Below are 72,089 nucleotides of genomic sequence, written 5' to 3' on the forward strand. Positions count from 1 at the left end.
CGAGACAGGCCAGTACATCAGGAGATGTGGAGGAGGCCGTAGGAGGGCAACAATCCAGCAGCAGGATCGCTACCTAGCCTTTGTGCAAGTAGGAGCAGGAGGAGCACTGCCAGAGCCCTGCAAAATGACCTCCAGCAGGCCACAAATGTGCATGTGTCTGCTCAAACGGTCAGAAACAGACTCCATGAGGGTGGTATGAGGGCCCGACGTCCACAGGTGGGGTTGTGCTTACAGCCCAACACCGTGCAGGACGTTTGGCATTTGCCAGAGAACACCAAGATTGGCAAATTCGCCACTGGCGCCCTGTGCTCTTCACAGATGAAAGCAGGTTCACACTGAGCACATTTGACAGAGTCTGGAGACACCGTGGAGAACGTTCTGCTGCCTGCAACATCCTCCAGCATGACCGGTTTGGTGGTGGGTCAGTCATGGTGTGGGGTGGCATTTCTTCAGGGGGCTGCACAGCCCTCCATGTGCTCGCCAGAGGTAGCCTGACTGCCATTAGGTACCGAGATGAGATCCTCAGACCCCTTGTGACACCATATGCTGGTGCGGTTGGCCCTGGATTGCTCCTAATGCAAGACAATGCTAGACCTCATGTGGCTGGAGTGTGTCAGCAGTTGTTGCAAGAGGAAGGCATTGATGCTATGGACAGGCCCGCCCGTTCCCCAGACCTGAATCCAAATGAGCACATCTGGGACATCATGTCTCGCTCCATCCACCAATGCCACGTTGCACCACAGACTGTCCAGAAGTTGGCGGATGCTTTAGTCCAGGTCTGGGAGGAGATCCCTCAGGAGACCATCCGCCACATCATCAGGAGCATGCCCGGGCGTTGTAGGGAGGTCATACAGGCATGTGGAGGCCACACACACTACTGAGCATCATTTTGACTTGTTTTAAGGACATTACATCAAAGTTGGATCAGCCTGTAGTGTGGTTTTCCACTTTAACTAATTCGTCCCAGAGAGCACCATAACCGAGTAAGGCCAAGAGGTTTAACAATTAGAAACAATGTTGACTTTTAATCTTCTGTGCAATACAATATAAAATGTTACATTACATTTCATTTTTTCTATTGAGAAGAAAACTACATTCAATAAGTACATCCTGGGGGTTTCTGCCCCCGACCCTCCCCATACTCTGGTCAATCATTTGAAGCAGATAGAGGAGAGGTGGTTGGTGCATACTCAGCATGGGGTACACTTGGCATGGTGGAGGGTTTCATGTGCGTGCCTGGTGGGTGTAGAAAGTGCAGTGGTGTAAAGTATTTAAGTAAAAATACTTTGAAGTGCTACTTGTCATTTTTTTTGAGTATCTGTACTTTACTATTTTTGACAACTTTTACTTCACTACATTCCTAAAGAAAATGATCTTTACATTTAATGCCTAGCAGCACAGGAAAATTCACACCCTTATCAAGAAAACATCCCTGGTCATCCCTATTGTGGACTCACTAAACAATTTACAAATTGAGCATTTGAGTATATTAAAATATATTTAAAACCTAAGACTTTGACTCAAGTAGTATTTTACTGGGTGACTTTCACTTTTACTTGAGTCATTTTCTATTAAGGTATCTTTACTTTTACTCAAGTATGACAATTGTGTACTTTTCCCACCACTGTGGTGAAAACACTTCCATGTGGTCAGTCAGTCACCACTCCCAAAAACCGCAGTCAAAATTGGACTGGGGTTGTAGCTAGAGCTCAAAATATGTTTCAGGAGAGGGAGAACAGTTTTTACTCCTAAACTGACATCACGTGATCTCTGTGTACACTGTCCAGTCGCCTGCTGGTTTCCATAATCGACGCTACAACTCCCCCATCATCACAAATCATAATTCAACAAGGAAAGGAGAGCGAGTAACCTCCATTTCTACTTTCACCAGCTGGGTTGACCCACAGTGCACAATAGAGACACACAGGTCCCTGTGATGGAACAGTAATGGCATTACCAAAGTCACCTCAACAAACAAGGCTCAGGTCCCATCACTGATGGGATATAAACCATGTCTCCATGGCAGGATACACCTCATAACATCACAAACAGCCAATCAGAACTGGTGTGCTATGTATAAGGTTTAAACCCGATAAAGCTGGTAGGCTTGAATCTATATAAGTGCCTGAGCACATTTTTTGAAATCAGTACATCATTGGTGGGTAATACAAATACACCAGTCGCTCAAATGTTCTTGTCATCGGAAAGTGCAACTTGTATGGCCTGCACGTCATCCTCACTCTGACCCTCTCTGGGATGGGATTCCATCTCTTCGTAAGGGGGCGGAAGGATATCGGGGCTTTGATTGGATGGATGGATACGGTAACTGGAATCTGATAGGGTGTGCGCTAATGATGGACCTGGAGCCGCCTGGGAAAGTAAGAGTTGGGTGGGCCCTCTGCAGGGTGGCAGGCGTTGCCCCCAGCTCCCATAGACAGCCTCCTCATAGCTGGGCAGAGACACAGGCAGGCCATCCACCATCAGATCCATCTGGTCAGAGGACCGCCTGCTGAACAACAGTTGAGAGATGATCAGATGACTTCAGAGACAAGACACAGCACTCACACAGTGGGTGGAGTTATCTACAATCTAATAGACACTACAGCTTTGAAACACCCACCATTGATGATAACAAGATGACTATCAAAAACAACTGAATTCAATTCTTCTGTCTCTTAAAAGGTCTTTCAGCGTTCACTCATCAGATTATAAAGGGGCTTTCATTACAGGATATGATGCCTTTCCAAGCCTCTACTTTTCAAAGCCACTACAGTGCTGTAACCATCCCTACAGAGCAACACATCTGATTCAACCTAACATCAAGACCTTGATTAGCTGAATCAGGTGTGTTAGTCCTGGGCTGGAACAAAATCTACATACACTATAACGCACCAGGACCAGGGTTAGTAGTGACTACACTGCTATAGAGGCTCCAGTCATATGAATATAGTTGTGTGAGTGACAGGGATAAGAGCCAATCATATCTGCCTACCTGTGTGAGTGACAGTGGAAAAGGCGTGACTTGATCACCAAGCAGGCCGTGGTGGTGAGGAGGAATATGGACACGCCCACTGCCGTCGTGGCAACGCTGGGGAGTGAGTGGGCCACCTGGTCCTCATAGTTAACATGTCTGTCTGAGAGAAAACACAACACAAACAATCAACACACACACACCTACAACACACTTAGCTCTGGTCCAAGGTGTTACCAACACCCTGGACCAGAGCTACAACACACTAGACAAACACAATTTTGATGAAACACACTACTGACACTCATATGGACAGTATGATACAGGGTCTTTCAAAGGGAGTCATGCATCTGTAGGTGTGGTTTCTTATATCCATGATGCAGTACATTTCCGTGAGGTTTAATAGGGCAGAGGAAAGAGACTGGTTAGTTTGGTGACTTTGCTCACTTCCCGTTTCTTGATGCTGGTTTCCTGCCTCGATGCAGCACAGGCCTGAAAGAGGAAGCACGAGGCTCGGCTCTATGACTTGAGAGTAAGATGTTTAGAATCTGCTCTGTCGGCTTTTGCATCTAACATACACCAAGTAGATCACTGACCTATGCTGTGTGGAAGTCACAACAGTCTAATGTCAGCACTTAGCAGGACACACACCATACTGTTAAGCACCCTAAAACACTGCTCAGCTCCTCTCTAGTGCCATGCAATGCCTATGTAGGCTATACTCACGGCCATTGAAGAAAAAAAGTTGTGCTTACATAAGGATTATAGCTTTTAAATCTACTGGTACAGAGTGGATAGAGTGCATGCTTCCACCTGCCTCTTCCACATCCAATAAGAGAACAAATAAAGGGGGGTGTTCATAGCATTGCTATTACTCAGCTTATGAGATGACTATGTAACATTTACATCATCCACCCATAACCTCTGTGCATATAGACAACCAGGAACCAGGCAAAGTAATAATTGTTAGGTGTCAGAGTTCATACATTTACCAAGTCAGTGAGTCTGAGTACAGGGCCTACCTTAAATAACACTGCAACCTTTGACCTGACTGTAGTTTACCTAACACTCATCAATCTCATATCAGTCACTCATGGACATACTCCACACACACACACATGCTTTTGTAGGCCCGCGGATCCATTTCCAAAAATAACAATAAACACAAGGTCCAATTTCGAAATTTGTTTGTTTGCATCAGCAGTTTCTCTCTTGTTATTTCAGTCACTGATAGTCACTCAATTACCCCATGTCACCTAAAATGTTTTAGATTGGTAAATTAGTCTAACAGCCAGCTATCTAAACTTATAATCATGGTAGAATTTCTGACTGGGGGGCCACCATTGATTTTGTTAGTCACTCTTACTCAGATATCAAAATATTCTCTACGCCCCATGGCAAAACATGTAGAATTGCAGCAAACTTGCTTTTAATTGGCAACCTTTATCTACACCCCATGGCAAAATGTGTAGAATTGCAGGAAATTAACTCCAAAACTTCAATTTTGCTGTCAAGAGGGTGGCCACTAAAATATTTTGCTCACAAGATGGGGGTTACGTCTGGCTCTGACTGCATTCGTGGGTATGGATGTGGGTAAGGATGTGGGTAAGGATGTGGGTATGCAGATCCGCAAGCCACTGCAGCCCCCAATGATGAGTTCCGATTCTGAGGCCCCCACCCCCATCAAAGTTGCCCATCCCTGCTCTAGTCCATTACACTATGGGCAAAGGTTTCCCCCTCCTCCCCCTTGGCCGTGGTGACTCAGTACACGACACTCACCTCGCATGGCGAGACAGGTGGGCACGCTGGGGATCCATTTGCCTTGGCGGCAGCGCAAGCTGCGCACCATCTCTTTTGGGATGGCATAGCCGGGCTCACAGAAGAAGTAGATCAAGCTCTTCTGGGGGAAGCCTCGGCAGGGGGAGGGCTCGCAGCGGAAGCCTCCGTGTTCTGGCACCAGCGGGTAGGTGCAGTTCCCTTGCCTGCCTGCAGATGAGGCATACAGTTCAGTTGTTTGACCTTACTGTTGAATCTAACCTGCAGTTATTGCATCTCAAAGCTCTGTGATTCAGGTTTGATATTTGCTATTTTATTAGGATCCCCATTAGCTGTTGCGAAAGCAGCAGCTCTTGGGGTCCACACAAAACATGATATAATACAGAACATTAATAGACAAGAACAGCTCGTGGACAGAACTGCATCAATTTAAAAATGGCACAGGTAGCCTACATAGTAATACATACAAACTATCTAGGTCAAATAGGGGAGAGACGCTGTGCTGTGAGGTGTTGCTTTGAAGAGGGGAAAAAGCTTTCGTTAAGAGAGTTTATTATTAGAGACAGTAGTTTGGATGGAGTAAGACAGGGGGTGTCTGGGAGGAGGAGTCTTGCAGGTCAGGGGAGAGGGCTGAGAGTCAATGCACTGTGATGTCGGTTGTATGTCCAGATAGTTCACTAATTCCATGGATTATAGCTTTCGGGTGCAGTGGTGACTATTTCAACTAGTGCATGGTGGTGCAACGTGGATCCCTAGCAGAGGTGATCACTGTGGGTGGCCAGTTGTGGGTGGTTAGCGTGGGTGGTTGGGGAGGGAGATGGATACCTGTGGTGAGGTCTGGAAGGACGACCAGGAGAATGAGCCCATAGCCCAGAATGACATGTCCACGCAGCCATAAAGACCCCCACCGCGCAGACATCAAAACAGTCTACCTGCAGACACAACAAACAGAGGACTCAGTGCCCTGCAGATAGTCATGCACACACTTATGCACACACACAAGCATGCATGTACACACACACACACACACACACACACACACACACACACACACACACACAGTTGTTAAATACCAACAAATATCTAATCATGCACATGGAAATCATACCCTTTTGCTGTGACAAAGGCAGGGGACAGCAGTTCACAACTGCAGCTACCATAAACACAGACAGCCTGACCCTGAATGAGCGAATCAATGCCCTTTCATTTCCCAAAACTGAAACTAAACTTGGGTTATTGTTTAACACCTGACATTTACCAACATTACTTATATGACTGGTAGTGTTTTTTTTCACCGGGTCCATATTTCCTGTGCTAGCAATCGACTTGGCACATAGGTACGGCACGAACACAAATGCCATGGTGTGGTGGGTTTTGGAGTGCCAGTCATCTCTGGAGCAGCGGGGGAGGTCCCTGCCAACACCATGTGTGCTGTTCTCACACAACCTACAGGTGTAGGATCTTCATTTGAGGCAGTTTGCTACAGCAGGAAAATAATCCTACAGCAATAGTAAATGTGAATTATGTGGATTATAATTAATGGACATTTTTGTAGGGGTTGATAACATTTTCGTAAGGGAAAACCAAGTCTGACATTTTTAAATGTAAGTTACAAACTTCCGAAGCCTATCTATGAAGCCCATCTATTAAACCTCAAATACACTACTGAATGTTACATTTCCTGCATTGCTGGAAGGTTCTCCTGCAACAGGGTGATCAAATGAAGATCCTACACCTGTATCTATCAGGCAGCGAGCTGTGACCACAATGTAGGAGGGTGGCATATTACTCACCATCATATTAAAACTTCTGTTCTGCGCAAGCTGTGAAGTATGCCATTACACATTTCTCCAGCGCCATGATAATGCATTACTTTAAAATGCGACTCCATAAAATGAAATGTAATAAGTATGTATCAATAAAAGGCACTCATTTGGACATGTCCAGTAAAACATGGATGTATTTCTCCTCTGTATGGATTTGGTAACTGTTTCATCTTCTGCGTGCCAACAAGGATTCCCATGTTTGATGGGTTATTACTGACTAACTAACCTATTGGTTTCATGACTTTTGCTATGCAGTACTTTGCACTTTCTGCTCTGACTTTCAAACTACTCAGCTGCATCCCTTCGAGGTGTTCCTGTTAGTGTAATACATGGAGGACTGACACACAGTGACACTTTTCCTGCCATCCCACTGATCCATGAGGAATAGGTGCGCCTTCTGTGACTACACCCACATCCCATATAAGTCAACCATTATAATATGACTCACGCTACTTATGTCTTTGTGTTGTCATGGAAATTAGGACATGCAATCAATGGGGTTTTTGTGTGTCCTATTAAGACACAAATGATAAGGACCTTGTAGACTACGGCAGAATATGGTAAGCTAAAGCTATTGTGTTCGTCAAAAGCACGTAGGCTCATAGAAATAAGGCTAGTGTTTGTGGAACGTTCATGAGAAACCAACTAAATAGCCTATCAGCGCTCGCTGAACATAAATGCGCAACGGAGCTGAATGCACAGGTGCAAACCCAGAAATCACCAGATACCCCCAAATAAATAACAAATGCCAAAGCTGACGCATTTATACCATATCCAGAATGCTATTATATCAAACCACTAATTGAAATTCACAATTTCTCTAGCCGACTAAACTCAACTCCCAATAATTCAAAAATGATTCATACAGCCTACAAGCTAGCCATATCTTACATATCACGTTATATTATTGGGGTTAAACTGATTACATTTTGAAAAAAAATGACTTGCATAAAAATAACATCTCACCGATAAAGCTACTCACCTGTAGAATCTAGATATAGGAATATTCTGTCTAAGGTTAAGTCCAAAATGGAATAAAGCAATACTTCTCCGTCTGTTTGATGTACGATCCGCTCGAGAATAATATTTCGTTTTTTTTATTCGACAACTCTCCTCCAGATGAATGTGGCATATAGCAACAAGTGGATCTATTTCACAGCCGCTGACAATTGAATCATTGCTCAGCTGTGTTTCTGACAGGAACTGAGAGACTTATCATAGGCTGCTGTCCCGACTACGCGCGCTGCTGACATTTGTCGATTCGTTTTACATGGCCTGGTGCCACGGGTGGGCGGAGCTGCCTCATTTTAGACAATTCCATGGGTCCTAAAAATATTCGTCAGCCCCCGGGGTACCGGGCCATGCTACACGAACTCCACCACAGTAACCATTGAGCCTTCACACAAAAACCCCGCCCTGGAGCAAACGTCCGCTGGACCTTCACATTTTGGAAATTCAAGCTCAATTTCGCAGAGCTGTGAAAATGTAACTTTCAGTTCACCGCAGTGTAATGAGCGGTCAGTGTTTTCGACCACACTTTTTACAAATCCTGTTAAAAACAAAACTGTCCCCACCATGGTCGCCTGCTAAAATGAGTGAAGTGAACAAACAAAAAAGTATACAGTGCCAGGCCTGATACAGAATCACATCTGATAGAATGACTAGACGGAAGTGCTAAAAATAGTGCCGAGTGTGCTAATGCAACAGAATTTAGTTCCTCCCGGAGATACATTATTGTATGATGTCATATTTGATCTCATCATATTTCCCCAATGTATCAGGTTGATAAATATGAAACGACAAACGTTTGGTTCTACCTAAGACACAATATAACTGACTTCTTAGCAGTCAACCACCTATATAGTACATGGGCTCCAGCCCATACTTTCAAATAGATGACGATTTAAAACCATAATCACAGCCAAATGTTATCATTCATCAACACCATCAGAAGTCTCTATGGGGGTGCCACAGGGTTCAATTCTCGGGCCGACTCTTTTCTCTGTATATATCAATGATGTTGCTCTTGCTGCGGGCGATTCCCTGATCCACCTCTACGTAGACGACACCATTCTGTATACTTCCGGCCCGTCCTTGGACACTGTGCTATCTAACCTCCAAACAAGCTTCAATGCCATACAACACTCCTTCCGTGGCCTCCAACTGCTCTTAAACGCTAGTAAAACCAAATGCATGCTTTTCAACCGTTTGCTGCCTGCACCCGCACGTCTGACCAGCATCACCACCCTGGATGGTTCCGACCTTGAATATGTGGACATCTATAAGTACCTAGGTGTCTGGCTAGACTGTAAACTCTCCTTCCAGACTTATATCAAACATCTCCAATCTAAAATCAAATCTAGAGTCGGCTTTCTATTCCGCAACAAAGCCTCCTTCACTCACGCCGCCAAACTTACCCTAGTAAAACTGACTATCCTACCGATCCTCGACTTCGGCGATGTCATCTACAAAATAGCTTCCAATACTCTACTCAGCAAACTGGATGCAGTTTATCACAGTGCCATCCGTTTTGTTACTAAAGCACCTTATACCACCCACCACTGCGACCTGTATGCTCTAGTCGGCTGGCCCTCGCTACATATTCGTCGCCAGACCCACTGGCTCCAGGTCATCTACAAGTCCATGCTAGGTAAAGCTCCGCCTTATCTCAGTTCACTGGTCGCGATGGCAACACCCACCCGAAGCACGCGCTCCAGCAGGTGTATCTCACTGATCATCCCTAAAGCCAACACCTCATTTGGCCGCCTTTCGTTCCAGTTATCTGCTGCCTGTGACTGGAACGAATTGCAAAAATCACTGAAGTTGGAGACTTATCTCCCTCACCAACTTCAAACATCTGCTATCTGAGCAGCTAACCGATCGCTGCAGCTGTACATAGTCCATCGGTAAATAGCCCACCCAAATTACCTACCTCATCCCCATACTGTTTTTATTTATTGACTTTTCTGCTCTTTTGCACACCAATATCTCTACCTGTACATGACCATCTGATCATTTATCACTCCAGTGTTAATTTGCAAAATTGTAATTATTCGCCTACCTCCTCATGCCTTTTGCACACAATGTATATAGACTTTTTTTTTCTACTGTGGTATTGACTTTTTAATTGTTTACTCCGTGTGTAACTCTGTTGTCTGTTCACACTGCTATGCTTTATCTTGGCCAGGTAGCTGTTGCAAATGAGAACTTGTTCTCAACTAGCCTACCTGGTTAAATAAAGGTGAAATATATATATATATTTTTTAAATCCTCACATAGCCAAAGGTCAAGTCTAACAGCATTCATCATATGTGCTACACTGAAAATAACTGGGATGCAACTATTAATGTCACTAAGACCATTATTAACTTACTGTAACATCATCAAGTTAACCTGTCATTTCTCATAAGACAGCACAACTTCAAAACAAGTTCATTCCTGGTACCTCACTGGGAGTGGCATGTACAAGCCATAGTCCAAACTCTACACAGTATAAAATATCAGTGACTATGTTCCTCATTTTATGCTTTCTCACCACCTGTTAGGGCTACGCCTGTATTGTGTTGTAACCCGAACTGTAGGATGAAGCCCTGTTGGGCAAAACATCCCTCATTAAAGATGGAATATGTTATTTTTTCAGTGTGAATACTGAGTGCAGACCTCATAGGGGGTTGGGTTAAATGCAGAAAACACATTTGGGTTGAATGCATTCAGTTGTGCAACTAACTAGGTATCCCCTTTCCCTTCTTTATTTTCCTTTTTGCAGTCACTGATAAAGCCACAGCCATCTATTTACTATTACAGTATTGCAGGATGTTTTTGGATATAGCAGACTGGCTGACACTGGCTCTTTAGTGTTTTAGCAATGAGCACCATCTGAGGAGACAAAGGCTATTGCTGTAACAACTTTTGAAATGGTTGACATCAATGGTCACACAATACACAATGACAGGGCATGACAACACAAAAAAAAAACTTACATTTTAGAAAAACTGTATTTGCAAAAAATATCGAAAATCTGCAAAATTTATTTTTTTAATAACCAGTGGAAATTCAAAAATCCAGGGGGGTTTGGACTCTTCAGAAAAATGGTAAACTATGACAAACTTGACAATACTGATGCATAAATGATTTAGCGTACAAGTGTGAAAAATGATCTTACAGACAAGTTGGAGAAATTCACACATAAATATATTACCAAGTAGGCCAGTCAGTAGTCGTCACAGCTCCTAATTGGAATTTGAGCATCCTCAACAAACATAAACCAGCGAGAACAACGCTAAGTTTACGCAGAGGCACTAGACTCCTTGAGATGAGTAATATAATAATGTACATTTGCAACTAACAGTAATTGTAAAGAAAGGGAACCATATTAAATCATGTTACACTTCTGAACGTTAAGGCATTAATACACACAAAAACCGATAAAACTATGTTAAGCCGTTCTAACCTTGACAGCCATTCATTTAAGTAGAAGCTACAGGAATGTCAAATACCAACTGAGAAATGTATGTGATTGGTTTCATACCAGCCACTGAAAACTGTGGTAGAAGTGATTGAAACCAATGGCGATGGAACTCCTATGTAACATGTGGGGGTTAATGAGATGCTTCAATTCTGTAGTTTGAGGAATGATAAGTCTATAGATTTTTTTTTGCATTCATCGTTATACAGTATTTAATAAAAAACTCAAAATACCAAGTGTGTGCCATATCACTTCATGGACCTTATTAGTTAAGTGATTTAAAAATATACATACGTGAAGATGGATTTAATGAGTATCAAAATAGGATTTGTTTAGAAAATTTGTTTGTTGTCAAAATGCTACACAATTATAGTTACAAAACTTTGTGAGCAATGAAAAGTGATCAGTTTAGTATAGTTGCAAAAGCAGAGTTATTTACTCATAACTTTGATTGTCATTCTTTCAGCCCATCTTTTCACTCAGTTTTACTAAACTGGAAGAACATTCTTTTTTACACAGGGAACAGACAGATCACATCTTATTCAGGCATGCCAACTATCGTGTCACTTTAAACAGACTTCCACTTGTCTTTTGTAAATATGGAACATTGTCTCACATTTAAATTCAACCAGACTACCTTTTGAGCATCAGTAAAAAGTACTGAAATGGATTAAGTGAGCGATGAATAAAATATTATTGTAAAACAATTGGTTAAATCTATATTAAATACTCCAATTTGCTACAAGCAAGTACATTTGAGACAGAATGTTAAAACGGTACACTAACCTCTGCTATGACACTTCAATTCTGTATCTAAATACAATACTTCACAATGTAGTGTGTCTACTTATGGACAGTCTGTTCTGATTTCCCCACTGAAATTCAGAACAGACACATTGGCTACTCTTTGCTGTGCACTAAGGCCTCGTGGTCTTTGGATGCTCTCTATGGTACATGTGCGACTTGGTCTTGCTACTCTAGAATTGGGGGGGAAGCTCAGAGAAAAAAAAATGGGGAGTAACAATGAATAGGGCCCTATAATATCGGTTTTGTTTTTCCAGGATCACACTTTTTAAATAGAACATTAAATCTTGTTTCACAACAATGGTTAAAACATACCAGGTGAGCACTTTTGTGGTCTTGGGAAAATCTAAGACATTTCTGGGTGTAGATACCCTTTAATTCAAGCGTGCACCAGCCAAGAGACTTGTTTGGTTATCTGCGTTTCTGTGGCGCACATGTGAATGCAGTTTGCCTAACTTAAAATTTTTTTTTTTTAAGTATCTCCATCTACCAGAAGACTGTTATCATTAGCATCATTGCTAAAAGCTACACAAAGCGGCAGACAACCTTGTACACAGATAGGGTAATTCCCATGCCTTTGCTTCAGGGAGTTAAAGGAAAACATTGCATTAGTGATTTATATTATCTCTTATGATAATCTTGGCAAAATACATTTTGTAATACATTTAGTTGATTTCCTATTTTTAAATATTTTTGAATTCCTTTTTAAGGGCTGAATTCGTGATTCCACCCGCATCGCAGACTTTTGTTGGGCCCTGCATGAAGTGTGTGTGGGTAATTGCGGTGAGAGTTTACTACTTACTTACTTGTTTACTACTGTGTTTTTTTAAACCTTTATTTAACTAGGCAAGTCAGTTAAGAACAAATTCTTATTTTCAATGATGGCCTAGGAACAGTGGGTTAACTGCCCGTTCAGGGCCAGAACGACAGATTTGTACCTTGTCAGCTCAGGAATTTGAACTTGCAACCTTCCGGTTACTAGTCCAACGCTCTAACCACTGGGCTACCCTGCCGTCCCTGTTTGCATCTGTGTTTTCTGCCATACAGTTCCTGTTGTTGCTACATTGTGGACACAATAGTTCAGTTCTAGCAGCTGTTGCACACTTCATTAAGCTAAACACGGATTTTCACCTTGTGTGTCCGTTTCTTGTTGTAATAAGCCCTTAAATCTGGAATCCTTAATGGTGAAACAGCCACGTCCGTTTGCGATATTACCTTCAACAAAGTAACTGCAAACAGTTTTTTTCCCCACTCGGACATCTTTTCACGCACGATAGAAGAGCACAATATGTACTGCTATTTTTGTGTGTGTGTGTGTGTGTGTGTATATATATATATACTCCTTAGCTCGGCAACAAAAACAAATGACAACAGTGGTGGGGGCGGTCAGTGGCGCCGTTTCACCCTACTGCAGATTCCATCTTTAAATGCAGAGCTTGTTTGTGGCTCAGCACTACATTCATATAGTCCAGACCCATTGTCCATGTCAGGCAATAAAGAAATGCATCTTTAGGAGAAAAAAAGAAGTATTTAACCGATCTGGAGAATTCCTGTATATACACACATACGCACACACAAACACGTGTATGGTGGAAGGGGTGCTTCATAAGGGTTGTCCTTACATTGACCTAGTAGTCACTACTATAGACTAACAGTTGAGGTCTACAGCAGCGGATCGAGGTTACAGAGAGAACAATCTACACGGCTAAATCCCTAAAGTAAAAATAACAGCTAAAACTGCCTTGATGTTCACTTCACCATGATATTCTATTAAACACAGCTAAATTAAAAAACTAAACGATTTAAAGAACTAGACGCTATATTGGAATCAACCAGGAGTGCAGCTTCTATCGGAGAAGAGTGCTTTAAAATCATCTCACTGTAACCTAAACAAAAATCATAAAATAGAGAAAACAAAGCAGATATATCTCTATGTTCATCATACTTACACAAGAAATATAAAGAAAGAAATATCTAAAAAAACACAACTCCAGTGTTTACCTTTTCTTAGTGTTTGTAACAGGGACTAAGTGTTTTTCAGAATTGTACTCATCGTGTGGTAAGAGAAAAGCATGGTCCTCCTTCAGTAGTAGTTTATGATGTCCTGTCTATTGCAATAGAGTTGAGACTGGGCCATGTAGTGAGGAAGTCCTTTAGTGTGGAAGCATGCTTTTCAGATCATTCAGCTAGGATGCCAACAGTCTCCCCAGCAGGTAGCTTAGGTTCTAATGATCCCACAACACTTTCCAAGTCTCATTCTGCACCAAACCGCTCAAGCTATAAATCCTTGTAGTGTCCAAATGTTTTTCCCCCACAGGAAAAAAGGGACAGACAGAGTTCCTTTTCATGTCAAAAGGTGTGTTAAAACAATGCTTGACCAACAAAAATGCTAATACAAACTGGGCAGTGCTTCTCCGCTGTCCCCCCCCCCCGCTCCAGATCAGTGCGAGTCCGAGGTGTGAGCTTGGGTTTCAGGGTCCATGTGACTACTACCACTTAGTGGGGAAGAGGCCTCTGCTCACTCTCATCTCATGCGGTTCTGCCTCATGAGAGGCACGATGCAGGAGGGCGGGCCAGCCTTGCTCAGGAAGGGGTGCTTGAGCAGCTCATTGGCTGAGGCCCTCTGGGTAGGGTCTCGCACCAGCAATTTGTCCAGGAAGCCCTTGAGGAGAGGAGAAACCTGGGAACGGAGAGAAGGAAAAACAACATCAAAGAATGAGTATCGACTTCAAAATGTTGAATAGCAGGGACATAGTTAACCATGGGGCCTTTTGTGAGAGATGGGCTCTTTCTGGTGTGCCTAGTACCTTGTGTAAGTTCTTGAGTTTGGGTGGTAGGTTGTCACGGATCATCTTCATAGCTTTGAGGGGGGGCTCATTGAAATAGGGGGGTTCTCCGTCCACCATCTCAATCACCATCACCCCCAAGGACCAGATGTCCACCTACAGGGTAGAATATTGTATATACACACAGTGATCAACGATAGTTTAGAATTATAATGCACAAAAAAACAAAACTAACGGTACCTTACCTCAGGCCCATAGGGTAGTCGTGAGATGAGCTCTGGGGCCATCCAGTAGGGTGTGCCTACCAGGGACTTGCGCCGCTGGACCTCTTTAGACACCTGGGCGCAGAAGCCAAAGTCTGACAGCTTCACCTGGGGGGGGGGGGCAGAGGAGAGGGTCAGAGCCAGGACATTTTCAAAATAATGTCACCGCTGAGATTAAGACAACCTGAGTAACTGTTGATCAAATGCTTTTAAAATCTACCTAAAATCATAGCAGTATTTTTTAGAATGTATCTTTGAAAATGACATACTTTTTCAGCTGACATGGAAGTTGTGTGTTATAGATTGACAGGCTCAACCCTTTGTGTACAAAGAACAATCCTCCATCTAGCAATATGCTGCATTACAGTACTACACATCACAGCAGAACAACTCCCACAGTTTTCTGAGAAAACCTTTGCAATGCCTGGGTGGATAAATATCCTGTCTGCCAATTGTGACCTCTGAAGAACAGGGCTCACTGACTAAAGCATGCTTTGAATTGGTAAGGGGAAATGAAACACGCAAGTGAACAAGCTCGCGCACGCACCCACCCACACTCGTCTGCCGAGAAACAGCTGAGGGTGACTGACTACACTTCCCCTTGGGTCAACCACAATAAGAGCTAAGCGCAGCCCTTAGCATGCTAATCATGACAGCTACAAGTGACAAGTGGGGCTTGAGGTTGACACCTGGGCTCAATGAAACTGTTGTATCATCTGCAAACTGTTGTCGGGTAAATTAAAAACTAAATTAACAGCTTGAGCTTCAAGCCCTCCATTACCTCTCATATACAGTACCAGTCCAAAGTTTAGACACCTACTTTTTCTATATTTGTACTATTTTTCTACATTGTAGAATAGAAGACATCAAAACTATGAAATAATACATATGGAACCATGTAGTAACCAAAAAAGTTTTAATCAAATCAAAATAAATTATATATTTGAAATTCTTCAAAGTAGCCACACTTTGCCTTGATGACAGATTAGCAAAAATAAAGAAAAATCCTTGAATCGGTAGGTGTGTCCAAACTTTTGACTGGTACTGCATTACAATACTTTGGGAACAAACATGACTCAAAACAAGTTGCTCTTTTCCCATATCTTCATTTTGACAGATGGTTTTAAAGCGGACTTTCGTTTCAATATGAAAATGAAAGCCTGTTATGACTGGGTGGTATGGGGAGGGTTGTCACAATACTCTGAAGAATATCAAATAAACAAAACATGAATCAGACATTTCACACACAGCCTTATTATTCACTCAGATTCAGTTATTTCCCAAAGCTAGGCCTATATCACAAAATATTTTATATCAAACAGCAGGTTTTTCAAGGTCCATAGAGTTTAGTCTGTGTCCTGTTTTCTTTTTTTGCCATGGAAAATTATAATATTTGTGTCTATGAAGGAAGTAGTGATGTAGAGTTGGGGGTCAGAGTTTGGTGTCTTATAATTGTCTGATGGATAGGTAGTGATGCAGAGCTGGGGTCAGAGTTAGGGAGGGGTTAAAGCAACAAAATAATCCCAATGATTGACACTTGAAGTCGATCTCAGATCAATTGTCTGGGGTCAAGTTCACCTCCCTTTCAAGTAAGAAAGTCATGTTTGACCAATTCCAGTCCCCTTGCTTAGGACCCCGGGATCATCAAGGACTGAGAAGGTCAGTTCTGGTAAATTTTTTGGAAGGACATTCTATTCCAAAATGAATGGAAATCACATGATGCCATCTAAAATGTAATTTCTACCTCCAGAAATGGGCTCAATAACATATTGGTATAAATTATTTTAACATATTGGAGCATGTGCATATAACCAATGCATGGTCTATATTATCAGATGTGCTATTACTAATAAGCATTATCACCTGTAGCCCAACTGATGAGCATAGAGGCTATACAATTTACATAGGCTGAAGCATGGGGGTTGTCCACCTCCATTTACCACACTGGACACAACATCCTTACTGTCATTATTAATAATTTTATTATAAATATTAATATATAAATTATTCACTCTAAAAAAAAAGACATTTTTTTTGTTTTTATTACAAAGTATATCATTGCCCTTTTAAGACGACAACGCTCCTTTAAATTGGTCTGTTGTGCAAACCATGCTTGAAACTCCAATTGTACAACTGCATTTGTAAAACGATGCCACGCGGAATTGAAAGAGTACAGAAATAAACGTGGTAGCAACGTAAAACTGCGATCCCCCAGCTTTCAAAAGTGTTTTCCCGTGATTGCATGAAGAATAGTTGTGCATTGACAGCTTGTCAGAATACGTTTCCCCTCCTATGGCTCTAGCAACTTGAATGTGACTCGAGAGGAATATTTATCTCACATAGTTTACCTAGTTGGCTTGTTGCGTGTTCTATCCTAATAATCAGGTTGTCTGATTTTGTTTTAGTAACATTACATGGCAAAAATTGTGTCACTGGAAAGCTCCATCCTGAATGATAAAGTAGAGGCTTTGAATGACTGCCAGTAGCTACAGAAGGCTAGACAGCTCTGTCTGAGCTGAGCGCTGCTGTGGTTCGCATTAAAGACCATTTCATTCCCTTCATCTGAACATTGGCGTGTCATCAACAATCATACAGTACATGTCAGTTCAGTGCACATAGCGTAACAGAGGAAAATAAAATATTTGGGAATACATTTATTGTGGAATATATTTTGTAGGAGACATGCTTCTGTCTGTATTAGGCTGTGTCATTTCCAAACTCCCCAATGTGACAGAAATTCGTCGCATTGATGGAGAACTTTAACCCCTGGAGTTCGGAGTACTTACTCTGCCATCGTGGGTGAGAAGGATGGAGTCACTCTTGATGTCCCTGTGGATGACGCCCTGGGTGTGCAGCACTGACAGAGCCTTCAGCACAGACAGGCACACTGTGGCTATCTGCTCCTCATTCATCCTGGACACACACACCGGTCATTAGCACTCCGAGTTGACAGAGAAATAACATCACACACACAGTACAGGTCGCATTGCAGTGACGTGATGGTGTAGCTATGCGACACTACCACCTAGTGGTGAAACAAATAACTAAACAAAAAACATTTTGAGTGGTTACCATTGCTTGTATTGTAAAAACAACTATGATTTGAGCAGTTGAATATTATATGACTAGTATGAAACACAGACAATCTTAAATCACCATAGCCCAGGGCTGCCCATGCCTCTTCCTGGAGATCTACCGTCCAGTAGGCTCACTCCAAATCTATTGAAAACAGCTGATTCTACTTATTAAACCACTCACCAAGATCTTTTACTAGCTGAATCAGGTATGTTAGGTTAGGATTGGCCTGAAAACCTACAGGATGGTATATCTCCAGAAAGAGGGTTGGACAGCCCTACCATAGTCTTCTGTCCTGCTGGTCAGTTGTCAGAGAAGCAGATCAACGGTCATTGCTATCCGGTATCCTTGGTACGTCCAACTCCGACATCACCCCATTGAAGTCGAAATATAAAAAAGGTTAGAGGGTAGGGACATCCAAAGGATTCCGGATAGCACTAACCACTGATCAACAGACACACACCTGGTGTGTGTGACGATGTCAGTCAAAGCCCCTCCCTCCAGGAATTCCATGACGACCCAGAGTTCATCTCCCACCAGGTAGCTGTTGTACATCTCCACCACGTTGTCATGGTGATAGTCCCGCATTATCACCACCTGGAGATCACAGCAACCAGAGTTACTGAGGAGACCGTGGGAAATTACACGGCATATGACATCACTCATTATACACCCCTGCAAAGATATGCATCAACTTCACCCTCCATGAAGGACACATTTTTACAAATGTCAGCAAATCAGCTCTGTAATAGCCAATTCCACTATAAAAAGGTTTTGGATCACACAACTAATAACTTATAAATTCATGGCCTGTATTCCCTAAATATCCACAATCTTAAAACCTGTATCATCTCAATCGCATTTAGTGTAAGTCAATGACAGGGTCAAAAACAAGACCCCCATCCAAGTCCATTACAGTGACCAGTGTCCCCACCTCATTGAATAGCAGCTCCCGGCGCTGCTGCTTGCGCAGGTCCATCTTCTTGACAGCGACCAGTTTGCCGGTGCTCTTGACGGTGGCAATGCACACAATGCCGGTGGAGCCCTCTCCAATCTTGATGTAGTGGTCCAGGTAGGTGCGCGGGTCACCCGGGTCCACCACCATCTGTAGTGCGGCGCGGAACTGCTCATGGGACACCCGCTGGGGCTCCCTCTGGGGTGAGAGGGCCTGCTGTGGTGGTAGGGCAGGGGCCGGAGGGCGGGGAACAGGAGCCTTCAGCTGCTGGTAGCCGTGGGGGGGCTCAGGGCCCAGGACAGGGTGGGAGGAGTGGTGGGGTTCTCCTCGTAGCTGGCCCTGCTGTGGGGCTTTGCCCCCGCTGCGGCCACTAGAGGGACCATTGTGGCGCGGTGTTTCGTGTGTTCGGGCTGGCTTCAGCTCCTAGAACGGAGATAAAATGATGACACTGTAAGAACAACATCTTTATGTCTGAGAGCTCTGTCGATAAAACATTAGCTACAATGGTTTCCATTTTCTCCATATCACCCAACGTTCTGGTGTTCTCCTAACAGCATGTCAATACCTGGCTGGTGGGGCTTCTTCCTCCTTCACTGTCAGCGCGGGGGTAGGTGTTGAACGGCCTACTGCTCTGCTGTGCTGTCTTTATCACCCCCTCTGTGACAGGGAGGTTAGGCATACGGATGTTGGGCCCCGAGAGAGGCCTCTTATCCCGGGGCGATTGGGGGCTGCCGTCCCTGCCTGTGTAGCTGGACTTGGGCCTCTTGTCGCTGGGCCCGTCCCTGCGGACTACCTGGTCGTGGTGGTCCCGTGGGTCCATGTCTCTGGGCTTTGGCGGGGGAGGGGGTGGGCAGGGCCGCTCCCTCTCTCGGTGCCTGCTGCCTGGCTCCTGGCCCCGGGGCTGCTGCTGTGGCCGGCCGTCCTCTCTCTGAGAGCGGGGTACCCGCTGGGGATGCCGGGGGTCTCCACCAGCTAACTGGTCTGGCCTGGGCCGCTCCCTAGTGCATCAGAGACACGGTAAATAGGTTACATCTCTCTGGAGTGGTGGAAACTTTTCCGACAAGAGCCATTTTACAACAGTTCTGAAAATCTCCTGGCCCCCCTTCTACCGACACTGTACCTATCTCTGTCTCCATAGTGATCTGGGTGGTGGTGTGTCCGATGGGCCAGGTCCCCGTTCTCATGGCCTCCTCCCCCTGAGGATCCGGAGTCTCTGCGGGGCTGGATCGGGGGGCTGCCTCGCCTCAGGGAGTTGGAGCGGGTCACCGACATGGTGTCAAACTCATCCAGCAGCCATGTCAGCGAGCCGTCCACAGCGATCTTACTACCCCGCACTATGGTCTACAGGAGGGAGAGACACCAAGTAAGGAGGGGTTGAGATCAGACCAGACAAGAGAGACTTCCTGGACTGTCACAGCTTCATTCTAAAAATAGATATGATGACACGTAGATTCTATTTTCAGTGATGTCTTTTGCATTTGCTGTGTTTATTGTTTCGGAAATTAGACAATCATGTTTACTGTTTTGGTTCTGTGCATTCAGACTGTGATCCGAATCTGACGTACAGTAATCTGAGACAGTAATAGTTTGGTGCCCTTTCCCCATGACCTACACACTGAAGAAGGCTGTAAAGGCGAAACGTCTGTGTACGCTATCCCTGGTGCAGTGAAGAGAATAATACAAATAAAAACAAAATTTGTCAACAGAGAATGACCCTACAGTGAAAACATCACTTCCTGTTTATGACACACGCCTTTCTTCCCACATCCCTTTGTGACGAACCCTGACCTTGCGGGGCTCCACAGTGGTGATGACGGTGACGTCGATGAAGGGCTTGGGCCTCTTGGCTGTGTCCTCGATCAGAGACTGCCATTGCCGCGGCAGCCCCACAAACTTCTGTTCTTGCTCGTCAAAGTCTGTGTGCACGCGGTGCTCGAAGTTGGAAGGTGCCGAAATCTGGACGCGGGGCTTCTTCTTCTTGGTGAACATGGCAGCAGCCGGGCATCAGACCTGGAACACAGAGAGGAGAACAGGGGTGTATTCATTAGTGCACACCGTAGTAAACCGTAACAAAACATTTTGCAAGGCAAAACGGTTTGCAACAAAAAAACAAATGTCTTATTTCACAATTTCAGGTTGCTCCCTACCCGGTTCGGTCTGTTTGCTTCCGTTTTTGAATACACCCCAGGAATGAAAAGTCAGGGGGTTGCAGTGGAACAGTGTTAAACACATCAGCAGTCCATGATGATAAATGATAACATCAAGGATGTCCTGCTTCTTTTCAATAGCGCTGAGAGGCTAACACATGAAAACTTGATCTGCCAATCGGCCATTGACACACTTCAGACTAGAGAGTAGAGGTCGACCGATTAATCAGAATGGATGATTAATTAAGGCCGATTTCATGTTTTCATAACAATCGGTAATTGGCATTTTTGGACACCGATTATGGCCGATTACATTGCACTCCACGAGGAGGCTGCGTTGCAGGCTGACTACCTGCTATGCGAGTGCAGCAAGGAGCCACGGTAAGGTGCTTGCTAGCATTAAACTTATCTTATAAAAAACTATCAATCTTAACATAATCACTAGTTAATTACACATGGTTGATGATATTACTAGTTTATCTAGCTTGTCCTGCGTTGCATATAATCGATGCGGTGCCTGTTAATATATCATTGAATCACAGCCTACTTCGCCAAACGGGTGATTTAACAAGCGCATTTGCAAAAAAAGCACTGTCGTTGCACCAATGTCTACTTATCCATAAGACATCAACACCTTTCTTAAAATCAATACACAAGTATACATTTTTAAACCTGCATATTTAGTTAATATTGCCTGCTAACATGAATTTATTTTAATTATGAATATTGTGTCACTTCTGTTGCGCTCTGTGCAACAGAGTAGAGGTTGACCGATTATGATTTTTCGACGCCAATGCCGATTATTGCCGATACCGATTGATCGGCCTTTTTTTTAAAAATGTATTTGTAATAATGACAATTACAACAATACTGAATGAACACTTATTTTAACTTAATATAATACATCAATAAAATCAATTTAGCCTCAAATAAATAATGAAACATGATCAATTTGGTTTAAATAATGCAAAAACAAAGTGTTGGAGAAGAAAGTAAAAGTGCAGTATGTGCCATGTAAGAAAGCTAACGTTTAAGTTCCTTGTTCAGAACATGAGGACATCTGAAAGCTGTTGGTTCCTTTTAACATGAGTCTTCAATATTCCCAGGTAAGATTTTTTTAAACATTTTTAATTATTTTTATATCGGCCAAATCGGTGTCCAAAAATACAGATTTCCAGTTGATAAGAAAACCTGAAAATCGGCCCGACCTCTACAACAGAGTCAGGGTATATGCAGCAGTTTGTGCCGCCTAGCTCGTTGCGAACTGTGTGAAGACCATTTCTTCCTAACAAAGACAGCCAACTTCTCCAAATGGGGGATGATTTAACAAAAACGCATTTGCGAAAAAAGCACAATCGATGCACGAATGTACCTAACCATAAACAAGTATATTTTTTGAAAGCTGCATATTTAGTTAAAAGAAATTCATGTTAGCAGGCAATATTAACTAGGGAAATTGTGTCACTTCTTTTGCGTTCATTGCACGCAGAGTCAGGGTATATGCAACAGTTTGGGCAGCCTGAATTTTACAGAATTATTACATAACATTGAAGGTTTTGCAATGTGTCATGACACTGGCCTGGGGGTAGGTTTATGACAGTCATAAATACATCTACCCCCTTTTTTCTTCTCTCTACCCTACTGATGTGACTATTGAAAATCCCTTGGTTAACACAGAGATTCTGGGAATATCAGAAGGTGGAGGGAAATGAACCATATTTTGGTAATCCAACCAGTTGAACATATGCGTTGGTACTTAATGAATATGTTGTCAGTTCGGTCGTCATCTGAGACATTCTCATCAATGATAGGATGACAAACTGTACAGTGGAAAGTCTAGTTATCCGATTCACATGGACTTGTTGTGCAATTTAAATGTTTGAATATGAAATTATTTGTGATGGGATGAAATGTGATTTTAGCTTCTAAAATGTGAGATTTGAGTTTTCATGAGTGAATTAGGCACGACTCAGTGGCCTGCCCACGTGAAGCGACATTGGTTATAAACTATGAAACACGCCCTCCTCTCCTTTCCTATATAAAGCCTTGACAACAATATAACTTCCTGTTCCGGGGACATTAAGGCGACGGCCTTGACGTTAGAAGGACAGGTGACACCTACAGAGCAAAGCCAATCTCAGCTACCTAACGAAATTAGCATTGAATTCCCACGTGAAGAGGACGATCGACACGTCGAATTTCAACAATACCAGCCAGAATATAGCATGAGCATATAAGCATGGCAACGGGGTATGAACTTTGAACTCTGATTCACTCCAGCCGCCAAGCGTGGACTGGGAAATGACAGAGAGTATACCGTCTACCACACAACGACGTTACTAAAACGGGTACAGTTTACCATCAGAGACGCTCTTCAAAGGATGGGCAACTCGGCCTTCCATCTACCACCAACCTATTGAAGCGCAGCTCAGACTAAATATTCATTGCATTTTCCTTTTCCAAATAGGCGGTAATTTAGAATGCAAGAGATCCTGTATTTACGATAGCATAGCTTCTCCCTTTGTTCCTCAGTCTTCCCGCTCTTTCAATCAAACTCAAACCCCTTTCTTTGTGTAGCGAGCTGCCATGTCGGCTCCGTCCGCCAGGGACTTTTTCTTTATGACAATTTGTAATCAATGTATTATCTAGTCGATTTATGTAAATCTGTGTGATTAGTTAGGTATTTAGTAAATAAATCATTCAACCCAATTTGTATTGCTGATTTAACTTGTTAGCTAGGGCTCGTGAAGATAACCAAGAATTTACCACTTTCAGATGAGACTGAATAAGGTTACCAGGTCTTTAAGAGTTTATTCAGAAGATAACTGCTCTATAAACATTATTTCATGGTGCCTCCACTTTCTAGTTAATTATCTACCTGATTAGCTTAAATCAGGTATTATTAATTTACAGAGAAATTATTTTATAGAATAGCAGGTCATATCACTTAATCTGGCATAGATAACAAAACGACAAATGTAACAGCAATATTTAGACTTATGGATGCCACCCGTTAAATAAAATACTGAATGGTTCCGTATTTCACTGAAAGAATAGACGTTTTGTTTTCGAAATGATAGTTTCCGGATTTTACCATATTAATGACATAAGGCTCGTATTTCTGTGTGTTATTATATTATAATTAAGTCTATGATTTGATAGAGCAGTCTGACTGAGCGGTGGTAGGCAGCAGCAGGCTAGTAAGCACTCATTCAAACAACACTTTCCTGCATTTACCAGCAGCTCTTCGCTGTGCTTCAAGCATTGCGCTGTTTATGACTTCAAGCCTATCAACTCGTGATTAGGCTGGCAATACTAAAGTACCTGTTAGAACATCCAATAGTCAAAGGTTAATGAAATACAAATGGTATAGAGAGAAATAGTCCTATAATAACCTCAACCTAAAACTTCTTACCTGGGAGTATTGAAGACTCATGTTAAAAGGAACCACCAGCTTTCATATGTTCTCATGTTCTGAGCAAGGAACTTAAATGTTAGCTTTCTTACATGGCACATATTACACTTTTACTTTTTCTTCTCCAACACTTTGTTTTTGCATTATTTAAACCAAATTGAACATGTTTCATTATTTATTTGAGACTAAATTGATTTAATTTATGTATTATATTAAGTTAAGTGTTCATTGTTCATTCAGTATTGTTGTAATTGTCATTATTACACATATATTTTTAAGTAAAATTTAAAAAAAATTTTAAAACAATTTTTAAAATATATATATATATATATATATATATATATATATATATATATACACACACACACACACATATACATATTTTTTTTTATTGGCATCGGCCTTTTTTGGTCCTCCAATAATTGGTATCGGTGTTGAAAAATCATAAAATCGGTCGACGTCTACTAGAGAACATCTCTGAAAACCATTTAATGTAGACTGACACAATCACACTGAGTGAATGTGCTTTGGCAAATGCACAGAGAGAGAAACAATCAATCAGAGTACACAACCGTGTACGTAACCTACACAAGTTGACAATAGAAAATGACAAAATAATTTGTAGGGAGACCTCCCATAAAGACAAATAGCTTATACAAGTCGCAGCAATTTTCTTCAGAGACAATAATTTTATTAGTCAGGTAATACTCTGAGGCCCCGGGACACAGGCCCCAAGCTGCAGAGAAAAATGACTTCCACCTTTCCTTCACTAGCACATTTTTCCTCTAGCGTATTTCTCTATACTCAAACACACACACACCTTTTACATTCCGGATTCCTTCTCTTGCTTTAGATATCAGAGGCTATCCCTGAAACCAAATGCTGGGCTGCCTGCCTGCGATATACTGCCTGTTCCTGACCACAGTCCTAGATCCACCCAAGCTGCAGGGAAGGGGTGCTCTGCGAGGGGCTGAGGAATACTGCCTGACTGGCCCAGAAAGCAGAACTGACTCAACGAATGTTTGAAGTGTAATGGGATCATCCACCCATCTGCACTAACCTGTACAAAAAGGGCCACAGATGAGAGGTCAACATGGGCCTTCCATTAACTATTTAAAAGCCACTACTGCTGGTCAGAGTTGAACGCACAAGTCAGCATGATGACTATATCAAATAAGGCAGCAGCTACTGACAGTACTGCTAGATCATTTAGTTGTTTACAAAAACTGCGAGATGAGTTATCGGTCTACAAAAACAAATTGAATGGGAAACATACTGAGCAGCAACCACAGAGCCCCACACGACTGAATCTTGCTGACAGGCTTGTAAAGTGGTTTGCTGAAGTATTCGATTGCTCCTCTGAAACCCTGTCTTATTGGAGCCAAGCAACGATGGGGGAAATAGTTCAACACAGCCAAGGAAAAAGGATTATTCAATGCCAGAAGGACAAATACCATCAGAAATTACATTAGAGATGACGAAAACAGCAACAAAACAGATCGCATGGTGGAGCTCAGGCAGCAGTCTGCAGGCAGTGCACCGGTGAGACAGGTTTGAACAGGTGAGGCCCAGCTGAGAGTCACAGCAGCAGGTGTAGTAGCACCTCCCCCAGAAGGCCCTAGGACACAGACCTCTCTCTTCCGTGTTCTCCACTTCCCCCTACGGAGAAGGTAGCAGGGGGAGCGAGAGACAGGTGTCCACGCACTCAGACTAGACAGATACAGGACAGGAAATAAGAGGCCCAGAGAAAACAAAGGATGGTCACATTTTCAAATGTATTAACTCCATTTTCTTCTTCCTGTCAGTCAGTAAAGCAGTCATAAAGCCTAGCTTATATATCACTTCCATTCATGAATAATTTCCCTCTGTGTATGTAGAGAGTAGAGCTGCAACCTCCCACAAAGTGAACAAAAAACTTAAAGTTCAAAAGATGCTCTCCCCGGTTATGGAGTCCCTCACAATACATTAGCATTCTATTATGCACTGGTGAGCAGCAAGAAAGACACTTCTGTGGCAGTGGAGACCCAGATGGGTCATGGCCAGAGAGCTGTCTGTCTGTCCAAGCACAAGGGGTGTTCCACCAGCCTCTAGGCACAGCCACGTGTGTCAAGTATGTAATGTAGCAAAGCAAAAACACTCAATTTGAGCTCTTTGATCGGTTAAAGATGGGCCCTCGGTCAAACCAGTTAACATCAAAACAATTGTGCTTAGGGCAGACCCACTCTGGAGGATAAACAGTCAGGCATGACTGACGCAGCAGCCATTAACAGGAAAACGCCTCATCATTCAGACTCCACTGTCACCACACAGACCCGGACAACGGCACGTCTACTCGTCAACTGCCTTATTCTGCCAACTCAAAATGGTTTTCCTCTTTCCCATGTAGGCATACCTCACATACAATTTTTGAACTACAACACTTGGGAGGGTAAAGGACATGTAAACACATTTCAAAAACAAAGAGATTCAGGTGATGACTCATTTCCAGGGAGACTTAAGAGATTGTATGAAACCGTTTGAGACAGACATAGCTAATCACAAAAGCACATGTTTATGTCAGAGTCTAAGAGTACACACCTGGCTTAATGGTCTCACTATTGTTCAACATTGCAAAACCTTGTGTTCATACAGGAATATGCCTATATTGTATAGTACAACACACACATCCCTTTGACATGAATCATGTCATGCCAACTATATTCATTGCAATTCACTCTGCAATGCTCAGTGTGTTGCGCTCTCTCCTGAATGCAAAAGCAGTAGGCTGGGTCATCTCGGACACTATGCAGCCGAGTTGCACCTGGGTTCAGAGGTGATGAGGTCACACATCTTCAGGGAATTGTCTCACCTTGCCCCACATTACTCTGCCTGTAGCATCAATAATTCTGTCAACTTATCAGGATGTAGCCTAGTCTAGATGTTTGTGGGTGTGCTCTACTGTTGCCCTCTTTCATTTGAGGTTACTGCCCAGTGTTGAGTCAGAAGTGCAAACTAACTGAATTCTTCCTCTGAGATTTGCAGATTTACAAAGTGCAGTGCAAACACATTGTGACCTTGGAACCGGCCCCCAATTCCAGGCAGATTGCTTCTCATCAGTCTTGCCTATCTGTTGTTTACCAAGCCTGGTGTTGGGCTGCAATTTGCTGTAAAACAAATAAGGACTAAGTCTGTGAGCAATTACAGTAAATGTAGCAATTAAGATAAGAATACCAGCTTCCCATACTGTATGTAACCCAAGTGCTTGGGACTATACGGACAGTGTCAGATCCAACTAAATTACTACTACTACACCATTGCTTTCATTACTTTCGGGAAAAAAAAACATCAAACATATGCGTTAGGTTATAGCTTGCAAACACACTACCAAAGAGATGAAAGCTAGTCTGAAAAATATTGTTACTTCAGGGTGTAGCCTACCTCCCTCAATTTCCTGAGTGCAATCCCGTTGTTTCTGATGACTTTGACAGTTGTTTACATGTGAAGAAACACTGGAGACGTAGTGTTTCATGATTGTTTAGCAAAATATAACTACATTAATTGAAAAATAACAGACGTCCGCAGGTTTACGAAGCAAACGTCTGGTGGGAGGAGTGAATAGATACCAGATGTTACGCATGGAATACCACATGCTGGTGGTAAAGATTGTGTAGCGAGAAATCACTGCGTTTATTACTAATGTAATGGCTGTAAATAGCGAATTTGTTGGATTTGACCGCTATAATAACTTGTTTGAATAACGTTCTGGCTAATCTTATGTGTTTAGACCTCAGAAGTAAAGATGCATTTTTCAGCGGAGATTAAACTTCTCACGGTCGAGAAGCATTTTAGGTTAGCTTCTATTCGCTATTTTGACGTAAGAATAAGTATGAAAACAATTAATAACTACAGTAAAGCAACATGTTGGTTCCGATCTACTCACCAGAATGTCTATCCAACGCGATACAATCCAATTGATATCATTTCACGGTCACGCATGAGAACAAACGAGGAAAAAAATTATCGAGGCAGCCTCGCTCTGTGAGAAGACTCCTCCAAAGTGAGATAAAGAAGTTATTTCCACAGCGTTTCAAATCGATAAAGAGCTGCGGTTAGTGCACACGCCGTATTTAGCCAAAGGCACATTTATGACAGAACGAGTTATAAATAACATAATCCGAAACAGAACTGTAAATCTCTTAGAAGAGATTTTGTCGCATTCCGATGGTTTCACAAATGCTGGCCAGTATCATGACGTCACCGGGAAAAGGGGGTAAAAAGAGTCACGTCAGACTCTTTCAAATCCAGGAACGCCTACTGCCTTTGGCTGTGGTGTGTCTGTTCAATGATCATAACTTCGAACTATTCATTGTTGTTGAAAAGCAAGACAAATCATTCTCGATATTATTATCTATTATATGACACGACCAAACTGAAAACTTGACTCACTTTGCCACAGTAGTGGGAAACTGGAATGTTCAACTACTGGTAAATACTAATGTACCCGCTTATTTATTATAGCACTGTTTTATGAAGGATTTAAATGGCGTCTTGTGAAATACCCAGGGACTGCTAATTTGAACAGGATTGTAAACGGATGAACACAAGCAAACAGTAAAGAGAAATGCCTCTCAGGGAACAAAAACATGCATAGTAGCTTCCTCCATCAAAACTGTTCATAGTGTAAGCAAACGTAAACAAATAATGCTGATGAAGCAAATGTCACCAAGGAGATTTGTAATGATCCCTTTTGACTTCCATCATAATGAGTTGCTGCTAATGTGCAAGGGAATACATACAGTATGCTATAAATAGGGGTTGGAACAGAAGTAATTTTCCAATCGTTTCGTTCTGAACAGAACCCCTATTTATTTCGTTCCGTTCCACTGTACTTAAATAAAATATTTGTTTTACTTGATTACTATTATTTAATTCCAAGTCAAATTATCAATATAGAGCTGCTGCCTATGCTCTCTGACAAAATCACTATCAGTAGTTCTTAAAATAATGCCTTATTTACTTTTATGACTGCTGAATACCGACCAATCAATCACTTATATCATGTATTTTCAGGCTCGCGAAGCAACTGCTTCGATTCCTCTCCATCTTGTGCGTTCTCTCTTCTCTCGGTCTCGGTGTCTGCTCCACACAGACCGGACAAGTTTAAGCGGGTGCGCAATGGATTATGGTCATTGTAATTAATTACCAAGTATTCTGCACTACACTATGTAGAATATCGGCCTGTTGGAAACTACAACTCCCTACTACATTGCACAGTTCAGACTTCATCTAATTTATCTCTACATACACTACACATCACGCTCACAGAAAAAAAATGTAATCCCAAATAAATTGACCAAAGTTAATCAATTAGTTGTTTAAATAATGAAAATATTAAATGTTGGTTAATAGCTCAGCACTATTGTTTACATGCGCGATGGTTAGAAAAGTATAGGGCGGTGGCCTCCCGGGTGGTGCAGTGGTCAAGGGCGCTGTGCCACCAGAGACTGGGTTCCCGCCCAGGCTCTGTCGCAACCGGCCGCGACCAGGAGGTCCATGGCGCAACGCACAATTGGCCTAGTGTCGTCCGGGTTAGGGAGGGCTTGGCCTGTAGGGATATCCTTGTCTCATTGCGCACCAGCGACTCCTGTGGCGGGCCGGGCGCAGTGCACGCTAACCAAGGTTGCCAGGTGCATGATGTTTCCTCCGACACACTGGTGCGGCTGGCTTCCGGGTTGGATGCACGCTGTGTTAAGAAGCAGTGCGGCTTGGTTGGGTTGTGTATCGGAGGACGCATGACTTTCAAACTTCATCTCTCCCGAGCCCGTATGGGAGTTGTAGCGATGAGACATGAGAGTAGCTACTAAACAATTGGATACCACAAAATTGGGGAGAAAAGGGGGTAAAATTCAAAACAAAAACAATAAAGTATAGGGCGCAAGATGTGACAAATTTTGCAGGTTGAGAGAAGATGGAGGCGGCTAGGCTTGAAGCGCTGGCATTTTATTGCATGCATTAGCTATCTGAATTAGGCCCACAGAATTATACCTATGGAGGAGCAGCTTCTATGGAGGAACTTTGATTATCTCTGAACTTCCGAGAGTTGGCTTAAACCTCTTACGTCCACCTGAGACGCAGACGTCCCATCTAGGCATCTGGAAATGCAAATGCGCTACGCCAAATGCTAATAGTACTCGTTCAAACTCAAACGTTCATCAAAACACACATGCAGGGCATTGAATTAAAGCTACACTCGTTGTGAATCTAGCCAACAAGTCAGATTATTAAAATGCTTTTCGGCGAAAGCATGAGAAGCATGAGAAGCTATTATCTGATAGCATGCAACACCCCGAAATACCTGAAGGCGACGTAAACAAAGGAATTAGCGTAGCCGGCGCTACACAAATAGCAGAAATAAAATATACAACTTTCATTACCTTGGACGAGCTTCTTTGTTGGCACTCCTATATGTCCCATAAACATCACTATTGGGTCTTTTTTTCGATTAAATCGGTCCATATATACCCAAAATATCCATCTATGGAAACTGTGTGATTCAGAAAATAACACCGTTTCAAAACGCTACGTCATTTTTTTAAATTAAAAAAGTCGACGATAAACTTTCACAAAACACTTTGAAATACTTTTGTAATCCAACTTTAGGTATTAGTAAACGTTAATAATCTATCAAATTGATCACGAGGCGATGTGTATTCAATAGCTCCACATCTTCAAATTATCTTCCAAAATCTCTCTTCCATAACGTCCTGTCGGAGACCGGATGGAAAGTGGTCTCTCTAACTCGTTTGACCAAGAAACAACGAGAAGGCAATTGACAAGAGTGGTGACATCGTGTGGAAGCTGTAGGACTTGCAATCTCGGCTCTATTTAATTTCGTGCCCCTTGAACAATACATGCAAGTGGCGCATGGATATTTTTTTCAGTTTTCAGTGATCAGTTTTTCTTGCGCTTTTCGATGAAACAGACGCTCTGTTATAGTCACAGCGGTGATTTAACCAGTTTTAGAAATGTGAAAGTGTTTTCTATCCACACATACTAATCATATGCATATACTATATTCCTGGCATGAGTAGCAGGACGCCGAAATGTTGCGCGATTTTTAACAGAATGTTCGAAAAAGTAGGGGGTAGGATCAACAGGTTTAACGTTGGACCAATGCTACCTAGCTAACAAGCGTGTGTGGACAAAAGCCACCAGAATTAAAAACAGGATACCTTTTTGTAGTTAACAAATCCAATGTGAAACATACTATTGTATCCGTAACTAGCATTGAAAAATGTAATCCATTCTTCTCCATTAAAAAACTGTATTAATTTCTGAAATCCCGCTGAAATGTCAGTAGGTTACAGTATGCTTCGGAGGGGGAGGAGCAGGTAGTTTACACACAAAGATTTTTAGCCGGCAGGCAGACACTGGAATACGTTTCTAGTGACAGTGAGGGCTTTGCATATGCGCCTTATTGCGTTTGTGGGACTGAATTTTTTTCTCTCCGTAATGTAAAAAAAAACTTTATTAACCGACTTCTATCCGTTAAAAATAAAAGGTTATGTTCTGGAACAGTATTGATCACTTTTAATTCTTAGCTCCGATTCTGTTCCTCTAAAAATTGTTATTTTACCGGTTTCTGTTCTGTTCCCCATACTGGGTCCAACCCATGACTATAACATAGTAACACCAGGAGTGTAAGGATGTTCTCACTTGGTCCCTTTCAGACATTTTTTGTTGTTGGGTGAACACTCAAACTCAGATCCCTTAAAAAAAATGACCAACCGAACTGAAAATAGCAAACCGAACTGAGACCATTGAGAGATTTGATTTGAGTTAGGTTTGCTTGAATTTTGTGATCAGGTTCCTTTTTTAAGGCCAACGTGCACCACCCACTAGACTACTAGTGCAACACTGTTTCCCCTGCCATAAACCCTCATATTGGTACCACAGAAGAGAGAATATGGTTTGCAGAAAAAACATGTTTTTGGGATATTAAATAGCGATTTCCAAGGATGCACAGAAATTCCAAAATTGAGTTTTTAGTTCAAAATATGCTAAGAAAACTTCAATCTGTTTATTCAACTGTGGGGTTTGAAGTGTGAGAAGACAACATACTTGGTGAGAATCACAACACAAGAGCTAGAATAGATTTTCTATCCTAAAGGTAGGGTGTTAGGTGATGCAACAAACAATGGACGCTCTGCGATAATTCTACAAAAGGCAGCAGGAAACAAATCCATTTACACTAAATGTCAATGTGGTCGTCAAAATATGCAGTGGTGTAAAGTACTTAATCAAACTAGCTACTTCAAAGTATTTTTACTTATCTGTACATTACTATTTATATTTGACACATTTTACATCACTACATTCCAAAAGAAACAATGTACTTTTACATTTTCTCTGATACCCAAAAGTACTCATTACATTTTGAATGCCTAGCAGCACAGGGAAATGGTCCAATTCACACCCTTATCAAGACAACGTCCCTGGTCATATTGCCTCTAATCTTGTGGACTCACGAAACACAAATGCTTAATTTGTAAATTATGTCTGAGTGTTGGAGTGTGCCCCTGGCTATCCATAAATAGATACAAGAGAATTGTGCCGTCTGGTTACATAAGGAATAAGAAACTATCTATACTTTTACTTTTGATACTTAAGTATATTTTACCAATTACATTTACCTTTGACTTAAGTATATTTAAAACCAAAAACTTTTAGACTGACTCAAGTAATATTTTACTGGGTGACTTTCACTTGAGTCATTTTCTATTAAGGTAAATTTTACTCAAGTATTACAATTGAGTACTATTCCCACCACTGAAATTATATAATAAATCATTTGAAAACAGGAATATGGCAGTTGTAAACAATGTCTAAATATCCCAATACTGTAAGTTATTAAAATGTACACGACATGAGCCCAAATGTAACGCAACTGCCATGCTAAGAACTTTCAACACTGGGACAGCCAAATTCGGTGTGTATATCAAAATCGGTGTGTATATATTCTCTTGGCAGAAGGTATTCCTCAACCTACCAGAGTAAGATCGATGTGACATTGTATAGCAAAGTCCTGAGGGTGTTTCACAGTCGTGAGAGGTCCTTGGACTGAAATGCGAGGTAAAACTTTTTGGGGGGCTCATTTAAATAAACAAAATTCAGAGATACATTTTTTTTTTTTTAAAGTAGAGCTTTGCAGCTATGTTTTGATGTACGGGTTGTCAGGGACTGGGCCAAATTTACATTCCGCCAACCCCATTTTGATAATGAGTGCTAGCTTGCTAGCTGTGTAGGAGTGGTTGACGCTGTTCACTGAGGCAACTGTGGTGCGAGGCAGTGCTGAGCGGAATTGGCTGTATTGTGCCAGTGGAGAATTGTGATGAATGGTTTTATCCTTTAATTGAAAACTACCAGAATTCTGTGGCTACAGCCCCTTAAAAATGACAAAAACATAGCTAAATACCAGCTAATTGAAAATGTGTCCCATCTTGCGGTGCAGCTGGCAGCTCACTGACCGTCTCATCTGAGCCTAGGCTAATTGTCTCCCAACACTAGAGTAACTCAACACCAAAAACAACATTATAATGTAACCAAACTCAGGTGTAGGCCTACCTAAGTACATTGCCTTGAGAAAGTATTCACAGCCATTTACTTTTTCCACATTTTGTTGGGTTAGTCTGAAATTAAAATGAATTAAACACAATACCCCAAAATGTCAAAGTGGAATTATGTTTTTACAAATGAAAAGCTGAAATGTCTTGAGTCAATATGTATTCAACCCCTTTGTTAATGCAAGCCTAAATAAGTTCAGGAGTAAAAATATGCTTAAGTCGTCACAAGTTGCATGGACTCACTCTATTCAATAACAGTGTTTAACATGATTTTTGAATGACTACCTCATCTCTGTACCCCACACACACAATTATCTGTAAAGTCCCTCAGTCGAGCAGTGAATTTCAAACGTAGATTCAACCACAAAGATCAGGAAGATTTTCAAATGCCTCGCAAAGAAGGGCACCTATTGGTAGATGGGTACAAATTTGAAAAGAGTAGACATTTAATACCCCTTTGAGCATGGTGAAGTTATTACACTTTGGATGGTGTATCAATACACCCAGTCACTGCAAAGATACAGGCGTCCTTCCTAACTCAGTTGCCGGAGAGGAAGGAATCCGCTCAGGGATTGTACCATGCGTCCAATGGTGACTTTAAAAACAGAGTTTAATGGCTGTGATAGGAGAAAACTGAGGATGGATCAACAACATTGCAGTTACTCCACAATACTAACCTAAATGACAGAGTGAAAATAAGGAAGCCTGTACCGAATACAAATATTCCAAAACACGCATCCTGTTTGCAAAAAGGCACCAAAGTAAAACTGCAAAAATTGGGGAAAGAAATTAACTTTAAGTGCTGAAAACAAATAATTGCATTTGGTGCGAATCCAATTTAACAGATGGTGGCTGCATCATGTTATGGGTATGCTTGTTATGGGCAAGGACAAGGGAGTTTTTGATAAAGAAACTGAATAGGTCTAACACAAGCAAAATCCTACAGGAAAACCTGGGTTAGTCTGCTTTCCAACAGACACTGGCCAAATATACACAAGTTGCTTACCAAGACAACATTCAATGTTCCTGAGTGGCCTAGTTAGTTGTCTTAAAATCAGCCTTACAATCTATTGCAACACTTGCAAATGGGTGTCTAGCAATGATCAATCAGCTTGAAGAATTTAAAAAATATTAATGTGCAAATATTGTTCAATCCAGGTGTGCAAATCTCAGACTCATAAAGGCCCAAAGCTGTAATCACTGCCGAAGGTGATTCTGACATGCATTGACTCAGGGGTGTGGATACTTATGAATATTAGTTATTTCATTTAATACATTTGCAAACATTTCTAAAAAAAACATGGTTTTCACTTTGTCATTTTTTGGTATTGTGTGTAGACGGACGAGGGAAAAAAATGTCATTCATTTTTAATTCAGGCTGCAACAAAATGTGGAATAAGGGGTGTGAATATTTTCTGAAGGCTCTGTAAGCTATGTTATTAGACTAGCGCAGTACAGACTTGGTGAGAAGTGTCTGTCGGTGCTGGTGGGGATGCTGGGTGCGCACACACACACACACACGGTTGGCTTGGGAATATTATTTTGGCACTCTCGGCCTAATCAGTTGAGCTACTGAGGACAATATAACTATGATACAGCCTAACTGTTACTAATTGGTAAATACACTGCTCAAAAAAATAAAGGGAACACTAAAATAACACATCCTAGATCTGAATGAATGAAATATTCTTATTAAATCCTTTTTTCTTTACATAGTTGAATGTGCTGACAACAAAATCACACAAAAATTATCAATGGAAATCAAATTTATCAACCCATGGAGGTCTGGATTTGGAGTCACGCTCAAAATTAAAGTGGAAAACCACACTACAGACTGATCCAACTTTGATGTAATGTCCTTAAAACAAGTCAAAATGAGGCTCAGTAGTGTGTGTGTGGCCTCCACGTGCCTGTATGACCTCCCTACAACACATGGGCATTCTCCTGATGAGGTGGCGGATGGTCTCCTGAGGGATCTCCTCCCAGACCTGGACTAAAGCATCCGCCAACTCCTGGACAGTCTGTGGTGCAACGTGGCATTGGTGGATGGAGCGAGACATGATGTCCCAGATGTGCTCAATTGGATTCAGGTCTGGGGAACGGGCGGGCCAGTCCATAGCATCACCTTCCTCTTGCAGGAACTGCTGACACACTCCAGCCACATGAGGTCTAGCATTGTCTTGCATTAGGAGGAACCCAGGGCCAACCGCACCAGCATATGGTCTCACAAGGGGTCTGAGGATCTCATCTCGGTACCTAATGGCAGTCCGGCTACCTCTGACGAGCACGAGGGCTGTGCGGCCCCCCAAAGAAATGCCACCCCACACCATGACTGACCCACCGCCAAACCGGTCATGCTGGAGGATGTTGCAGGCAGCAGAACGTTCTCCACGGCGTCTCCAGACTCTGTCACATGTGCTCAGTGTGAACCTGCTTTCATCTGTGAAGAGCACAGGGTGCCAGTGGCAAATTTGCCAATCTTGGTGTTCTCTGGCAAATGCCAAACGTCCTGCACGGTGTTGGGCTGTAAGCACAACCCCAACCTATGGACGTCGGGCCCTCATACCACCCTCATGGAGTCTGTTTCTGACCGTTTGAGCAGACACATGCACATTTGTGGCCTGCTGGAGGTCATTTTGCTGGGCTCTGGCAGTGCTCCTCCTGCTCCCCCTTGCACAAAGGCGGAGGTAGCGATCCTGCTGCTGGGTTGTTGCCCTCCTCCACGTCTCCTGATGTACTGGCCTGTCTCCTGGTAGCGCCTCCATGCTCTGGACACTACGCTGACAGACACAGCAAACCTTCTTGCCACAGCTCGCATTGATGTGCCATCCTGGATGAGCTGCACTACCTGAGCCACTTGTGTGGGTTGTAGACTCCGTCTCATGCTACCACTAGAGTGAAAGCACCGCCAGCATTCAAAAGTGACCAAAACATCAGCCAGGAAGCATAGGAACTGAGAAGTGGTCTGTGGTCACCACCTGCAGAACCACTCCTTTATTGGGGGTGTCTTGCTAATTGCCTATAATTTCCACCTGTTGTCTATTCCATTTGCACAACAGCATGTGAAATTTATTGTCAATCAGTGTTGCTTCCTAAGTGGACAGTTTCATTTCACAGAAGTGTGATTGACTTGGAGTTACATTGTGTTGTTTAAGTGTTCCCTTTATTTTTTTGAGCAGTGTAGTAACCCTGCTTTTTGTTCATGATCATGTAATCTCAGTTACTCTGTTACCACACCTGGTGTGCGCACTTTACCCCTCAGCGTAGACTCCCAGTTCTGCATAAAACAGCAATATATGTTAACATAAACCCATTTAAATTCAGGTGGTTAACATGCTGTATTTTATAATTCCAATTAAGCAATTATCATATTATTACACATCTCATTTGCAAAAAGTAGCATTAAACATTTTCTAATTTCATAACTTGTTTCAAATTGTTACAAACTGTTGTTTTGCATAAAGCATGACAATGTGTTAATATGACCACCCTACCTTAAATGATCAGGCTTAAATTCATGCATATTAAGTGGCTAATTTACATAATATTGCATATTAATTTCATAAACATTTTATATGAATCATCCCTATGTTCTACATCAACCCTGAAAATGTCATAATATTTTGACCACTATATAAGACATTGGACTAAACGTGTTGAAATTAAGAATTCAGACAAGATGATTTGCTGCCTTTTTTCAGGGATCATCATTGACCTGTCCACAACCTTTTTGACCTTTTCTGTTCATGTGAAAATAATCTCAGCAATGGTAAATCCTAACCTCAAACTAAAGTGTTCTGTGTCCTGATACGCTGATCTATACCATGGAATACAAGATAATACCAGAAACAACGTTTGATTTTGACCCCTAACACTATGAAAGGGGCAGGAGCCTACATTTTCAATTACAACATTATTTAATCTGCAGTTATTCTTCTGACATTAATTCTGTTACCAATAACATTTATATATTAATAGTATCTTCTGATTACAAATATGTCTCATAATTTAACTAAATGCAATCTATTAGATTCCAAAATGTAAGTAGATATCTAACTGTCCGATAACACATTCTGATGGAATGGCTTGTGCATTGAGTGAATGTTGGAAAAAGTACTTGGTTCCTTTCTAAACCTAGCAATGTGAAAGCAAAGATGACTCAGAACACAAAATATTTTAAGTGAACTGTCAAAAGAGTTGAGTCCTCATTCAAAGGCAAGGGTAGCGTAGATACAAAGAACAGTTTTCTATATGTGAAAACACCCTAACAATACAGTGTGAATGTGAATGGGGCTTGACATGTCAGATACTAACCAATCCAGAAGCTGGGTTCAAACAAAGCCCTTGCTGCCTTGGCCAATCCATGCAGACTTCCAGGTCTGGCCGAGGGATGTGGAAAGGTCAATGATAAAGAATGGAATGTGAGCTTTAACTGGGATACAGGAGTCAGTGCTTTGATAGCCAACACTACATCTGAAATAATCTGTCTGGACTTCATTACAGTCAACGAGAAGGGCCTCCCTAAAATTGTTGTCAAAAATACAAGCCGTCACATAGGCCAAGAAAAAGAGAGAACTATATATAATGTCACAAATTCTTATTTTCAATGATGGCCTAGGAACAGTGGGCTAACTGCCTTGTTCAGGGGCAGAACGACAGATTTTTACCTTGTCAGCTTGGGGATTCGATCTTGCAACCTTCCGGTCACTAGTCCAACGCTCCTACCACTAGGCTACCTGCCCCCCATGAGATTAACTTCTAGCTTGCAACTCAATAGTCATAATAATGGTTCTCCTTAGTTGAGCCTGCAGGGTTTACAAGCCAGGACTTACATTGCATAACGACTCTGGGGCTATTCCAACATCTTGTCAAACTAAGCTAACAAGCATGTTTGAGATATCAAGCTATGCTGATTCAGTTGAGAAACAAAACAATTACATTTCAAATTAGGAGAGTTCATGTTAACTTGATTGACCGATTCAGTTAAAAGGTAGAGTCAGCAATTCACGAAGTAAACAGCCATATCAGGCTGACCTCTGCAACAACTAAGAGCAACAAGATTTTTTTTTTTTTTTATGTAACTAGGCAGTGAGGCTAAACTTCTCTGCTGTTTTTGTCTGGCTGCTATCACGTTGTAGCTTAGTGATGCATACCCATGCGCAGGTAATCCATAGCTGTGTTCGAATACTCATACAAACTTCTACAGATGCACAATCGAGAGCATCCTGTCGGGCTGTATCACCGCCTGGTACGGCAACTGCTCCGCCCACAACCGTAAGGCTCTCCAGAGGGTAGTGAGGTCTGCACAACGCATCACCGGGGGCAAACTACCTGCCCTCCAGGACACCTACACCACCCGATGTCACAGGAAGGCCATAAAGATCATCAAGGACAACAACCACCCGAGCCACTGCCTGTTCACCCCGCTATCATCCAGAAGGCGAGGTCAGTACTGGTGCATCAAAGCACAAATTCATTGATTTAATTGAACTAATTATGACAAATGACAAATGTTAAGTAATAATGTAATGCCTTTTACAATAAGTTGTTACACATTGGCTGACAATTTGTAAGCTACGCTATCCTTACAAACCGCATAGCATTACAGCAGTATGTATCAGTATGTTAGCTAGTTACCTAACGTTAGTTGGCAACTAATACATCAAATTTGCCAGACAGCAGATAGTTAATATACTAACTACCCAACATTTATTGACATGATTATTTACATAACTCTGAGCTAAGTAGTATAGTCGTGTGATTCAATAGATCACTCCTCCGATTTCAGAGCAGTCTCGCGTAGAATAACTAATGAATTTACGAACGCTCAACACCCGTTGAATATGGCCGGTGTCAGTAAACGTTGGCAAAAAAAAAAAAAAAGAAATTGTTGGTAGCAGCACAGTTAGTCACCAACTCTCTGGATAACATAAAAACAGCCTATACAGCTCTGCTAGGGTGAGTAAAATGGTCAGATTGGGTTGTTTTCTCATTTGAATCTGGAAGTAGCTAGCCAACGTTAGCCAGTTAGCTTGGGTGCTTGACTGCCGTTGAACGCTTGGAAAAACCCTACTCCTCTGCCAGAGCATCCAGTGTGCTCTCTGACCACTCCCGAGAGCGAAAACACTCAATTTATGAACGGTCAATCTGACAACACTCTGGATTGACGAATGCCCAGGGAGAACTCTGGCACTCCAGATTGAATTTACAAACACACCCGAAATCATAACATGTTTAGCTAGTCATTTGTTATGCTAACAAGCTAGCAAAAAGTTGCATAGCAACAGCATCAACTTCCGGTAGACAGGTGAAGCGCTGGTACCCTCAACTGAAACGATACCATTAGTTTACAGTATACTAAAATGACCTAATAGTATATACTCATGAAGTATGTAGTATACAGTATGGGTATTCAAACACAGCTTATGTCACAGTATGCTATTGTGCTGCTGGGCCCAAGAACTAGTGGTCTTGGTCAGCCTCTAGAGCAGGGATGGGAAAATTCAGTCCTTGGGGGCCTGATTTATGTCACTTTTGCACCAGCCCCAGCTAACACACCTGACTACAATAATCAACTAATCAGGACCTTCAGTTTAGAATGCAATTAGCGTAATCAGCTGTGTTTGCTAGGGATGGGGGTAAAGTGTGACTCCACTCCGGCCCCTGAGTACTGGAGTGACCCATCCCTGCTCTAGAGCTCTCTCCATCTCTCCAGTGCAAACAGCAAACCACACAAAGCCTAGCAGCCCATGGAGGGCTGCACCTCAACATAGTAGGTCCACACATCACAAAGGACCTGGGAGAAATCACAGCAAACAGTACAGATGAAAAAATAAACCGTACTCGTCAACCCACATTCTCCAATTTCAAAGAAGCTCCGTTTGGGGCAGAACATGGATGTACGAATCACATAGCTACAGCTTACACACTGTAATTGGCAAGTTAATGTTCCAGTGCTTAGCCCTGTAATTAGCCTATGATATGTTACCATCATCAAAACAAAAATGAAGTCATACTGTCAAGCACTTGTATGACCACATGTAAACAAAGTCAAAGTTGCCCCCCTAGGCTAATATCTAGCTTGTGCAGAGCAGCTTGGAAATGTTGGTGTGAAATACAAAAATAAATGTATGATATTAATATAAAAATGGCAGTCAAAGCTAAGTCTTTGCTCAGTCTGCACATTCAGTGCTCTTCTTTTCATGCATACAGTGGCAGGGCCTATTCACCGGCAGGAACAAAAACACTGCCTCATTCACTTAGAATATTCCAGGGTTATGCCTGCATAATGCAACAACAGCACCTTTTCTTCTGGTTTTGCACCCACAATTCATTATTCTATTCTCTCATTGTGCAACAGTTAAAGCAGAGGTGAAATGCGGCCAGCCCATTACCCACAATCCCCTGCCAAGCTGTGTACACAAGACCTTTCTATTGCCAGGGAAGCAGGTCCTGGCTTGATTGTGGACCTCTCCGATTGAAACGATTACACATTGCAAACAATTCACTGCACTGTGTGTAGCCTATAGTCTACCACACTGAGCCTATATTACAGTCAGGCTGACCTACACAGAGAGGGCTTTGTTTAAGAGACATAGATGACAAGAGATTCACGATGCCATCACGGTTACCCACAGAGTGACATCAGCCTTGTCTGAAAACAACGCTAGCCAGCTGCAATCACTGGTTAAAGGCAATGTAAAACTGAAATGCAGGAGAATGAGAATGTGAAGCCAGGGCTGAAGAGATGACCAGTCTACTTCACATATTCAGGACTACAGCATAATATCCTCTGGTCACTCCACTCAGTGAGACTAAGTTGCTCCGAAGACAGTGAGGTAGGACTCAGTGAAAGAGAAAGCGAGACAGGAATGTGCAAGCGAGGGAGAGAGAGAAGCGCTACTGATGAGAAAGTCCATTAGATTCTGTGTTTATAAAATTATAAATCAGAGAGAGAAAGTGAGTTAAAGACTGAATGAGGGATAGACTCCATCTAGTTGAAAGTTGGAAAGTGAGGCGCCTCCCTGGGTCAAGGGCAGATGAAAGCATTTTCATAGACAAATAGTGAGGCATGCTGTGAAAATAGCAGTAGCTGTGCTAAAGCCCTTCAAATGAAAAGCTGACTCCACCTTTCGCCAGGGGCAGAGAGAGAGAGGGCCCCTAAAAAACATGAAATAGTGCATTCAGAAGGTATTCAGACTCCTTGACTATTTACACATTTTGTTAATTAAAGCCTTATTCTAAAATTGATTAAATACATTTTCCCACTCAATCTACACACAACACCCCAAATTTGACAAAGCAAAAAACTTTTTTTTCTAAAAATCTGAAAAACCTTATTTACATAAATATTCAGACCCTTTGCTATGAGACTTGATATTGAGCTCAGGTGCATCCTGTTTCCATTGATCCTCCTACAACTTGATTGGAATCCACCTGTGGTAAATTCAATTGATAGACAGGTGTGTGCCTTCCAAAATCATGTCAATGTAAGGTCCCACAGTTGACAGTGCATGTCAGAGCAAAAACCAAGTCATGGGCTCGAAGGAATTGTCCGTAGAGTTCAGAGACAGGATTGTGTCGAGGCACAGATCTGGAGAAGGATAACAAAACATTTCTGCAGTATTGTTGGCATCAAGAACAAAGTGTCAATTACTTTTAAATGGAAGAAGTTTGGAACCACCAAGACTCTTCCTAGAGCTGGCCACCCAGACAAACTGAGCAATCGGGGGAGAAGGGCATTGGTCAGGGAGGTGACCAAGAACAGAGTGGTCCCTGACAGTGCTCTTGAGGTCCACTGTGGAGATGGTTGTCCTTCTGGAAGGTTCTTCCATCTCTGCAGCACTCCACCAATCAGGCCTTTATGGTAGAGTGGCCAGGCGGAAGCTACTCCTCAGTAAAAAGCAAATGACAGCCGGCTTTGAGTTTGCCAAAAGGCACCTAAAGGACCCTCAGACCATGAGAAACAAGATTCTCTGGTCTGATGAAACCAAGATTGAACTCCTTGGCCTGAATGCCAAGCATCACGTCTGGAGGAAACCCTTGCGCCATCCATACAGTGAAGCATGGGTTGCAGCATCATGCTGTGGGGATGTTTTTCAGCAGCAGTGACTGGGAGACTAGTCAGGCTCGAGGGAAAGTTGAACAGAGCAAAGTAGAGAGAGATCCTTGATGAAAACCTGCTCCAGAGTGCTCAGGTCCTCAGACTAGGGCAAAGGTTGCCCTTCCAACAGGACAACGACCCTAAGCACACAGCCAAGACAATGCAAAAGTGGCTTCAGGACAAGTTTCAATGTCCTTGAGTTTCCCAGCCAGAGCCTGGACTCGAACCTGATCGAACATATCTGGAGAGACCTGAAAAGAGCTATGTAGCGACACTACCCAGCCATCCTTACAGAGCTTGAGAGGATCTAGAGAGAATCTGCAGAGAAGAATGGGAGTAACTCCCCAAGTACAGGTGTGCCAAGCTTGTAGAGTCATACCCAAGAAGAGTAGAGGCTGTAATCACTGCCAAAGGTGCTTCAAAGTACGGAGTAAAGGGTCTGAATACTTATGTAAATATGATATTTCAGTTACATTTTAAAAAATGTAAAAAATCTGTTTTTGCTTTGGCATTATGGGGTACTGTGTGTAGATTGATGAGGAAAAAAATATTTTAGAATAAGGCTGTAATGTAAGAAAATGTGAAAAAAGACAAGGGGTCTGAATACTTTTCGAATGCACTGTAAGTAGGCCTACAGGGTCTGGATTAGCGAGTAGGGGGAGAGAAAAAAAACACCACATTATCGGCTAGCCTACATTACTTTGGTAGCTAAAATGGTGAGAAGAAGTCACACAATGGCCATTAACATCTGAACATACACTGGAAGTCTGGTTTTGGGCCTAGTCTATGCCCTACATGTTCAGGTTTAACTTATCCACACGTTCGTATGTGGTCTACAAACGTGACCAATGAAAGCATGTAAGTCATCCTCTATAAATCAGCACTAGAGGCAACTGATGCCTCCTATTTCTCTGTCTGATTTATTCAGCTGTGTTTTTCTCCCCTATGGAGGCAACCGTAGGGCTCAGATCAAAAGAACGACAACATGCCGCCCGTGATCATGTGAACCCAGTGTGGCTGCAGCCTCTGATCTAGGGTGTCTCCACTACAACCCCACGCTGCTGCACCACTCCGCTCTCTACTAAAAGGGGATTTATACAGGCAGAAAAAAGGGAAATGAGAGACGGGGCTAATTGAAGCCTCCTGTTAGAGAGTTACAATTATAAGCCTAACTATCAGTGACCTGAATGGTCTGGACATGGAGTTCTCTGAATAACCACCACCAAAAAAATACATCTGAGAGCACAGAGCAGTAATAAAACAGCTTTTCTACTGACCACCAGTGAAAGCATAGGCCAGGCATCCTAGAATTTGCTTCCCATTTTATTCGCTTCCTTGCCAATCTCTCAGAATTCATGGGGCAAAAAATTTGCCTATGCCACACAAAAATGCTTATCAGAAACGTGTTGGTTCTGATAAATAGCCACCTATCACAGCGGTTGTCGGTGAACAAACTAAAACAGCCAGTCTGTTTCTGGGCAGTGTGTAGATACCCTGTCAATGTCCTAACAGCACAAAACTGAAGAGCTTAATAATTTGACACAGCCTAGGTGGTGGAGCACACTAGTCATGACTATTCCAAAACCCCTTACAGCTTATCACTGTGTCTGTTGATCTCAAACACCCATCCCTAACAAACAGAGATGGCTTGGTGCTACAGATTGAGTTATTGGGGGTGACTGGGTGTAGTGTAGGTCTTTGAGTGGGTAGAGTGCAGGGGTTCCGTCTGTGTGACCCTCAGCAGTACTCAGACATGCCAGGAATGTGTGGAGTGCCCAGCACTGATTGCACAACCCTGCTTACTTGCACCCTGTCACACCAGCACTATACACTTATCAGCTGCTAAGTCTCTAAAAGTAAGGATAGGAAAAAAAGAGGGGGGGTATGTCTCCACCTGACACTTACATGCAACTTCTGCTATCAGAATACGAAGATCCCATTGAAAAGACTGGTATAGACTCAAAAAGGCGCTAAGTGGTCTGATTGTGTTCAGATCCGGCTGACCATTTCAGGAGGTAGTCAGGGATGCATTGTGTGCAGATTTCTCCTCAGTCTAGGCTTCCCGAAAGCACATACTGTGGGCAACATCATCAGCAACATCATCAGCACTCCTCCCACAAGTCTCCTGAAAACCTGTGTTTTGGGACTGAGAGGCACCTTTTCATTGTAATATGTGAGGAATGTGTATGCTGGCATCATAAATGCTACCCAGGCAGCTATTATTTAGAAGGGGAAAAAAGGTGTTTGGCAAGAGTTATGCTAACCGGTTTGCAATCCCTTTAGCATTGCTTGCTAGCTAGCTACAAAGGTTAGCTAATGCCATCAGTTGTTATGTTATCATATTTAGCCTATTCCGCCATTTGTAGAATGCATACTGGCATTTGAATATAAACTCAGCAAAAAAAAGAAAAGTCCCCTTTTCAGGACCCTGTCTTTCAAAGATCATTCGGAAAAATCCAAATAACTTCACAGATCTTCATTGTAAAGGCTTTAAACACTGTTTCCCATGCTTGTTCAATGAACCATAAACAATTAATGAACATGCACCTGTGGAACGGTAGTTATGACACTAACAGCTTACAGACGGTAGGCAATTAAGGTCAGTTATGAAAACTTAGGACACTAAAGAGGCCTTTCTACATACTCTGAAAAACAGCAAAAGGAAGATGCCCAGGGTCCCTGCTCATCTGTGTGAACATGCCTTAGGCATGCTGCACGGAGGCATTTGGACTGCAGATGTGGCCAGGGTAATAAATTGCAATGTCCGTACTGTGAGACGCCTAAGACAGTGCTACAGGGAGACAGGGTGGACAGCTGATCGTCCTCGCAGTGGCAGACCACATAACAACCTCTGCACAGGATCGGTACAGGGCTAGAGTACAGGATTTCATAGATCAGATTAATAATAATTAGGTGAGTGCTTACATTTGTCCTATGTACAAATGTGTATTGTGTGTGAATTAGACATTTGTTTTGCATATCCCACTGAGACACCGTCTGGGTATGGGGTCACGGCCAGGGAACAGCCATTATTGATGGCGACCCTGGAGCAATGAAGGTTAAGTGCCTTGCTCAAGGGCACAGACAGATTGTTCACCTAGTCGGCTCGGGAACTCGAACCAGCGACCTACATACGCTCTGAACCCCTAGGCTACCTGCAGACCTGTTCTTCTTACAAGACATTAAATAAGGCCATAATAGAAGGCCTGAATTCTTCAGTAGAGCAAATAGCTAGAATAGACTGCATCTAACAAAGGTTAGAACCTCAAATCTCGACTTTCCAAACAAAGTAATTGCTTCCTCCTAGTCCTACTACACTAACGTTACAGCAGAGACAACGCACATCACATAGCTCCCCTAGACTTTAGGGCGTGTTTGAATCGTTAGAGGTAGCTAACAAAATCATTGTTTCTCAGCATTACAGCTATAGTACTTTGAGGTGCAAGGTTTCTAGCTATAGCAGTGGATTACTAACTAACTTTAACCAAGGTAATGTTAGTTTACCAGTTGGATATGTCAGCTCACTAAACTAGCTTAGAGGTTGTTATTGGCTGCTAGCTAGTTATAGTAGCTGTACATTTTTACAATAAGAGTAACCTAACGTTAGTTATGGTAGCTGTATATTTTTACAATAATAGTAGCCTAACGTTAGCTCTTGTGACTAATTTCACTGAGTTAGCTGGGTTTCCCGATCCATCATCAATTACTTTATTACATAAAGGTACTCTTATTCTAGAAAAGTCCGTTTTTTGTTCACTAGCCAAACTATCCAAACAATTTCACTTTAGCTCGCCACTTGTTAGCTAGTAGTAATGGTAGCAACCAGCTAGCTAGCTTGACTTAGTTTGGGCTGGCTAGCTAAGATAGATAGCTAGCCAACAGTAGGCGCAGCTGAATGAATGAAATTAATTATTAGAGTCATAATTACCTTAAATTTCCTTCGTGCACCGCTTAAATTACGATAGTTTATTGATTTGCTTAATAAAATAAGCTGTCCAAAATTCAGTAGCATTAGACGAAGTCTCACTTTCTTGTCGCCATGTTGAGGCTGCTGGTGGTAACACTACATCCGGGGAACTGCTACGACTACAAGCTCGAGCTCCGTAGCAACCAAAACAATCATACTGATTGATTGAATTATTGATATATTTGATTTGACTGATATGACATCAGGAACCGTTCACTATTAACTTTGCCAAAATCACAGTTGGTTTAACACTAAAAGGAGGGTAATGACTAGGGAGTTCAGCATGGTTGCCCCAGAGCCATTTATGTATCTAAATATACAGCTCTGGGTAACCCCATAAATGCAACTCTATGGGCAAACCATGATCAATCGAGAATTACCACTGAACATGCTTTTTTTGTCCAGGGTATGCTACAAACCTCAATATAATGCCCTGGGTATGTTACATCTCAACATAATGAAAGGTGAGCCCTTTAACTCCCCCTCACGGTCCCCTTACCAAAATACAAAGAGCCTACCTGTCATGTGCTTTTAGTGTCACCATAGCAACATACCACCTCCAATAAACTGAAAGAGCATCAGCACCACAAAAGGATGATGGTATTAAAATATATCTACATGGGTTAAAAAAAGGTTAAAGGCTCATTGGCATCAAATATTTGAGAGAACAAAGAGAGAGACCGAGGGAGGGAGGGACAGTAATGGAGAGTGTTGACAGCTGGGGGGTCTTTCCATCTAATCAATGTGTTATTGTCATTGGAATTTCATAGTTCCTATAATTGTACATTATTTTAATCACTCAGTCTATTTTGTAAGAATTTGTAAGATTCCTATTTGCATAAAATAGACAGAGACCAGTCTTATCAAAATTAGATAAAAGTATTTATTCTCGGAGCGCACTGCCATGAAACCACGAACAACAGTTTATATACAAAATATGACGTCATAGGTTATAAAATGTCCTTCCCCCTATCGACCAGGACAGAACTGTTCAAAGGTTTATTCCAACCCACTAGCTCGCTCACTCCAGACACAAACTTATCTAGATTAACTTCTGGAATCTTCACCTTCATCCATCACTATTTAGAAGACAGTTCCAGATAATGGAAAACACTCTCTGCCTTATCTAAACATCCCAGAGCTAAGTTGAGTCGCTTCAACCATAGGTTAACGACCCTTTTTGCTTACTTAAAAACCCACAATTCCAGTCCTCTCCAACCTGGCTAGAATGGTATTTATTTGATTTAATTACCCCCTGTTTCATGCTCCACAATCCCTCCCTTATGAATTAATATTATTAATCAGATATAATAAAACAGAGTATAAGTTTCATTAGTTATAGTTCTATTTAAAATGTAGATATTGTTTCGTCATTATTCATAAAAATTCCTCACAGTTATTGGGCACATTGCAATACAGACTGACCATGCCCACTCAATCCACATTATGGGATGTTATAGTGAGTGTTGATGGAAAGAGAGTGAATGTGTTGAGCTCTTCTTCACACCTTGGCACACCTGCTGACATGATGCCCATGGATGCACCAGGTGGTCTGATCAAACAGCGATCTGGCGTGGGAATCTTTCTCCAGGCCATGGAAGAAGGGAAGGTCCAGATGGCCCACTTCATCCTAGCTGCACTGGGTGAGGCTGCGGTAAATGCCACCATAGAGGAACAGCAGGGGTTGGCGACAGGTCCCAATGATGTGTGCCGCAAAACTCCCACGGACCGCAGATAACACCCATGAATCTCTAGCTGGCTGAAGAGAGGACACATTCACCTATTGACCAGCCTCCCACAGAAGTCAACTCCACCAAACCCCCTGGTAGCTGCTGGAAATGGATGACACCCAGACGATTGCTGCTGAGCACTGCTGGGCCTGGACTTCACATCCCTCTGACTGACACCTCTCCAGAGCCACACTCAGAAAACTACAATCCTCTACAAGATGCGTCTTCCTCCACCACCTCAGTCTTGGAGTCCCATTACACATGTATCTGTTGTTGTTGTCTTAGCTGATTAGCTGTTGTTGTCTTACCCGTTGTTGTCTTCAACACCTGCTAATCAACACCTGTGATTGCTTTATGCCTCGCTTAATGTCTCTCTCAAATGTCAATATGCCTTGTATACTGTTGTTTAGGATAGTTATCATTGTTTTAGCTTACTGTGGAGCCCCTAGTCCCACTCAGCATGCCTCAGACACCTCCTTTGTCCCATCTCCCACACATGTGGTGACCTCACCCAGCATAACTAGTGCATCCATGCTACCTCTCTCATCATCACTCAGTGCCTTGGTTTACCTCCAATGTACCCGCACCCCACCATACCCCTATCTGTACATTATGCCCTGAATCTATTCTACCACTCCCAGAAATCTGCTCCTTTTATTCTCTGTCCCCAACGCACCAGACGACCAGTTTTGATAGCCTTTAGCCGTAAGCTCAACCTACTCCTCCTCTGTTCCTCGGGTGATTCAGAGGTTAACCCAGTCCCTGCGTGTCCCCAGGCACTCTCATTTGATGACGTCTGTAACCGGAAAAGCCTTGGTTTCATGCATGTTAACATCAGAAGCCTCCTACCTACGTTTGTTAGCACACTCCGCCAACCCTGATGTCCTTGCCGTGTCTGAATCCTGGTTTGGGAAGGCCACCAAAAATTCGGAGATTTCCACACCAAACTACAACATTTTCCGTCAAGATAGAACTGCCAAAGCGGGAGGAGTTGCAATCTACTCCGGAGATAGCCTGCAAAGTTCTGCCATACTTTCCAGGTCTATGCCCAAACAGTTCGAGCTTCTAATTTAAAAAAATTAATCTCTCCAGAAATAAGTCTCTCTCTGTTGCAGCCTGTTATAGACCCCCCTCTGACCCCCCATCTATCTTCCGAGTTCGTTCTGTTAGGTGACCTAAACTGGGATATGCTTAACACCCTGGCAGTCCTAAAATCTAAGATAGTTGCCCTCAATCTCACACAAATTATCAAGGAACCCACTTTTGTACAACCCTAAATCCATAAACATGGGCACCCTCATAGATATTATCCTGACCAACTTGCCGTCCAAATATACCTCTGTTGTTTTCAATCGGGATCTCAGCGATCACTGTCTCATTGCCTGCATCCACTATGGGTCCGCGGTCAAACAACCACCCCTCATCACTGTCAAACGCTCCCTAAAACACTTCTGTGAGCATGCCTTTCTAATCGACTTGGCCCAGGTATCCTGGAAGGATATTGACCTCATCCCATCAGTCGAGGATGCCTGGTCATTCTTTCAAAGTCATTTCCTCACCATCTTAAATAAGCATGCCCCTTTCAAAAAATGTAGAACTAAGAACAGATATAGCCCTTGGTTCACTCCAGACCCGACTGCCCTCGACCAGCACAAAAAAATCATGTGGCGGACTGCACTAGCATCGAATAGTCCCCACGATATGCAACTTTTTAGGGAAGTCAGGAACCAATACACGCAGTCAGTCAGGAAAGCAAAGGCTAGCTTTTTCAGACAGAAATTTGAATCCTGTAGCTCTAACTCCAAAAAGTTTTGGGACACTGTAAAGTCCATGGAGAATAATAGCACCTCCTCCCAGCTGCCCACTGCACTGACGCTAGGTAACACTGTCACAACCAATAAATCCACGATAATCGAGAATTCCAATAAGCATTTCTCTATGACTGGCCATGCTTTCCTCCTGGCTACCCCAACCCCGGCCAACAGCTCCACACCCCCCACAGCTACTTGCCCAAGCCTCCTCAGCTTCACCCAAATCCATACAGCAGATGTTCTGAAAGAGCTGCAAAACCTGGACCCGTACAAATCAGATGGGCTAGACAATCTGGACCCTCTATTTCTAAAATTATCCACTGCCATTGTTGCAACCCCTATTACCAGTTTGTTCAACCTCTCTTTCGAATCGTCCGAGATCCCTAAAGATTGGAAAACTGCCACGGTCATCCCCCTCTTCAAAGAGTGGGACGCTCTAGACCCAAACTGTTATAGACCTATATCCATCCTGCCCTGCCTTTCTAAAGTCTTGGAAAGCCAAGTTAATAAACAGATCACTGACCATTTTGAATCCCACCGTACCTTCTCAGCTGTGCAATCCGGTTTCTGAGCTGGTCACGGGTGCACCTCAGCCACGCTCAAGGTACTAAACGATATCATAACCGCCATCGATAAGACAGTACTGTGCAGCTGTCTTCATCGACCTGGCCAAGGTTTTCGACTCTGTCAATCACCTCATTCTAATCGGCAGACTCAACAGCCTTGGTTTCTCAAATGACTGCCTCGCCTGGTTCACCAACTACTTCTCAGATAGAGTTCAGTGTGTGAAATTGGAGGGCCTATTGTCCAGACCTCTGGCAGACTCTATGGGGGTACCACATGGTTCAATTCTTGGGCCGACACTTTTCTCTGTATATATCAATGATGTCGCTCTTGCTGCGGGTGATTCCCTGATCCTCCTCTACGCAGAAGACACCATTCTGTATACATCTGGCCCTTCTTTGGACACTGTGTTAACTAATCTCCAAACAAGCTTCAATGCCATACAACACTCCTTCCGTGGCCTCCAACTGCTTTTAAATGCTAGTAAAACCAAATGCATGCTTTACAACTGATCGCTGCCCGCACCCGCCCGACCAGCATCACTACTCTGGACGGTTCTGACCTAGAATATGTGGACAACTACAAATACCTAGGTGTCTGGATAGACTGTAAACTCTCCTTCCAGACTCATATTAAACATCTCCAATCCAAAATTAAATCTAGAATCGGCTTCCTATTACGCAACAAAGCCTCCTTCACTAACGCCGCCAAACTTACCCTCGTAAAACTGACTATCCTACCGATCCTTGACTTCGGCAATGTCATTTACAAAATAGCTTCCAATACTCTACTCAGCAAACTGGATGCAGTCTATCACAGTGCCATCCGTTTTGTCACCAAAGCCCCATATACCACCCACCACTGCAACCTGTATGCTCTAGTCGGCTGGCCCTCGCTACATATTAGTCGCCATACAGTTGGTCGGAAGTTTACGGAAGTTTACATACACCAAATACATTTAAACTCAGTTTTTCACAATTCCTGACATTTAATCCAAGTACAAACTCCCTATCTTAGGTCAGTTAGGATCAACACTTTATTTTAAGAATGTGAAATGTCAGAATAATAGTAGAGATAATGATTTATTTAGGCTTTTAATTCTTTCATCACATTCCCAGTGGGTCAGAAGTTTACATACACTCAATTAGTTTTTGGTAGCATTGTCTTTAAATGGTTTAACTTGGGGTAAACGTTTCATGTAGCCTTCCACAAGCTTCCCACAATAAGTTGAGTGAATTTTGGCCCATTCCTGTTGACAGAGCTGGTGTAACTGAGTCAGGTTTGTTGGCCTCCTTGCTCATACATGCTTTTTCAGTTCTGCCCACAAATGTTCCATAAGATTTTTTTTTAACCTTTAACTAGGCAAGTCAGTTAAAAGCACAAATTCTTATTCTCAATGACGGCCTAGGAACAGTGGGCTAACTGCCTTATTCATGGGCAGAATGACAGATTTTTACCTTGTCAGCTCAGGGATTCAATCTTGCAACCTTTCAGTTACTAGTCCAACGCTCTAACCACTAGGTTTCCTGCCGCAACCTAAGTGTATGTAAACATGATGCTTCACGGTTGGGATGGCGTTCTTCAGCTTGCAAGCCTCTCCCTTTTTCCTCCGAACATAACGATGGCCAAATAGTTATATTTTTGTTACATCAGACCAGAGGACATTTCTCCAAAAAGTACGATCTTTGTCCCCATGTGCCATTGCAAACCGTAGTCTGGCTTTTTTATGGCGGTTTTGGAGCAGTGGCTTCTTCCTTGCTGAGCGGCCTTTAAGGTTATGTTGATATAGGACTCGTTTTACTGTGGATATAGATCTGGAAATTGATTTACACTTTTCACACCAAGGTACGTTAATCTCTAGGAGACAGAATGCGCCTCCTTCCTGAGCGGTCCCATGGCGTTTATACTTACGTACTATTGTTTGTACAGATGAACGTGGTACCTTCAGGCGTTTAGAAATTGCTCCCAAGGATGAACCAGACTTGTGGAGGTCTGCAATTTATTTTCTGAAGTCTTGGCTGATTTCTTTTGATTTTCCCATTATGTCAAGCAAAGAGGCACTGAGTTTGAAGGTAGGCCTTGAAATACATCCACAGCTACACCTCCAATTGACTCAAATGATGTCATTTAGCCTATCAGAAGCTTCTAAAGCCATGACATCATTTTCTGTAATTTTCCAAGCTGTTTAAAGGCACATTTAGTGTTTGTAAACTTCTGACCCACTGGAACTGTGATACTGTGAATTATAACTGTCTGTAAACAATTGTTGGAAAAATTACTTGTGTCATGCACAACGTAGATGTCCTAACCAACTTGCCAAAACTATTGTTTGTTAACAAGAAATTTGTGGTTGAAAAATTAGTTTTAATGACTTGTATGTAAACTTTCGAATTCAACTGTATACAATGTTACTTGTGTGCTTCCGTTACGTCAAAATACAATATTAATGTCCAATTGCAACTGGATGTATTAGTATATCATTATTTTTGGAAGGTCACCAAGGACAACAGATACTGTGGTTATAGATAGGAACAGAAGACTGGCATATGATAGTTCACGTACTTTTTATATAACAATGACCCCTAGTGGTGAAATAGGTATCTTCTCCCTCATTTATATTGTTTTGAACGGGAAATGATTGCAAATTATGACTTCACACATTTTTTAAACAGTAATGAAATATTAATAATTTACAGTGTTCTATTAGAGCACAACAAATGCAATTATGTGTATTATTATTTTGATGGTGTTCTTCTATTAATTGATAACAAAATGATAAAGACAATTCTACCTTTCTAATGACTTGAATTTACTGAATTTCCATTGGTCCAACAGTCTTGAATCCGGAGTGGATATTGTTATCAAGAGAATTCCCCAAAACCAAACAAAGAACTTTAAGGAAATGATACCATTGTGGAAATTAAACAATAGCAGCTATGGAGACAGGGAACATGTCCAATCTTGTTTGCAGTGGATGTAATGAGAGAACATTAGGGCACAGTGCTACCATGGCATTGTAAAGCACCAATGTCATTTTCAAATCAGCGCTGTAGTGTACTGTTTAATATCAAGTACAGCAGTGTGGTTAATATTGATATCCCTACCCAGAAGGCAGAACTCCAATAGAGCTGATCCTGATTGCAGGAAGCTGAGGGGGCATGTCTGGAGACAGCCTTGTAGGAGTCAGATCCAGTCTGATCCAGCTCAGATAGGTGCCTCAGTTCCCTTCTTACCTCTGTCATCTTCTTTCAGGATTGTCCGCACCTTCCCAGTTCCCACCTTGCTTATTCAAAAGTTTGGTAAAATAAAGTTGTCAATTTAAAGGTTTTTATAAGGAGCAATCACATCACAGCTGCTGAAAAAGCGTGACATGCTGAGCCATACATGGGTCTCGCCTCAGAGAGAGGAGATGGAAGCAAAGGCAGCTTGGGAGAAGGAACGGGTCCTGACAACTTCCTCTGCAATTTAATTATTGAATGGAGTGTTGCAGCTCTCTCTCGCTTCACTCATATGCCCCTGAGACATAGGGAGAGAGTATAGCGAGGTACAGCGACTGTTCAATTGTAACAATAATTGTCAATCATAGCTACTGTTGTGATGTTTGATAGCATACTACTATCCCACTGCTAAGTGTTTACTTCTCTTGGCAATATACCAAACTGAGGTTTGATTAAACAAAGAAAGATATACACACATTGAGGAAAATTGGACATCAAGATGAGTTTACAAACACCAGGGGCCCTTAGAGGACAAATTGCACTCTTTCATCAATATTGTGAACAATGAAGCATGTAGGATCGTAGGAGACACTTGCCTCATTAAAATACAGAGGCAGATGTAGTGTGCCAATTCCTGTGCCTATTCTCCATGGAACAGTAACAAAAGGACTCATCTTTTTTCCCAACCACCTTTATTTAACCAGGTAGGCTAGTTGAGAACAAGTTCTCATTTACAACTGCGACCTGGCCAAGATAAAGCATAGCAGTGTGAACAGACAGAGTTACACATGGAGTAAACAATTAACAAGTCAATAACACCGTAGGGAAAAAAAAGGGTCTATATACATTGTGTGCAAAAGGCATGAGGAGGTAGGCAAATAATTACAATTTAGCAGATTAACACGAGTGATAAATGATCAGATGGTCATGTGCAGGTAGAGATACTGGTGTGCAAAAGAGCAGAAAAGTAAATAAATATAAACAGTATGGGGATGAGGTAGGTAATTTGGGTGGGCTATTTACCGATGGACTATGTACAGCTGCAGCGATCGGTTAGCTGCTCAGATAGATGTTTGAAGTTGGTGAGGGAGAGAAGTCTCCAACTTCAGCGATTTTTGCAATTCGTTCCAGTCACAGGCAGCAGAGAACTGGAAGGAAAGGCGGCCAAATGAGGTGTTGGCATTAGGGTTGATCAGTGAGATACACCTGCTGGAGCGCGTGCTACGGGTGGGTGTTGCCATCGTGACCAGTGAACTGAGATAAGGCAGAGCTTTACCTAGCATGGACTTGTAGATGTGAGTAGAGTATTGGAAGCTATTTTGTAGATGACATCGTCGAAGTCGAGGATCGGTAGGATAGTCAGTTTCACTAGGGATCTGCCCGATTCTAAATGACTGTCGTTTGAGAATATCATATTACACACAGAGAATCATGAAATTCAAACATACATTGTGAATGTTTATTATGTACTTAAACTAAATGTATATAACGAAAAAAAAAGTAAAAACTGTCACGTTGTAATACCACCTATTTAAATAGTACAATTGGGGGGGGTACAGTGCCACATAATAGAAAACAAATAATCTATAGGGGTTTGTTTCAGGTGACAATAGTTTCACTGTAGATGAACTATTTGTCTGGAGTTACGTGCTAAACTGTCTTTACATGTCTATCGTAACAGAGAGAATCTGGGTGGATGGGTTAACTGATTAAATGTCCCTCCCTCTGCATCCGAAAAGCTACAGGCAATCACAAGTGTTTCGGTTGTCACTATAATTTGATTCCTCAATAGGCTAACCTGAATAGTTCAGCGGACTGCTGCAAAAATCCCAATATCCTTCTTCAAATAATGTCATGCTATCCCCTCTGTCGCGGTACACCATTGCTGCGTGTGCCGGTGTTCTCTCCAGGTGTCTGTCCTACAGCGGATCCAAAAAGTCTCAACCATTGCGCGGGCTATCACCGCGGAGGATAGCCTACCGATCTCACGCAGTCATAACCTCGGCTGGCACGTTGTGTTGGTTACTGACGGGATGGTGACATTGTCAGATGCCGGGCTATTGACAGGATCTGGACTCCAAAAGAACACATAGTAGATTGCCAGAATAAAGGCAGCTATTGACACGCATAGAAAATAAGCAATCGCCATCGCCACTTTAACCCAAATCTTTGTGGTTAAATTGGCATGCTTCACCCGCTGGTCGCCCGGATAGCTCGGCCTTCTGTTCATGTTCCCGTTCTGCTTCACGGTGGTAACTTGTTTGTTGGCTTTCATCCTGCAATTGTTATATCCTTTTTCTGGCGTCGAATGTAGTCTGGTTCTTTGTCAGTGTCCAAAGCCTCCAAATTCTATCTTTCCCCTTCAAGTCAGGTGGGCATTGTGGAAACGCTGTCACTGCTCCTGGTGGGACGATGCTTTAATTAACCCCCTCTATGAACAGGACGGGGCGTCTAGAGCGCACCAGCTATACAGAACAGTTTACAATTTAATGGGATGAAATAGGGCGGGTCAAAGACTATAAAAGCACATAGATTGGATTATAGTTTAACAGTTAGCCTACGTCCCAGAAATATGGTCGGTGCATGTCCCTATGATTATCGCACAGACGTCTATCAAAATTACGTCCATGAGGGTTGATCTAAAAAATAAATAAATAAATCCAGTTATATTTATTTAATAATTCTGGTCTCGTGGATGGTGAAAAAGCTATAAAAGCATCACAAAAAAATATTCTCTCGAGCAAAATCATAAACTAAAAGCTTGGACACTCCATTCACTTTGTGCGACTGGCAAAAACATCATAATCCCTACAAATAGGCACAAGAGACGTAAAATATATCAGTCTGCTGTTTGAGGTTGCACTTATTGTAAATCACGAGAAACATAATCGAGACCGGAACACCATACCTTTATTTGATATGAAAACTAAGAAGCAAAATAAAACAGAGTACATTTCATGTTGAACATTTGACAGTTGCATATGAAACAATGAGTTTCCTGACAAATCAAAAAGCTATCAATTGTAATCTCCTTCTTGATTGAAGTGTCAATATCTTGGAATTTAAAAAAAATCATGTTTATCAACTGATGAACAGAAGAAAAAAAATATTCGATTTCGGGGCAAGCTAGTTTAGATAGGCCAGTTACATTCCACTCCAAAAACAAACCCAAATAACGCAGTTTTATATTCAAACGAAGAAATTGCAGGTAAATTCGATGCTTATAATACAATCACTAAGTCATCAGAAACGGAAAACGAGGATATACTAATGCAAATGACAAAAATAGATGACTTTCCCCCCCCCCACACAAAACATTGGAATGTTTTGTTGCTCTCAAAATACTATAGGCTACATACTGCATTTCCTTGGGTTCTTGACTTCTCATCTCACCTCATTACGTTGAGAAATACAATTAAAGAATAGCTCAATATCTGTAATCCTATTCATTATAGGTGAGCCAGAGTTTGAGTTCATGACTAAGAGTAGGCTAAAAAAAGCCAACAATATTACAAATCTAACCAAAATCTTGGTCTGTTGAGCTACATGTTCTGATGCCCCTTGATTAAAACTAGAAACACCACTAGCGATCTATTGCAAATAAGAAATTAAAGGAAAGCTTTGGATTGTCATAGTTTTCAACAAATATAATTGTCAGGATCACATGATGCCTGTATTTAAGTACAGTGTACCCCACTTAAAAATTAAAAATAACATTTAACTATTCTCCTCGTGGGGTCCGAAATGTAAACCAACTTTGTTACATTATCAGGAGACAGAATGTACATTTTTCAATGCCATGGCTTATATTTGTTCACATTATCAGTTTCATGACAAAATACAACTGAAAAGTATTACATTTTAAGCCAATCCTTATCCATGCACACTTCACAAAGAGAGGGTTTGCGTTGCAAATGGCACCCTATCGCCTTTATATTGCACTACTTTTGACCATGGCCCATAGGACTCAAAAGAAGTCCACTATATAGAGATCTTGACATTTGGGACACTACCAGTTTAGCTATGTTGAAGGGACCAAGTCTCTTTGACCTTCCAAAAGAGGTGGTTTAAAAAAATGCTAAAGGTTGAAAAATTGAGGTAAGAGAATTTAATATTTTTCAGTCTTTGCGAAATGTAATAGTTTGATTTGTTAATCACACACAAACCAATAACACAAAAAAAAGGTACAAACAAGTCAGGGATTTGTTGACTTGACATCAGTTACATCCGGATTGGCTGCTATAAAACCCAAGCCATTTACCATCGTGGCTCAAATGAACGGCAGTATGTATCACTGTTCTATGCAAGGTGCTGCTCCTAGTCAAACAGAACAGAATTTACGTGGTCTGATTGTTAAGGAGAGGGAGCGGTTTGGAGGCCTGCTGCCCGACCACATCCCTCCAGGTTGTCTGTGATGGCTGCTCCAGTCATGGTGCGCGAGGCCCAGTTACCTTTCCTCTTGCCATTATTTTCTCCCCTCATCCTTCCATCATCTGTGAACTGCTAGTACTGAAAAGTCAGTTTCCTAGAGCAGATCTCAGCCTGTTGATAGAGAACAGAGAAGGGGGGGTCACTGTGCTGCAAACTGGATTAATCTGCCCTCTGTGTCTCCAACACAGCACCACATGCATGGGACAGCATGGTATGGCCCCAGACTGGTGTTAGCTCTCAGCAGGAAAAATAAGTACCAATGGTTGTCCAAACATTTATATTATGCTCATACTTTATATTATAGTACTACGATATATGGAATATGCTTAAATGAACGTAACCCAAGCTACTCAACATTGACAGTATGTGTCCTCAGCCAAATAGGCCTTTTTTGAAATTATAATTTGATTGCCTATTCAATGTGGGATTGGGTAACAGTCCTCTCATGGACCAATATTAGTCTCATAAACATCAAAGAACTTGGAGAGGCGGTTTTATTCAATCAGGCTCAGAGTTCAAAAGGGTTTCCATTACATCCACACCCTCATGTCGGTTAGACCGCGGCTAATTTCCTCATAAAAGCCTTTCAACATTAATTGTGCCTCTTCTTCCCGTACTTCACCGATCTCCACTCTCACTAGACTAATCGGATTTGGTGTAGTGAGCGTCTTCATTCAGCCAAAGCATAGACACACCGGTCGAGTCCCAAATGGCACCCTATTCCCTTTATAGTGCGCTACTTGCGCTATAAAGAGTATTGCACCCTCAAGGGAAAAGGATGCCGTTTGGGATGCAGCCCAGCCATTAGCTGTGGTGATTACCACGAGAGAAACACACTTACCAGGTTGTAAGGAGACGCCTAATAATGATGACAAGGACCAGACAACAAGGAAACATTTATCTACTCAGAAGAGCCTTCTACAGACTATGGGACTTTTCACTGCCAGGGCTTCAATAAGAAAAACAGTCGTAACGGTATCATGTTATGATACCGAGATACAGCTGTCAATCACGTCATATGTGAAGTCATGGCGTCAGAAATGTGCAATAACCTACAAAAACATTAATCCGGGCCTCCCGGGTGGCGCAGTGGTTAAGGGCGCTGTACTGCAGCGCCAGCTGTGCCATCAGAGACTCTGGGTTCACGCCCAGGCTCTGTCGTAACCGGCCGCGACCGGGAGGTCCGTGGGGAGACGCACAATTGGCCTAGCGTCGTCCGGGTTACGGAGGGCTTGGCCGGTAGGGATGTCCTTGTCTCATCGCGCACCAGAGACTCCTGTGGCGGGCCGGGCGCAGTGCGCGCTAACTAAGGTTGACAGGTGCACAGTGTTTCCTCCGACACATTGAAGCGGCTGGCTTCCGGGTTGGATGCGCACTGTGTTAAGAAGCAGTGCGGCTTGGTTGGGTTGTGTATCGGAGGACTCATGACTTCCAACCTCAGTCTCTCCCGAGCCCGTACGGGAGTTGTAGCAATGAGACAAGATAGTAGCTACTAAACAATTGGATACCATGAAATTGGTGAGAAAAAGGGGTCAAATTCACACACAAAAAAAACATAAATCCACGTTGAAGCAATCGGTCTACAACAGAACACTCATAAGGGTTGGGGGATGGATTCTACATTTAGTACTCACGACTAAACATCAACAAAAATCTAGTCATACAATCCCACCTTCATAATGTTAATTTAATGGGCATTTAAGCTGCCTTGTCAAAGTGCAGTGCATTGTAGCAACCACAGAAATGCTCAATAATTTGTTCTGTGTATCCCAAAAATATACCATCTGGGCTGTTAGACAAACTCGACTGATGTAAAAAGCTTGAGTCATAAATAAATGATCCACTTCTAAAAAGAAATGTCAGTGCTAATTCTTAGCACTCTGCCCTCAGAGACAAAGGGAGTGCAATGAATGCACATTATCCTACACATCGTAAATTTTTTTATTTAGAGTGCATTTTACACTGTGCTAATTAGCCACATTTTATAATGTACTATTCCATATATATATTTTTTTTAAACTAAGCTCATGAGAAAGCAATAAAATGGTTTCTGAAAACATTAAAGCTAGAATCCTTAATTGAAACAATAACAAAGTGGTCACCCTGCTTCTGTATGGGAATAAAGCTAAAGGAGGGGCCTGGAGAAATGTAACCACTCTCAAATTCATAGACAGAGCTATGGATGCAAAGACTGACCAGCCATGATATCAAGAGGATAGTTTTAACAAGCTTATATTTGGGGTTCAGTACGACAGTTGAAGTTCATGAGGCATTTGAGTTATATTCTTCGAGAATCAAATGAGTATACTGTACATCATTAATTTAGACATCCAAAAATGGATGTAGCAAATAAGTGAGAAACATGGGAATCGTTTGTGTTTGTCGTTGAAGAGCTTTACAGAGAGGTGCTATTCAACCTTACTAGGCATGTCAAAGTGGAGACTACAGGAAAGGCTAAATTATGCATTTTGATGACATTGAGACAAAATACATAAACACAGGGCAATAAAACACACATGTTTGTTTGGTGGTTTCAAATGAGTAATGCGCCGTTTAAACATGTTCTGTTATCATCCAATGAGTGAGTGTCTGGTTCTGGTTAGCACAATTTGCATAATTCCATTTCAGGCCTAGTGATAAGTCTTAGCCAAACAGACATCAATTTAAGAAGCAGACAGCATGATGAGGAGAAATGAATGGAAGAGCTAATTTGATTCTTAATCTTCTCAAGCCACTAATCATCCATATGTCAGTCATGCGATTAAAAAACCCATGAAAAACAGAAAATATGCGCGATTTTGCTATTTTGAGGTTGGGGACAGGGTGGGCAGCATGTATGTATAGTAAATGCATTAACCCGTAAAACAAGGAAATAAGTAGGAGAACCCAAAGGAAAGTGTTCAAGGGGTAAAACGGCAGGGGTTCACACAGTGAGGTGTTGTAGCCATCGTGAAGAGGGCGGAGGTTAGTACATTCAGTTCCCCAGGAGGAAATGGCAAGGCGGAGGAGTTTCAGAGGATTGAGGAAAGAGAGGGATCCCGTTGGCCAGAAAATGCAGAGTGATGCAGTGAGCGACAGACAAGCCTTGACCGTGCCCAATAGACGTTGGTTGTGGGGTCATGCCAGCCAACTTTAGGAGGACACAGGAGAGCAGTGAGCGGCGAATTAAGAAACATATATAAAAAAGGAGGCTAAGAGAGAGAAGTAGGTTGGTTTGTGTTTTGTGGTTAGTGCTTGGTGGGAGTCAGAGACTTCATAGAGAAACCCAGTCTCAAAGTCATTGATGTGAACCGCACCTGAAGATGGCTGCTCTGAGGTGTCTGGGGCCGTCTCTGGGGGTGTGGCCGGCTCAGACAGGCCCTGGTCAACCTCCAGGATAGGAGCGGCGGCAGGGGCCTCATCTGGGTCAGATGGTTCAGGGAAGGAAGAACGAGTCAGACATCATTCCATTTTTACCACAACCTTCAGGTAGTCATAAAAATAAAACGTCAGATCCACACTATGAGTTTGGAATAATGCTGTGAAATGTTGAAAATGACGATACTGCCCTTTTCGTGCAAGAGCCGCTTGAAAAGGCCGCCTGAAATTTCAGCCTGGTTTGGTAGGAAGGAGTTTTTGCCTTCCTAATGACATCACCAGGCGCTAAATTTGTTAATAGACCAACAAGAAAGTTCCAAACCTTTCTACTAATAACAGCTAGTTTTCCCCTCCCCACTCAGACCACTGCCAGACAGTCCTAGCTAAATTCTTGTTTGAGAAATTGCTCTTTGCTAAGAAGCTGGCCATTTTAATTGAAAACAATCACAGTAAGGTACTTAATTGTTACCTAGAAATGATTTGATATTGAGATTTTAAAAAACGGTAAAGGAGTTTTTTCCTGGATCAGTCTCCACTGGTGGTGCAGCAGTGACCACAACTGAGAATTATATAAAGAACGATAGAGGGAGGGGGGAGATATGAGTGTGGATGAAGAAACCTATGATCAACTTTGCTGGTTTATCCTGATATAAAATAGAAGCACATTCAACAGTATGCCAAATGTATGATACGATCTTGCAATATAATACAACGGTCAAACCAGTATGTAAATATCTGTACCTGTTCGTTTGTCCCTCTCCTTCTCGTTGGGACTGGGGGTTGGGCTGGGGCTGGAGTTGCGGCTGTCTTCTTGGACCTTAACCTGGGCAGGGCCCTCATCAGTGCTGGGGGGTTTTGGGGTGCTTTCCCCCATACTGCTCCGGGGTGACTGCATCTCCATCTCCTCCCCCCAGTCTCTGACCGGCTGGTGGCCGTCCAGGGGAGAAAAGGGACTGAGGGGCTTGAGGCCATCGGGGGAGTTCTGAGCCTCCTGTGGGTAGGGGATGTAGACTTTGGGCCTTGGGGTGCGCTTGTCTTTGGGACTGGTTGCGGAGGGGGGAGTGGAGGGAAGGGGTGAGGTGGTGGCGGGTTTCAATGCAGTGGTTTCTGGGCGAGGTGCCTTCTTTGTGGACTGCCCGTCTTTCCCTTCCTCCTCCCCCTCATCGTCTTCCTCGGAGTAGTCATCCCCTTCCGCATCTTCGTCCTCTTCGTCGCTGGCATCCTCCCACTCATCCTCATCTGCATCACCACTCTTCTCCATCTAAGAGGGAAAGAAGCAGGCAAGTCACCTGTTAACGTGGTTCATGGAAAGAGATCATGTTCAAAAACAACACTGGTATACATTGTCCTGTCTGGCTGGTAGAGCATGGTTCTTGTACCGCCAAGGTGATGGATTCGTTGCCCGTGGCCAACCATACGTGAAATGTATACAAGCATGACTAAGCCGGTTTGGATAAGTGTCTGCTAAATGGCATTTATTAGATTATATATAATGTGCCAAAACACAGATCCCAGTGCATGGTGGTGGGAGACGACATACCTTTTGTGATGAGGGAGATTTGGGTTTCCGTTCCTCCTTCTGAGTCTTCTCCTCCTTCTTGGGTTTGTCTTCCTTCTCTTTCTCCTCCTCCTTTTCCCAGCGGTTATCGTGCATGCTGTCAAAGAGATCCGGTCATTGGAATGGTGAGGAACGAAAGCAGAAAACAACACAGATGTTGTTCTAAAGCCTTAGAAGAGCAGGAGCTGTACCTGTAGCTCTGTCTCGGTCCTCGTCCCTTCCCCCCCTCCCTGGGTCCTCTACCCTGCCCCAGGAAGTCTCCGAACGTGGGCGCCTTCGGAGGCCCCTTCACATCGTCTGTGGAAATGAAGGATGAGGGAGGAGGACAGTTCAAATTAGAGGGGATGGGGTGGAAGAACAGGATTAAAGACCTTGAAAACGAATGAATGTCAGCCCCAGTACTGACACAGCAGTGCTGCTCTTAAGGCATCATAATCCCTTTATAGTGAACTACTTTTGACCAGGACCCATAGGGCTCTCACACAACAGAATACAGGGGGGGGGTGTGAGACACACTGAACACACACACACAAATTCAGTCCCATGCCATTGGCTAACCTGAGGCCCTGCCGTGAGGCTGTGGGCGGGAGCCACGCCTCCTGGCTGTGGGGAGGACACACAGAGTGATGTCACTCACATCACTACACACAGGGCAACCACAACATCACCATACACAGACAATACACCATGTTAACGTGGCTCAGATAAAAGTGTTCTTAAAATTAGAGTGTTGCTCCAGGGACAGCAGGTAGGAGAGTTGGACCAAAAAGTTGCTGGACCAAATCCCAGAGGTGACAAGGTAAAAATCTGGCGTTCTGTCCCTGAGAAAGGTAGTTAACCTACCGTCTCCCGGGCGCCAATAATGTGGTGTCGATTAAGGCAGCCACCTGAGGGGTTAAATGCAGCTGACTAGGTATCCCTTTCCCAAAGCATCAATGAGAGTGTACTGTGTCTAATGGAAAGGTTTGTAGTGACTATGATACTTAGCAGAAGATCTGTTTGAGTGTAAGCACTGCTGTAAATGGGTGAATGCGATTGTTTGGGATAGAGAGGGAGAAAGAGTTGAGTAACGTCTGCCGTCCTTGTCTGTAACAGTGGCAACCAACAACGCCTTGTCATCAGAGTCTGGGGGGGGGGGTGACTTGCCTCTGCATCCCTGGGCTGGCAGCATGCCCTCCACAGCCACAGCTGGGTCCTCCTTGAACCTGTGAAAGCACCACAGGGTCAGACCTCCTCACCCTGTCACACTGCATCACCACAGGACCCGTCAACCCCTCCCTGCCACCACCCCCACGACTATTGAACAGTCACAAGAAGCAAAGACATGGCTAAAGGACAATCCGACTTGTGAACATAATCCCTAGCTGTGTATCGCCACTTTCCATGTTATCTGTTTGTAGCTTGTGAGGTGTAGAAACACTGTTTGTTGCTTTTATGCATTTTGTTTTGTTGCTTTTTGTGCTATTGCTCTGTCTGATATGTGTTGCTCTACATGCGCTCACAGCTCATTGTTGATCTGTTATTATTGAAATTGTTTTTAATAACCTGCCCAGGGACTGAGTTTGAAAATTAGCCAGCTGGCTAAAACCCGGCACTGAAACGTTGATTAAAATGTGCACGGTCCCTGTCAAAATACAAATAAACTCAAAACCCTGCCCACAGCCAAGCCTCCCCAACATGCACCTGTATGGACCTCCTAATCTCACACTGCCTCCAGCGAAAGAACGAACAAGAGGATGTTGAATGTGGTTCATGTTAATCCACTATTATTTAGATATGTTCTCTTGTGGTTCTATTTCTGGGCCGCATCTCAGGATGTTCAGTAAATACCCTGATGAAGACAGCTTGGCTGTCGAAACGTTGGTAATTAAATTTTTGCATCTGAACTCCTAGAGTGTGCGGCTCCCTTTTATTTTCAAGTTTTCTACTCCGCTAGCCAGCACCTCGCCTAAATAGGTGTGCGTTTCTTTTTCTTCTAGTAAATTGAACACAACATCTAAAACAAAGTGTGGCATCTGGTAAATTCATATTTTGGAACGGTTTTGTCATCTTGGGGATTCAGTAGGCACTGCCTGGTTTGGTTCACTGAATGCCTGCTGTTGTGGTATTTTTGTGAATAAAGCCATGGCGGTCTCCGAGGATATTTGTGAGCGAGGTGTGATCAGTGGTCCTCCTCCAGTCAGTCACTCACAAGCTGTCAGTCTTCTGGGAGTCCCATTCCCGTCTCCACTGGCCCGTGGCGTTCCTGTGCCTGGCCAGGCGCTCCTCGTCAATCTCCTCACGCTCCTTCTTCCAGCGGAGGTACTCGGCACGCTCCCGGCCAGTCATAGACATGGTCATATCCATGGAGCCCTTAGGGCCTCCTGGTCTCCGACTCTGTTGGAGAGAGAGAGAGAAGGGGAAAGGAAAGTAACACGATTGATAACATGATTTAAGAGATAAGGGAATTAATAACGATGCAGAGGAGAGAAAGACATGATAAACCGATAAATCAAACCTTGTTCTAATTTTCAATAAAGGAATCGTTTCAACCAAAAGACAAACCACACAGAACATTTGACCGATCATGCCTTCCACAAAACAGAACAGAGCACTCACTGTCCACTCCTTCTCAGATCCCGTCTTCACATTGTCAAAGTCTACGCCGCCCCAGTTTCGAACGTGTCGGCGGCTGCCCTCCTTGCGGTCCATGTCCGGGACTGGGCCGGAGCGCCGCGGGTCATCCAGGAAGTTACGGATGGGCTTGTCTCCCTCGGCAGGCTGCAGAAGGATTCCAAAGACAGCAACCTTACACTCCATCTATTTCACGTCTTCAACACTGAACTGTCACCAAATAATCCGATTGTAATCGGATTTTTACAAAATGGCATCCTGTACATACCCTTTGTCCTCTTTCATACTCTGCAATCTTCTCCATCTCCTCGTTCATCGTCTCAATGTTCTGCCTCCTTTTCTCCTCCCACTCCTACAGAGGCACAACAGAGGCACACTATTTTAGAAAGAATAAAGAGAGAAGTGATCCGCCATCCCAATTCTCTTCATTTCACACCCATATGTTTTAGCTAAATCTGGTCTTTTTCTCCCATTACTATAGTATGTACTCATCTTCCCCGTTATGTCATTGCAAAGTAACCTATTTCATCATGACAAAGATGTGCTGTACAACCAAAAGGTCAAACCTTCATTATGGAGACTATACCACTGGTAAAACCTCTGAGGCGATTGAAACTATTCAACCTGGCACATCTACAGCAACATTGCCTCGCTTGTTAGTGCTGACATGGTTTTGCTCACAGACCTTAGACTTCCTGTCACTACCGTGTGGTGGTCCTCCTCCTTCTCTTTCTCCCCTTCCTCTTCTTCCTCCGCGTGGGGCACGTTCACTGTGGCCGGGGCCCTCTCCTGGCCCCTCCACGCTTGGACCCCTGTCCTCTCTTGGTGGTCTCTGCTCTCTTGGTGGTCTCCCCTCTCTTGGTGGTCTGTCATGAGACTGGCGTGAGTCTGCTAGGGATCTGTCAGGGCGTTGCTCTCTCCTCTCCTGCCGTGATCCTCCCTGTCTTTGTCCACCCCTGCTGAGCCGCCCAGGCAAAGCCCTCCGCGGGGGGCTTTCACCTTGGGGCCTGGGGTCGTCTCCCTCCTCAGAGTCCCGCGGTGGCCCTTGTTTCCAGTCATTGATCACCCGTTTCTCCTGCAGGGAGAACATACGTTTTGATTAGGTCCGCTTTATCCCACTGAGAGACCGGAAAAACCATGGCATACATACGTACATTTAGGGCAATACCACAGCACCCTAAACAAGTCCCTTCTTGTCTGAATGAGTGACCTTTACTGTGTGAAGAGTGGGGTGGATCACAGATGTAGGGGCCATCTGGGACCGGACATGATCTCAACAGGCTTTGATTAAAATGCACTCCAGCCAGTCTCTCCACGGGGGCTGATTTAAAAAACATGCTGTCTGATAGGAGGTGACACGTACTGGAATTACCTTCAAGAGCAGGAATGGCTTGAGAGCATCCCCTTCAGGTAGTAATACAGGGCGCTACCCAAACGGCACCATATTCAACCATAGTGCACTACTTTTGACCAGAGCCTATGAAGGGAATAGGGTGCCATTTGGGACAAAACCATAGCCAGGGATTTGCATTCACCTCCACCTATGCAGAATTGAATTATATAACTTTTACCCACCTGAACATAGATTTATAATCATCAAGCCGAAGCAGGGTTATAAAGTTGGAACCAGATACACGATTTCCATGAGTGGTTTCCTAATATGGGCAGACACATGACGCATTTACAAAACATCTCTCTGTTCATGGTGTACGTCATCACTTCCCTGTTCTGTGTCAGGTGTACCAGACTCAGCTAGCATAACTTCACCCAGCTGCTGTAAGATATATGGCCCTCTCAGGTCCACCTCATGTCAATGTCCTCCATTAGGCATCCCTAATCTCATCAAGCTGCCAGAGCAGGGGGAAATGTATGATTTGACTGACAGGAAATTGGATATAAGACTTGTTCTGGTAGAGGCCATCTTTCAGAGCTCAGGAGGTTATCTCGAGTCCAAGTGTTTAAGTGTGGACACTGTCATGTTTTTGGTCTTCTTACATCATGTTTGATCAGTTGGCACAAACTTAATAAATAGTTTTCAAATGGAAATTGTCTGTTCTTATTGGACAAGTTCAGGTAGTAACTAGTCCATATCTAATTTTTGTGCCTAATGAACATGACTGATTTGGTCATTAGTCAGCTTGTTCTGATATAGCCTGGTACTACAGTATGTGCTGAGACAGAGCCCTCATCCTGATCTCACCCCTGCAGGTTTGGAGAGGTCTACGGTGACAGTGAAGCTCTCTTTCTCTGTCCTCCATCGGTCTCCCTCTGGCGGGCCATCGTGAGAGCGGCCCTTCCTGGGTGGGTGCGTCTTCACGGCAATAACCTCCTGCTCCGCCTTCTTTTTGTCCTCTTCTATTTCCTGTAGAAAGATAACAAAATAAAGGTTGGCTGATGATAGTCTCATCAGTGTCTCACCCTAACCTGATAAATCATGCATTCATTCTGGGAGAGTCAACAGAAAAGAGACCGATGACCATCATTTGAATATCCAGACAGTCAGGAAGCTATTTGAAAACGTGGCTACACAATTTAGCTGTGTGATATGAGCTAATAATATAATACAATAGGTTATACTATTTAGCAGACACTTTTATCCAAAGCAACTTATAGGGCATGCATACACACTCGTATGTGTGGTACCAACGGGGAATCGGGCCCACGGTCCTGACATTGCAAGTGCCATGCTCTACCAACTGAGCCACCCAGATGCAGCTACACCAGAACTATAAATCTGATCATTTGGGAGCTCACCTGGTACCTCCGGACCAGAGCTTCATTCTTCTTGCGCAGAGCCTCGATCCGTCTGTCAAGCTCTGCATCCTTCTCCTCCTTTGTCTTGAGATCCACCACTGTAGACTGAGAAATTTAAGGTGTACATGCATTTAGAATAAGATTCTACAACGGGGTTGTTCAAAACTGATCTATGGTACTCGGGTCCGCCTCATACCTATGACTGCAGCACAGCGTGCAAAAAAAAGAAGAAGTCATTTTACACACCCTCTTGTGTACAATTGCTTTAGTACTGCATGTCACGGTTAACCAACTGTGATACTAGTATCAGCACGCTTGATTCCCATTATGGTTTGGTTTGCATAATCACACTCTCAGAGATGCTAGTATGTATGATTTTGGCAATGTCTGAAGTAAGACTAAAGTAATATATCAGCCTAAACTACAGTCAATCTGCAAAATTACAACACATAATATTTAATTGCATTTCCGAAGCTCACCATGGCCTCTAGCCTGTCCTTATGCGCAGGTGGTGGACTGAAATCCTGCTTCTTCCAGGTGATGTGGGTTTTTAAAAAGTCTGAGAAATTCAGCCTGGAAGGTTGTACACACATTACACAATAACCACTGGAGAAAGAGATCCACAAATGTGAAACAGCCGTATTTGCAGCATGAACGAAGTACCAGCATGGAATTGGCCAGGCTATGGATAATTAATTAGCCTACATGAAGCGAAGGTGTTGTAGCCTAAGTTAATTCAAACTTCCTTCACGAGTCCAGCTGCGTTCTGTGAGAAAGCCTTAAGGGTATTAGTGAAAGCACATAACCTAGAAAGTAGTTCAGTATGACACGCAAATCACGTTATAGCAAATGACTTACACATTAGCCTACCTTTACAAATTAAATAAGTAAATAACATTGGTTTTAAAAGTTATCTTAAGACACTTGAAGCGCACCACACCGGACCATGTCTACCCTATCCGTAAGGAGTCGTAGCCCCCTGTTGGAAGTAACTGCATTAAAATATGCAACATTGTTTACGAGGTTGGGGTAAAGTTACAAAGTATCACAATATATTCGAACTAGATTACCTTTATCAAAGTGCGTTGTGGTTACAGACAGTGCGCTCAATACAATGTATCAATTCCAGCTACGCGACAATGTGTCAAGATATTCATTTCCTTCGTCTTCTTCTTCTTCGGTTGGGTTTATCAGCGGTTGGCATCCAACGTTATGGTGCATTACCGCCACCTACTGTACTGGAGTGTGGGCTAGTGACAGGGGGAAACTAAATCCTACCTGGCAGCCCAGTTGCTCTTTAAAAAAATAACAAAATACTTCAGACTATATCTAATGACGTTCTACTCAATAAACTCTTCAAACTAATTTCCTGTATCCCCTTCTCCCTCAAACTAGATCTCAGCCTCTCTCTTTCCCTCGGATACTGCCCACCCTCACTGGAGCAGTACATGCTCCACTGTCTCTTGTTTCCTGGCAATAATCACACTTTCTTGTTGGATGCTTTCCTATCACATTTAAGGACTTATTCAACCAGCTGTGTCCCACCCTTAATCTTGTAAAAAATGTCTTCCTTTCTTCAGTCCCTTCCTTTCGTCCTCCCCTCCCGACTTTCCTCTGTACTTGAAATAAATGCCTGCCCTGGGTATCTCTATTCCACTGCTCCTGCCATTTCTGCACCATAACTGGCCATATCAGGGTTTACCTCTGCCTTGCTAATTATAACTATAACATCCCACTACTAAGTGCTTGTTTAGTCAGTTTCCCAGAACCAAGTAAATCTGATCTGTATATTTGTCTAATCCTGCCATGGGTTTGTAGTACATCATAAAGCAGGTCTTGTCTGCTACGTGAGCTAAAGGACTGGAGACTCATCAACACTGCACATGAATCAGAGCAAATAACTAGTCTGTCTGGCTTGACTTCCTCCACCCACTGCAAGGCCAACAGTATAGCCATCAGCTCTGCTATATACTGTATACAGCCAGATGATCTGTAATACATTTCCTGACTGCCAACCCCCATTCCATCACTACAAATGCTAACGTGCTGTCCTTGGATCTTTTTAACCATCTGTGTAAACGGCCACAAAATCCTGTTAGACTGTATCCAGACATCTCTTAAACCAATCAGATGGATCAACACCCTCCCTATCTTTCTGTAGTCTCTCCAATCAGATGGATCAACACCCTCCCTATCTTTCTGTAGTCTCTCCAATCAGATGGATCAACACCCCCCTATCTTCCTGTAGTCTCTCCAGATGGATCAACACCCTCCCTATCTTCCTGTAGTCAATCCAACACTTCCAGATAAACTACTGGAGGCGGGAATAGCCATGGTGGATTTACAGGAATAGCTACTGTTGGACTAAACTCCCTTTCATACAGTCCCATCTCCTTCGCCTGGATATTACCCACCCACCCAAAGCTGTAAAATCCCTTTCCCAGGATAAGACTCCCCATGTCCCGGTAGGTTGACCCAATAATTCATTGCCAGCGGCGGTCTCCTAATCTGCAATGGCCAATCCCCATCTCCACCTGTAGTGCAGTAACTGGGGAGGTCCGAAACGCCCCACTACGTATTCTGAGTCCTTGCCCCTGTATGACATCTAGCCTTTCCAATGAGGTGCGGGCTGCCGAACCATACGCTATACTGCCATAGTCTATTGCAAATTGGACCAATGCAACATACACGGTCCCACCACTCTCTCAATGTGTTCTGCCCAGATCAGTCTAGAGTCAAAGTATACCCCAAGGAACCTGAAGGCCCCCACTCTCTCCAAGTTTCTCCCATATACCCTCAAACATACCTCATCTCCCACCTTCCTCCTGGTAAAGAACACTGCCTGAGTTTTCTCGACAGAGAACCTGAATCCCTACATTTATGCCCACCACTCTACCT

General features: G+C 43.0%; 3 protein-coding genes across 8 annotated transcripts; all 3 read right to left on the reverse strand.

Moving 5' to 3' along the window:
- Positions 1–1,005: 1,005 nt before the first annotated feature.
- On the reverse strand, positions 1,006–7,913 carry LOC112265296 (sushi domain-containing protein 6). Of its 3 annotated transcripts, none has more exons than XM_042296016.1 (5): positions 7,540–7,913; positions 5,573–5,679; positions 4,751–4,957; positions 2,993–3,134; positions 1,006–2,509 (listed from the first exon to the last, which is right to left on the reverse strand). In XM_042296016.1, exons 2-5 carry the CDS (start codon positions 5,664–5,666, stop codon positions 2,185–2,187), a joined length of 768 nt encoding a protein of 255 aa, XP_042151950.1. In that variant the 5' UTR covers positions 5,667–5,679; positions 7,540–7,913; the 3' UTR covers positions 1,006–2,184. The 3 variants fall into 3 exon arrangements, with proteins under 3 accessions (XP_042151950.1, XP_024298217.1, XP_024298218.1); XM_024442449.2 differs by having other exon boundaries at positions 7,556–7,858; XM_024442450.2 differs by having other exon boundaries at positions 1,006–2,506; positions 7,556–7,852.
- Positions 7,914–10,563: 2,650 nt separating this feature from the next.
- Positions 10,564–47,269, reverse strand: LOC112265297 (serine/threonine-protein kinase PAK 4). 4 transcript variants are annotated; one of them, XM_024442453.2, is made up of 10 exons: positions 47,117–47,269; positions 20,710–20,931; positions 20,042–20,262; positions 19,487–19,919; positions 18,901–19,344; positions 18,430–18,563; positions 17,678–17,804; positions 14,874–14,999; positions 14,650–14,784; positions 10,564–14,522 (listed from the first exon to the last, which is right to left on the reverse strand). In XM_024442453.2, exons 2-10 carry the CDS (start codon positions 20,908–20,910, stop codon positions 14,367–14,369), a joined length of 1,977 nt encoding a protein of 658 aa, XP_024298221.1. In that variant the 5' UTR covers positions 20,911–20,931; positions 47,117–47,269; the 3' UTR covers positions 10,564–14,366. The 4 variants fall into 4 exon arrangements, with proteins under 4 accessions (XP_024298221.1, XP_042151952.1, XP_024298220.1 ...); XM_042296018.1 differs by lacking the exon at positions 47,117–47,269 and adding an exon at positions 29,503–29,523; XM_024442452.2 differs by lacking the exon at positions 47,117–47,269 and adding an exon at positions 28,403–28,713.
- Positions 47,270–57,366: 10,097 nt separating this feature from the next.
- On the reverse strand, positions 57,367–70,388 carry LOC112265298 (coiled-coil domain-containing protein 9). Its single transcript, XM_024442454.2, has 14 exons — positions 70,262–70,388; positions 69,671–69,764; positions 69,192–69,296; positions 68,638–68,799; positions 67,123–67,512; positions 66,706–66,789; positions 66,423–66,584; positions 66,016–66,200; positions 64,971–65,029; positions 64,016–64,121; positions 63,807–63,921; positions 63,008–63,527; positions 62,206–62,310; positions 57,367–59,020 (listed from the first exon to the last, which is right to left on the reverse strand). Exons 2-14 carry the CDS (start codon positions 69,671–69,673, stop codon positions 59,016–59,018), a joined length of 2,001 nt encoding a protein of 666 aa, XP_024298222.1. The 5' UTR covers positions 69,674–69,764; positions 70,262–70,388; the 3' UTR covers positions 57,367–59,015.
- Positions 70,389–72,089: the final 1,701 nt, after the last annotated feature.

This window comes from Oncorhynchus tshawytscha, linkage group LG13 (genome assembly GCF_018296145.1).
Source record: "Oncorhynchus tshawytscha isolate Ot180627B linkage group LG13, Otsh_v2.0, whole genome shotgun sequence".
In the NCBI taxonomy this organism is placed as follows: domain Eukaryota; kingdom Metazoa; phylum Chordata; class Actinopteri; order Salmoniformes; family Salmonidae; genus Oncorhynchus; species Oncorhynchus tshawytscha.

Excerpts from the sequence above, each read along its gene's own strand:
- LOC112265296 (XM_042296016.1), bottom strand. The coding sequence starts at position 5,666 with ATGTCTGCGCGGTGGGGGTCTTTATGGCTGCGTGGACATGTCATTCTG. Across the intron at positions 4,958-5,572 it reads CCTTCCAGACCTCACCACAG|GCAGGCAAGGGAACTGCACC; the intron begins GTATCCATCTCC and ends CCTCATCTGCAG. Across the intron at positions 2,510-2,992 it reads TTCCACTGTCACTCACACAG|CAGGCGGTCCTCTGACCAGA; the intron begins GTAGGCAGATAT and ends ACTGTTGTTCAG.
- LOC112265297 (XM_024442453.2), bottom strand. The coding sequence starts at position 20,910 with ATGTTCACCAAGAAGAAGAAGCCCCGCGTCCAGATTTCGGCACCTTCC. Across the intron at positions 17,805-18,429 it reads GACATCGTCACACACACCAG|GATGAATGAGGAGCAGATAG; the intron begins GTGTGTGTCTGT and ends GTGTGTGTCCAG. Across the intron at positions 15,000-17,677 it reads TTCTCACCCACGATGGCAGA|GTGAAGCTGTCAGACTTTGG; the intron begins GTAAGTACTCCG and ends CCCCCCCCCCAG.
- LOC112265298 (XM_024442454.2), bottom strand. Across the intron at positions 66,585-66,705 it reads AGTATGAAAGAGGACAAAGG|CCTGCCGAGGGAGACAAGCC; the intron begins GTATGTACAGGA and ends ATCCTTCTGCAG. Across the intron at positions 63,528-63,806 it reads AATCTCCCTCATCACAAAAG|ATGGAGAAGAGTGGTGATGC; the intron begins GTATGTCGTCTC and ends TTTCCCTCTTAG.